General features: G+C 46.3%; 2 protein-coding genes across 2 annotated transcripts; one reads left to right on the forward strand and one right to left on the reverse strand.

The window, feature by feature from the left end:
• Positions 1-237: 237 nt before the first annotated feature.
• On the reverse strand, positions 238-14,767 carry TUBAL3 (tubulin alpha like 3). Its single transcript, XM_081023099.1, has 4 exons — positions 14,562-14,767; positions 8,450-8,693; positions 5,013-5,161; positions 238-1,638 (listed from the first exon to the last, which is right to left on the reverse strand). The coding sequence occupies exons 1-4, from the start codon at positions 14,562-14,564 to the stop codon at positions 658-660; spliced, it is 1,377 nt and encodes a 458-aa protein (XP_080879225.1). The 5' UTR covers positions 14,565-14,767; the 3' UTR covers positions 238-657.
• Positions 14,768-33,124: 18,357 nt separating this feature from the next.
• LOC308486470 (uncharacterized protein) lies at positions 33,125-58,335 on the forward strand. The gene is made up of 3 exons (XM_081023355.1): positions 33,125-33,462; positions 57,851-57,917; positions 58,201-58,335. Exons 1-3 carry the CDS (start codon positions 33,245-33,247, stop codon positions 58,234-58,236), a joined length of 321 nt encoding a protein of 106 aa, XP_080879481.1. The 5' UTR covers positions 33,125-33,244; the 3' UTR covers positions 58,237-58,335.
• The last annotated feature ends 2,613 nt before the right edge of the window (positions 58,336-60,948 follow it).

Raw genomic sequence — 60,948 nt, forward strand, 5'->3', positions numbered from 1 at the left:
AAACTCTCAAAAGGAATATGCAATTACTGTATGTTTGGGAAACACTGTGTTAATGAATATAAGGGCCAAACTAGACACAACAGCACAACTTGGTTTTTAAAAAATCAAGCACAGCAGCCTCAATTTGGATCCTGGCGTTGCGGAGGGGGCGGGTTAAGGGCTTTTAACACCCCCCCCCCCCGCTGGTGTGATCCCAAACCAGATTAGGGATATGCATCGGAAAGGAAGCTCCCATACTAGAGTTGTTCCACTTTTTTATTATTAAAGTACAAAGAAGGCAGATCACAGCGTCTTCTAATAATATAGGGTACTCCCCCCCCCCTTACCCATTCTCGAGTGCGCAGAAGTGATACAGGACAGCCAAGCCTCTCCTGCACCCGCCCCCTCCGAAGATCCGCACTCAAAAGAGTTAATTTCACATAATTCTAAGATAGGAAGTAAAGATTCAAAAAGCTACAAGGAAGTGCCTTCTAAACAAAGTACAATGTGTTAAAGAGTCCTTACGCTACACAAGTCTTGTAAGAGATACAGTAATGTTTATTATGGGGTGTTGGTTTTTTTTTTTTTTTTAAAGAAAGAGTCAACAGGTTTGGTTCACCTCCCCATCTTAGCCCAGTTGCATGCAGGATTGGCCCATACAGACGCATGGCCTTGGGTTTAATATTCTTCCTCAGCATCCTCTTCCTCCCCGTCCGCAGAATCCCTCCCGACTTCCTCGTAATCCTTCTCCAGGGCAGCCAGGTCCTCCCGGGCTTCGGAGAACTCCCCCTCCTCCATGCCCTCCCCAACGTACCAGTGGACAAAGGCCCTCTTGGCGTACATCAGGTCGAACTTGTGGTCCAGCCGGGCCCAGGCCTCCGCGATGGCGGTGGTGTTGCTCAGCATACAGACAGCCCGCTGCACCTTTGCCAGGTCCCCCCCGGGCACCACCGTGGGCGGCTGGTAGTTGATGCCCACCTTGAAGCCAGTGGGACACCAGTCCACAAACTGGATGGACCTCCTGGTCTTGATGGCCGCGATGGCCGCGTTGACATCCTTGGGCACCACGTCCCCCCGGTACAGGAGGCAGCAAGCCATGTACTTGCCCCGGCGCGGGTCACACTTCACCATCTGGTTGGAGAACTCGAAGCAGGCGTTGGTGATCTCTGGCACGGAGAGCTGCTCGTGGTAGGCCTTCTCGGCCGAGATGATGGGGGCGTAGGTGGTCAAGGGGAAGTGGATCCTGGGGTAAGGCACCAGGTTGGTCTGGAATTCTATCAGGTCGACGTTCAGGGCGCCGTTGAACCTCAAGGAAGCCGTCACGGACGAGACGATCTGCCCGATCAACCTGTTGAGGTTGGTGTAGGTGGGGCGTTCGATGTCAAGGTTGCGGTTGCAGATGTCATAGATGGCTTCATTGTCCACCATGAACGAGCAGTCGGAGTGCTCCAGGGTGGTGTGGGTGGTCAGGATAGAGTTGTAGGGCTCCACGACGGCCGTGGAGACCTGTGGGGCAGGATACACAGAGAACTCCAGTTTTGACTTCTTGCTGTACTCCACCGAGAGTCGCTCCATCAGAAGCGAAGTGAAGCCTGACCCTGTTCCTCCGCCGAAGCTGTGGAAGACCAAGAAACCTTGGAGGCCGCTGCATTGGTCAGCCTGCATCAGGAAGAGAAATTTGGTTATTAGAGATGGCTGTTGGCAATATAACAGCTCAATTAGTAAGAACGTTGCTCAACAGCTATGTGATCATGTACTGTACATATGCACAAAGTGGGACCAGGTTTAGGTGCTAACCATGGTTTGCCCAATTGGGGTATCACAGCAAACTGTGATGGGAGAAAACCAGGAAGTGGAGGAGGAGGGAACCCACGGCACAGTCCCAAGTTGCCAAACCGTGGTTTGAAGGACTGGTTTTGTGGCACCTGAACGTAGCCCACCTTAAAGCAGTAGGGGATTTGACAGAAAACACTCAGTGATCCCAAGAGTCAAGGAGTACCTCTTCTAAGTCAGAGCTCCATTTAACCATTACTCCTAAAAGCAAACCATTTGAGATGTTAAAAACACCGGAGGTGAGATCCTCCAGGTACATAATCACTGATCTTCTGGACATTGGAAGGAGCCCAGAGTGGTGCAATGCAAAGCAACCCTGGACACAGAGTCAGAGGCTGCAGGGCACAAGATGTGGAGCAGGGTCTGGGGTCAGGACCCAGAGCTGACTGCTGAAGATAGGGAGGCCATTGCATGTGAGGCAACTGGACAAGAACTTCCAGTGGAAATGATATATAATGAGATGAAAAAGATGTAGAAATATACATATATATATATATATATATATATATATATATATATACCAGAAGCATTTTTACTTGGCATTGTAAGTGAGGACATTAATAGACAGGACAATAAACTGTTTTTATATGCAACAACAGCAGCAAGAGTATTGTTGGCACAGAAATGGAAACAAGAAGAACTACTGACGAAAGAATAGTAGATGAAATTAATGGACTGTGCAGAATTGGATAAGATGACAGGATTCAAAACCTGCGGGATCAGAGATTGAGAATCTCTGAGAGGACTGGAGTAAATATATGAACTACTTGAAAGGCAATTGTAATCAACAGATTATGCCAGTAGGATTGCAATAAGTTTGTAAGGAGGACTATGTGAAACATTGCAAAGAAAACTATGATAGGAATTATTAGTGAAGGAGTATTAAATGTAATACTGAAAATAATGAAATGCAGATTAAGTGATAAAGACTGGAAAATCTTCAGATGCAGTTGATGGAAGTCCAAAACATTGTATAAGATAGGAAAGTATGTTATATTTTTGGAAATTATTTGTAAAAATCAATTAAAAATATTTTTTTAAAAAAAGAACTTCCAGTGGAACGTCCCAGACCACCAAAGCTTCTTGGCCCAGAGCCTGGATGCCTTGCACCACTCATCACCCATCCAGCGGCTCGTTAGGAGGGAGGCTATGGCATGATGGAGGAGTGGCCACGACCTTCAGGCCAGAGGTTGACTCTTTAAGGCTCTGAAGCTCTCTCAAGGGGGAGGAGCCTGGATACAGAGGCATAAAAGTGGCAGTGCAGTGGTACTTCGGGTTACAGACACTTCAGGTTACAGACACTTCAGGTTACAGACTCCGCTAACCCAGAAATAGTACCTCGGGTTAAGAACTTTGCTTCAGGATGAGAACAGAAATCGCGCGGCGGCAGTGGGAGGCCCCATTAGCTAAAGTGGTGCTTCAGGTTAAGAACAGTTTCAGGTTTAGAAAAAAATTTAAAGACTATTTACAGAAACACTGTAAAATTAATGAATGTTAGAAGGATGCTGGAATGAAGTTATATGGCTTTAGCAGAAAGGTTATAAAGAATTAAGTAAAAATAGACTGTTAATTGGCTAAAGGGGAAAAAAAATAAGGTTAGATTGTGTTAAGATAAATTATGGGACAAATCTGAGAAAGATGGAAAGGATTTGCTGAAATAGCTAATTGAACTAGAATACAAAAAAGGGAGGTGTGAGGAGGTCGTCGAAACAAGTAAATGAAAGATAAGATATGGAAATATTGGATGTGTTTTTAATTGTTTCTGTTTTTGTTTTTGTTTTGTTAAGATAAGTAGTGTTTTCTGTTTTATATGTATTGTATTGTTTTGCTTTGTTTAACTTTTTTTCTTCTTCTTTTTGTAATTTCTAAACTCTTAATAAACATTTAAAAAAAAAAAAAAAGAACAGTTTCAGGTTAAGAACGGACCTCCAGAACGAATTGAGTTCTTAACCCGAGGTACCACTGTATGCCTTTCAACCGATGTCAGCGACTGGGCTCAATAACTGGTTCTGCCCCGACTGGGCTAGGCGACTGGAGCACTTTCAGAGACCTTCCAAAAGCAGGTCCCAGTGCACTGGACCCACAACTGTGCATTGTGATCACCAAACTCAGCGGAGTATAAATAACGCAGAAGCTAGCTGTGAAGCAAAACTCCTTTTATTTCTAATAGCTACTACAAACTAAAGAACTACAGTGGTACCTCGGGTTACATACACTTCAGGTTACAGACGCTTCAGGTTACAGACTCTGCTAACCCAGAAATAGTGCTCCAGGTTAAGAATTTTGCTTCAGGATAAGAACAGAAATCGTGCTCCGGCGGCAGCGGGAGGCCCCATTAGCTAAAGTGGTGCTTCAGGTTAAGAACAGTTTCAGGTTAAGAACGGACCTCCAGAACGAATTACCGTATTTTTCGCTCTATAAGACGCACCAGACCACAAGACGCACCTAGTTTTTGGAGGAGGAAAACAAGGAAAAAAATATTCTGAATCCCAGAAGCCAGAACAGCAAGAGGGATCGCTGTGCAGTGAAAGCAGCAATCCCTCTTGCTGTTCTGGCTTCTGGGATAGCTGCGCAGCCTGCATTCGCTCCATAAGACGCACACACATTTCCCCTTACTTTTTAGGAAAGAAAAAGTGAGTCTTATAGAGCAAAAAATACGGTAAGTACTTAATCCGATGTACTGGCTTGCATGAATGTTACAGCTCCCACTCAGCTACATAGATAAGACTCTCTCCACGCTCAGAGTCAGGCAGTCAGGCAGGAGCGGAAGAAGAGAAGCGCAGTTTCTGCCCCCTCCTTTCTCAAAAATCAGATCGGGAGAGTCTTGCAATGGGAGGGGGTAAAAATATCAAGCAAAAGGCCCCTATCTGCTCACTCGGAGCTGCCTGTGCTCCAGCATGTTTGGACCAGCCTTGCCACTTTCCCCATCAGACCAGTTCACAACATTGTGCACCAAAACCCATCCCATGTGCCTCCAGTTAAGAGAGCAGGTGATGGGAAGGACCTCTGAGCAAGGCGCCGGAAAGCCGTGCCAGCCAAAAAAAGTAGACAACTCTGGGATGGGTGGACAAGATGGCCTGACTTTTTATTAAGGCGGTTTCCTATGTTTGGCTCCAGCCTGGCTATGAACATTTGTGAATTAAGCTTTTATTCCATCCTGTGGTGTAGACGTTGGCATGGGGGGGGGGCGGGGACTTAACCATTTTGCGAATCCTGCCCAGGACCGTGTCAATGATCTCCTTCCCGATGGTGTAGTGGCCTCGGGCGTAGTTATTGGCTGCATCTTCCTTGCCGCTGATCAGCTGTTCGGGATGGAAGAGGGAGTGATAAGGCCCTGTGCGGATTTCATCTGTAGGGAGAGAGATAAAAAGCAGGGGTCAGTAAACTTTTTCCACAGGGGGCCGGTCCACTGTCTCTCAGACCTTGTGGGGGGCCAGACTATGTTGGGGGGGGGAATCCCCCCACCAACTGTCCCCTCCGTTCTCCACAGCACCAAACGAGCCCCGGTGTCTGCTTACCTGTGCCTTGCGAGCGGTAGGGGCTGGCGATGGGATAATGATGATGATAATAACAGTAATAATAACAATGTTTTATTTATACCCTGCCCATCTGGCTGAGTTTCCCCAGCCACTCTGGGCGGCTCCCAATCGAGTGTTAAAAACAATACAGCATTAAATATTAAAAACTTCCATAAACAGGGCTGCCTTCAGAAGTCTTTTAAAGATGGGATAGCTGCTTATTTCCTTCACAGTTGAAGAGAGGGTGTTCTACAGGGCAGGTGCCACCACCGAGAAGGCCCTCTGTCTGGTTCCCTGCAACCTCTTTTCTCGCAATGAGGGAACCGCCAGAAGGCCCTCTGTGCTGGATCTCAGTGTCCGGGCTGGATGATGGGGGTGGAGACGCTCCTTCAGATATACTGGACCAAGGCTGTTTAGGCTTTCAAGGTCAGCACCAACACTTTGAATTGTGCTCGGAAATGTACTGGGAGCCAATGCAGATCTCTGAGGACCGGTGTTATGTGGTCTTGGCGGCCGCTCCCAGTCACCAGTCTAGCTGCCGCATTCTGGATTAATTGCAGTTTCCGGGTCACCTTCAAAGGTAGCCCCACATAAAGCGCATTGCGGCACGAAAGAGCTGGCTCCAGAGAGGGGCTGCTCTGCTTTAAATAGCACTCAGCTACCCGCAGCTCCTGTCCCTTGCGAGCGGCAGGGGCTGGGGGCGGCGGCGGAGGGACGATGAGTGGCGCAAAATTGCTGGCTCTGGAGAGGGGCTGCTTAAAATGGTGCTCAGCCAATTGTGGCTCAACAAAGCCCAGCCCCCTTCCTCCTCTAGGCAGGGCAGGGAGAAGCCAGGAGGAGGGAGGAAGGGAGGACGCACCGTCGTGGGGGGGGGGGGAATGGCGCAGCCTGAATGATCAGAATCCCCACGCCGATCCACACGGCAATTCCCGGACCATCCGCAGGCCGGATCCAGAAGGCAATTGGGCCGGATCCGGCCCCTGGGCCTTAGTTTGCCGACCCATGCATAAGAGGGAGTCCACAAGCACAAAAAATTGGAAAATGCCCTTTGTTACTCTAATATGGAATACCCTCCAACACCCCTTGCCATTGGCCCTGTTGGGTGGAGTTGTTGGGAGTTTGAGTCCTCGACATCTGCAGGGCTCCATGTTTGTCCTGCCTCTAACTGTTTGCCTACTTTCACGAAAATCCAAAGGAAGTGATGTAGTTTGCTTCTACAGTCATACCTCGGGTTGAAGTAGCTTCAAGTTAAGTATTTTTGGGTTGCGCTCCGCGGCGACCCGGAAGTAACAGAGTGCGTTACTTCCAGGTTTCGCCGCTTGCGCATGCGCAGACGCTCAAAAATGATGTCACGTGCATGCGCGGAAGCAACGAAACGCGACCCGCGCAGTCGCATCTTACGTTTACTTCAGGATGCAAACGGAGCTCCAGAACGGATCCCGTTCGTATCCAGAGGTACCACTGTACATTAGACTCATCCCCGGAATTGTAACCCATTATTTCAGGGGCAAACTTAGACTTTACTTCACCCGGGTCAAAGACCCAGTTTGGCACTCACCACCCCTCACACACATTTGCGTACACACACAGAAGCTGGGAGCCTCAATAGCACCCCTCTGGAGGCTTCCCCCCCCCCCCGGGGCAAAAAATTCAAGTAGTCTCCCCGTAGCTATGGCACTGCTTTATTTAATCATATGCTGCAACTTTGTTAAATCATAGCAAGAGAACACAATGCAAGGAAAGTAGTTTACAGTTGTACCTCAGAAGTCAAATGGAATCTGTTCCAGAAGTCCATTCAACTTCCTAAACGTTCGGAAACCAAAGCGCAGCTTCTGATTGGCTGCAAGAAGCTCCCACAGCCAATTGGAAGCTGTGGATTGTCCCCATTGGACATTAAGGTTCCAAAGAACGTTTGCAAACTGGAACACTCACTTCCTGGTTTGCAGCGTTCGGGTGCCAAAACATCCTAGTACCAAGGCGTTCGGGATCCAAGGCACAACTGTACTTGAAGTCTCCAAACATAAAAATAGCTGGACAACTTACATTCCCACCAATAATACAGATTTTAAAGGCACAGCAGCCTTGCCAGCAAAAGTGGCAAGGACGGTACTGTGGTACCTCTGGTTGCGAACAGGATCCGTTCTGGAGGCCTGTTCGCAACCTGAAAAGAACACAACCTGCGTCTGTGCGTGCGTGGGTCGCGATTCGCCACTTCTGCGCATGCGCGTGATGTCATTTTGCACGTCTGCGCATGCGCGAGCGGCGAAACCCGGAAGTAACCCTTTCCGGTACTTCCAAGTCGCCGCAGGATGCAACCTGAAAACGCGCAACCTGAAGCAAACGTAACATGAGGTATGACTAGTAGCTTTCGCTGAAGCCGCCTGAAGCCCCCGGAGCGCAGGGAACTCCCGCTGCGCTCTGGGGGCTTCAGGCAGCTATCCGCAAGCCTTCGGAGCGCAGCAGGAGTTCCCGCCACACTCCGAAGGCTTGCGGATGGCCGCCTGAAGCCTGGAGAGCGAGAGGGGTCGGTGCACACCGATCCCTCTTGCTCTCCAGGCTTCACTTCGCTGGAGAGGCGCTGCACAGTTTTCCCTCTCTGCGCAGCGCCCCTTCAGCGAAGCGGGAGGAGAAATAGAAGGGGCTCCGTTTCTCCTGCTGGTTCGCTGAAGGGGCGCTGAGCAGAGAGGGGGAGAATTTTTTTTATCCTGTTCTCCCCCTCCTATGGTCCGGTGCATCCTATGGTCCGGTGCATCCTATAGAGCGAAAAATACAGTACTTCCCATGCAAAAGGTTCCTGGATCTAGCCCCTGCATGTATTGGTAGAACTGGAAAATATTCCTGCCTGAAAACCTGCTCTTTAACGCTGAAGTGGAAGAAACAGCAATTTGGATTGCTGTTTGCTCCATTTGCTATAATAAAGAGTGTGTTTTCCCAGGGAGTGCTTGGATGCAGTGCTTTAAAGCACAGACCTGTTCTTGGAAACAAAGAAGTTTGGGTGAACCTTAAGGCAGCTGTTTTGTATCTTGCGCCCAGGTGAGTTGGCAGCACTCACTACTGGACATCGACAAAACGTCCCAGAGGTCGTTTTCATCCCAATGGATCTCTGCAGATGATATTACCTATGACAGTCGGTTCCAAGTCAATGAAGACTGCCCTGGGCACATGCTTCCCTGACGCAGTCTCGCAGAAGAACGTCTCGAAAGAAGCGTCCACCTGGTCTGTCTCTGGCAGGATTTTGGGAGCTGCCTGGTTCCCGGCGATGGTGCCGTCTGTCTGAATCCCATGTTCCAGGCAGTAGAGCTCCCAGCAGGCATTGCCCATTTGAACTCCAGCTTGGCCAATGTGGATCGACAGGCACTCCCTCTGGAATGGAAGGGGACAGAGAGAAAGATGCTTTAACACGCTTCACCAGCAAGAATAATAATAATAATTTATTATTTATTCCCCAGCCACTCTGGGCGGCTTTCAACAAAATATTAAAATAAGGAATGCATCAAATGTTAAAAGCTTCCCTAAACAGGGCTGCCTTCAGATGTCTTCTAAAAGTCTGGTAGTTGTTGTTCTCTTTGACATCTGGTGGGAGGGCGTTCCACAGGGTGGGTGCCACTACCGAGAAGGCCCTCTGCCTGGTTCCCTGTAACTTGGCTTCTCGCAGTGAGGGAACCGCCAGAAGGCCCTCAGAGCTGGACCTCAGTGTCCGGGCAGAATGATGGGGGTGGAGATGCTCCTTCAGATATACTGGACTGAGCATAACCTTGGAGCGAATTATTGGCAGAACACCGATTCTCTCTTATTTAATAGTGGAGGAAATCCCAGTTTGCTCAGGAGTGCACAGATTGGGGGGGCACCTCAGTTGATCCCCACAAAAGCTTGACTGGGGGACATGATTAGCCCAAGGTCACTTGGCGAGTTTTGTGGCCAAGTGGGGATTTGAACCCGCTTCTCCTTGCTCCTAATTTGATGCTCTAGCCATTATGCTGCACTGGCTATAAAGACATGGCTTGCCGTTGTTTTATTGATTGTGGTTTAGAAATTATTTATTGTGATTGTTAGGAGTGGATTTCTGTTTAAATTTATATGCTGATATTTAATATTCTATTTAATATACTCTTCTGTTCTATACTAGTCAAGGGACGTGGGTGGCGCTGTGGGTTAAACCACAGAGCCTAGGGCTTGCTGATCAGAAGGTCGGCGGTTCAAATCCCCGCAACGGGGTGAGCTCCCATTGCTCGGTCCCTGCTCCTGCCAACCTAGCAGTTCGAAAGCACGTCAAAGTGCAAGTAGATAAATAGGTACCGCTCCAGCAGGAAGGTAAACGGCGTTTCCGTGCGCTGCTCTGGTTCGCCAGAAGTGGCTTAGTCATGCTGGCCACATGACCCAGAAGCTGTACGCCGGCTCCCTCGGCCAATAAAGCGAGATGACGCCGCAACCCCAGAGTCGGTCACAACTGGACCTAATGGTCAGGGGTCCCTATTTATCTACTTGCACTTTGATATGCTTTTGAACTGCTAGGTTGGCAGGAGCTGGGGCCGAGCAACGGGAGCTCACCCCGTCGCGGGGATTCGAACCGCCAACCTTCTGATCGGCAAGTCCTAGGCTCAGTGGTTTAGACCACAGCGCCACCCGCGTCCTTATATTCAGGTGTATCCTAGAGCAAAAGATATACCAGGAGGCTTTGTTTGGTCAGAACGAGAGTGCAAACTTCCATTGTTAATGCTAAATACATTCATCCTGGTAAATGAGCCACTATAGTCGCTAGAGGGCCATGAAAATTTGTATCCCAGGCTTTTTAGACTCGTCTACCTGTATACTATATGAAACCAAAGGGGCACATTGGTTGCCAGATGTGATTCCCCTCCCCCAGCTTGGCTGATAAACCCTTGGTCTTATGATAGCCACGTGTTTAAAACAAACCCGCTATTCCTAAAGAGATTCCATCCTTATCTTTTGTGTCCAGCGATCAATAATAGACCTTAACTGCAATAAAAATCCATGCTGCAGTGTGCTATGCCAGAGACTCTTTGTGGCTGGAGCCTCCAGCCTGGATTGGATGAGCTTCTGTGATGTCACAGAGGGACAGGGCAGCCAGGAGAGAGAGGGATGGGAAAATGTGCTTCGCTACTTTGGCTTTTCATTTTTCCCAATCCTCATTTCTACACCAGTTTGTGAATTAAAAAAAAAAAGTCTTCGGGATAATTTGTTAGCATTTCATGTGACTTTCTCCTACTATACACATTTTTCGATGCAATTTTGCCTACTATTCGCATTTTTGCAAAGTGAATGCTGATTCAGCAAGCCTGCCTTTAAATGTGAACGGAATCAAATTTATCCCCCCTCCCTGGGAGAAACTTAACTACTGTTGCCTGCGCTGCTCAAATCAGAGAGTCTAAAAAAGGAGGAGGCAGGAGTCTGGGGCAGAAGGCCAAAGATGAGTTGTATTTTGTGGTGATGGTGAGGAGGACTAATGCATCCAAAAGACAAAATAATCCAGAGAAGGAGGAGAGAAGATTGCCAGAGGGAGAGACACAGACAGAAACACACGCACACACATGTGTGGAATCAGGTGTTGCTGAGCAAAATTCAAATATTATTACCGTACTTTCCCATCTATAAGACGCCCCCATGTATAAGAGGACCCCTATTTTGGGGACTCAAATTTAAGAAAATGGGGGAAGATGCCACAGAGTTGTTGAGCTTTTTAGGGGGAATTACCCAGGGTTGTTGAGTTTTTTTCAGGGGGGATTGCCAAAAACTGCTCACCCGCACGCGTCGCTAAATCCGCCTCCCGTCTGTCCCATCGCCGGCAGAAGCTGCCAATCGCACGCCCAACTGCCGAAGCGTCAGCCAGTCAACACCACCCATTGACGTGGCAACCAATAACGTGCACAATAGCCGCTGACAGCCTCGACAGCAACCAATCAAACGTCCACCCTATGCACTACCCATGCATAAGACGACCCCCACTTTTTAGCATGAATTTTTTACAGAAAAAAACCATAGTCTTATACACAGAAAAGTACGGTATTTATTAAATCTATATAGCCCCCTTCATCTAAACATCATAGGGTGGCTCACAACTGAAAAATACAAAACGAGGACACGAAATATGTAATAAAACCAGTAATCTCTCCCACATCTGTCTCCGCAGCCCCAGCAGTTGCTGCAACCTTCCTACATCTTGATTTCAGCCCCCAGAGGTGCATTGTATTGTCTCCCGATACAGATGGATGCCATAGAATGTTAATCAGCCAAAAAGCTTAGTTATAGAGCAGCCTTTCTCAACCTGTGAGTCCCCAGATGTTGTTGAACTACACCTCCCATCACCCCTAGCTAGCAAGGCCAGAGCTCAAGGATGATGGGAGTTGTAGTCCAACAGCATCTGGGGACCCACAGGCTGAAAACAGCTGTTATAGAGAAACATTTTTGCCTGGTGCCTAAAGATATTTAAGGAAGGCACCAGGCAAGCCTGGCTGGGGAGCGCATTCCACAACCAGGGAGCCACCGTTGAAAAGGCCCCGTTCTCTTGCTGCCACCCTCCAAACGCCTCCAAGAGGAGCCACACAAAGAAGGGCCTGAGGGGATCGCAGGGTCTAGGTCATTTCATAGCCAGCAACATTAACCATTTGCTTTAAATCGTTGTTAAAAGGTGTATTTTAAATTGTTGTAACCCACACTGGGTTGTAATTGTAAATTGTTGTAGCCCACCCTAGACAGCACCTAAAAAAGCAGAGACATCACCTTGCCAACAAAGGTCTGTATAGTTAAAACCATGGTTTTCCCAGTAGTGATGTATGGAAGTGAGAGCTGGACCATAAAGAAGGCTGATCGCCAAAGAATGGATGCTTTTGAATTATGGTGCTGGAGGAGACTCTCTGTTATATTGAGCATTCATCCCGATTCATTTGCAAGGGGATTGGATAACATTGGCTAGTTGGTGTGCATTCGTCCTGGCTTGTTTGCAGGGGGAGGCGAGATGATGTTGCATCAAAGCAAGCACATCTTCCAGACATTTTCCTTCTTGCAAAAAAGCCCAAGCTTTTGGCAAAGCAGCTCTCGATCGACTATCATTGCGCCACCTGGATTGGCCGCAACGCAATGGAATCCTACCCCAAATTAGGAACATCCTGGAAGCTCCCCAAACTGATGGAAGCAGGCCAATCATCCTGGTTGACCATAAATGCAGTACCGCTTCCATTCAGCTGTCCTGAACTCCCGCAGTTACTTTCGATGACTCCACATAGCGCCTTCCCTTTTGGTTTTGTTTTTTTAAGAGGGGGTTGTGGCAAGACTTTGGTTCAGAGCCCAGAAATGGCCCGAGAGACAAGAGCGCCTCAATAACAGGTGTAAAACCCAGCGAAATCTGTTCGGCATATTTGAGATGCCACGACCATGACACATGCGTGCTTTTGGGGCGGAGAAATAAAGGAGAAGCAGCATTAATTTTTTAAAAAAAGCTTTATCCCAGTGAGATGACTACGGTCAGCCACAGCCTGATCCGCGTTCTTCCAACTGCGGCAAGATTATGAGTCATGTGTCAAGAACACAACGCGAAGGATCAGAGGAGAGTTCATCCAGTCCTTCGCTCCCTCCCTCCCGCATCCTACAACGGGAAGCCCCGGGAAGCCTACAGGCGATCAAAATGCGAGATGACCACACCAGCTTCTGCTCATCAGATCTGACAGCTGCTTTTCACGCCGCCCTCCACAACATGCCACAGTCCCCGTCCATCTATCTGTGATGGGAGTTCTAATTGTAGCTCTTCTGTCCCAATTTGCTAGAGTCACTCAGAGGACATTCCTTGCGGCCAGCAAAGAAGAGAAGTCCCCACTCCCCTTTTCCCTCTCTCTCAACAGTTTGCCAAGTGGTAGCACCTGCTCCCGACACAAGATGCTGGTATTTCCACAACAGAGCAAGGGAGCTCGTTTCCTGCTTGGCAGGGGGTTGGACTCGATGGCCCTTGTGGTCTCTTCCAACTCTATGATTCTATGAAGCCAGTCTGGAATTGCAGAAGATATCCTCAGCCAGAGACAGCCGTCTCTTGGCTTCCACGTGCAACTGTTAAAGCATACCACCACCCAACTAAAAAAATTTAAAAGAATAAAAAAAGCTTCATCCATTTCTGCTCCAGGACCATACAAGATCAAAATTGTACAGGGTTTTTTTCTCCCCTCCAGGAATTCCAACTCAACACTGTTGGACTGGCAGGTTTTCCTAGTTAAACTTCCATGCAAATACTCAACTGGGCAACTTGATAACAAGAGAACAATAGGTCTTTGAATCCAAATTTTTGCTGGGTTAAGGAGTGAAGTCACAGCTCAGAAATTCAGCTCATGCAATATAGACTTCCAGAACTGCCCTGTCAGTGGACCTGGGCCTACTCACGTGTAAATACCAACAATGGATCTCCTTTTTGGGATAAAGCACTCTGGATTTTTGGACTCCCCCTACACCCCCTAAGCAGCTATCTGAATTAAAATCCATTAAGATTAGCATAAATAAATGAAATGCAAGCAGCAGTCCTTTGGAAGAGCTTCCCAGAAGTTTCAGTTAAACTTTTTTTGAGGTTGTCCGAGAGTCTATAGTTTTGAAACATTCACAAATTATATATATATATATATATATATATATATATATATATATTCTGGAAAGGGGGAGCGACTCTATTCTTTTAGCATATCAGCCCTTGGGATTACAGTAGACAAAGGCAATATGGCAGTTTCCTCTTATACAGGGGAGGGGAATAAGGGGAAGAAATCTGCAAAAGTACAGTAATCTCCTACCTAAACCATGCTCATAACTGAAGTGTGAAATAATGTAGGGTAAAGGGCAGGAGGAAAGGGGAGGTGGAAAAATGAGAGCGGGACTTTATACGGCAGAAGAACACATTTTATGCCTCTAAAGATCCAGAGGGAAAAGAGAGCTCAGCTGTCAGAAAGGAAACCCACAACTTTGCAAGAAGATCAGCTCAGCCACCGAACAGAGAAAAACTAAGGGGAGGGGTGTGTGGAAAAGACCCCCGTCCTTCTAAACCTCCCTTTTGCTACAGCCTAGCTTTTACCTTATAAGGAGCAAACACCAGCCCAAATGAGCTTAAAGTATTCATCAATAACCCTTCCAGAAAAGTTAACTGAAAGTTATCAAAAAGATCCACAGCCCAGATAAAATCAATACATACAGCACTCAAGCGACAGTTTCAAATCCAAACGAGAAACTACAATGCCATCAGCTTACCATACTGGTTCTATACGCTTGCTAAGATTCCAGCAAAAAAACAACAACCAGCTGCTTTCTCGGCTCCCAGCAAATTTATAACCCAGCAAGAATTGACTCCACCTGAAGATGAAGTCCTCTCCTCATTTAAAGCAACAGAGGCGCTTTTTCAAAAAATGCCAGGAAAAGGCTGGAATCGGCCGCAGTAGTTTGCTACTGGCTTATGCCTCTGCTTGCTGTCAGGTTCGGAGTGAAACGGCTGCTGAGAAATCCTCACATCCCTCAGAAAACAGGGGAAGGAATGACTACTATGTCCTGACCCCCCCAGGAAGGATCCTGCACTGTGCACACTTTTGGTGGTGGTGGGGAACCCACAGGTGTCGGTTTTCCAATACTGCCAATGTGGTGATATTATTATTATTATTATTATTATTATTATTATTATTATTTATACCCCGCCCACCTGGCTGGGTTTCCCCAGCCACTCAGGGCAGCTTCCAACTGAATATTAAAAACAATACAGCATCAGACATTAAAAGCTTCCCTAAACAGGGCCGCCTTCAGTTGTCTTTTAAAAGTAAAATAGTTGTTTATTGCCTTGACATCTGATGGGAGGGCGTTCCAGAGGGTGGGCGCCACTGCTGAGAAGGCCCTCTGCCTGGTTCCCTGTAACCTCACTTCTTGCAGGGAGGGAACCGCCAGAAGGCCCTTGGCGCTGGACCTCAGTGTCCAGGCAGAACGATGGGGGTGGAGACGCTCCTTCAGGTATACTGGAACGAGGCCGTTTAGGGCTTTCAAGGTCAGCACCAACACTTTGAATTGTGCTCACAAACGTCTTTTAAGACCGGTGTTATGTGGTCTTGGCGGCCACTCCCAGTCACCAGTCTAGCTGCCGCATTCTGGATTAATTGCAGTTTCCAGGTCACCTTCAAAGGTAGCCCCACGCAGAGCGCATTGCAGTAGTCCAAGCGGGAGATAACCAGAGCATGCACCACTCTGGCCAGACAGTCCGTGGGCAGGGAGGGTTTCATCCTGCATACCAGATTGAGCTGGTAGACAGCTGCCCTGGACACAGAATTGACCTGCGCCTCCATGGACAGCTGTGAGTCCAAAATGACTCCCAGGCTGCGCACCTGGTCCTTCAGGGGCACAGCTACCCCATTCAGGACCAGGGAGTCCTCCTCACCTGCCCGCCCCCTGTCCCCCCAAAACAGTACTTCTGTCTTGTCAGGACAGGGAAAACTTTTTGTTTCTTTTACAGCTAGGAACATATTGCACTTCCTGCCTTCTTGCTCTTAGCTTAGCTACAGTATGCTATGCAGGCATTGGCTACCATGAGACTGGGTTACTGCAATGCTCTCTGTGCAGGGCTGCCCTTGGTTTGGAAGCTGCAGCTATGGTTTGCCCCAGATTGGGGGCTGGGGGGCAAGAACCCTCCCACAAACAAGACACTTGCCTCCCCCAATTGTTGGACTATAGCAGCAGATCGTGAACACGGAACACCAGGGGCGAACGAAGGCGTCGTGACACCCAGGGCGGGGCATCGCTACACACGACGCATGCACCATACGTAGAAATGCCGCACATGCCGGCGCTCCAGTGCCGTACGAACGGTGCAGGGATCCTCTGCTTGCAGCTGCAGCCGTGAACGGAGGATCCTCTACATGCGGCTGTAGCAGCGATGGAGGGATCCCACTGCCATCTGTACGGTGCTTGAGTGGCGTGGCGGCAAACCGCTATGTACAGCGCATGTGCGCGTCGCTACATACAGCGCATGCATGCGACGGTGCACATACATTGTACGTAGCGGTTTGCCGCCAGCGCCGGGATCCTCTGCTCATGGCTAGAGCTGCCAATGGAGGATCCTCCACATGCCTCAGTCCTGTATAAAGTGTGATTTAGCACATCTGCGCATGTGCGGCCGCCGAAACCCGGAAGTAACCCGTTCTGGTACTTCCGGGTTTCGGCAGTCCGCAACCCGAAAAAACGCAACCTGAAGCAGCTGTAACCCAAGGTGTGACTGTAAATCTTGTCGTGCTCTAAGCCGCCTTGAGCATTGTTTTCACTATGGAAAGGCGGCCTACAAATAAAATGATGATGATGGTGATGATGAGGCAGTTGTAGGGACTGAAGTTCCCCACCTTCTAACAGTTGTCTAAGTCTCCTCCTCTTCTGGGTTGTTCCCAAGCAATTTGAGACTACGCCAGCATGCCTGCCTTTGCTCCTCTCTCTTCATATCTCTTCTGGTTCCGGCAGACCAGAAAAAAGGGGAGCTGGTTGCAGCAGGAGGGGGAGACACCCTGGCTTCTTCACCAACCTGCCTCATCTATGCCTCTGGATTCCCTCAGTCCTCTCCATTCTCTACCTCTGCCTCCGATTCTGGACTTCTCTGCCACAGCCTCTTCCTGCGCACTGAACCCTGTTACCTCTTCAGCTTCTGACACCTCCTTCTCCTCCTCTGAGTCTGCTCCCTCTGACCACTCATCGTCACCCCACCACCAATCCCCAAGCTCTGAACCTTCTTCCTCAGTTGCTGCCTCCCACCATTCCTCTGCATCCAGCTGGTCTATTAATTTTTTCCCAAATTTTTTTATTCATTTTATAACACAAATAAAGAACACAAACAGAAAAACAAACAATACCAACAGATTCTTGTCTTATCTTTATTTTTCTAAACATTGTTAGGTGGGCTTCCCCACGTCCCACCTATCTGATTTTCATTTTACAGTGGTACCTCAGGTTATATATGCTTCAGGTTACATACGCTTCAGGTTACAGACTCCGCTAACCCAGAAATAGTGCTTCAGGTTAAGAACTTTGCTTCAGGATGAGAACAGAAATCGTGCTCCGGCGGTGCGGTGGCAGCAGGAGGCCCCATTAGCTAAAGTGGTGCTTCAGGTTAAGAACAATTTCAGGTTAAGAACGGACCTCCGGAACAAATTAAGTACTTAACCCGAGGTACCACTGTACTTCATCTTTAGCAGTTTACATATATCATAATTTCTAACCATTTTTTAAAATCACACTTACTTTAACCATAGAAAACTTACATTTTATCACTTACAAATAATACTGTTTTAAAATACACTATCTTCTACTTCTAACCCTACAGCCTATATCCACTTCCAAAGCTATTCTAAGATTTAAATATTAACTGCATCCAGCCAGTCTAGGACAGCATCCAATCTCTGCTTAAAAAGCTCCACTGAGGGAGAATCCACTACCATCCCACTGTCAAGCTGCTCTTATAGTCTAAGTGGTGTGCCATATAAAAGACAAAATATATCCTTAAAATATAAATATAGACCAGAACCAATAGAACAGCAGTATAAATTCTAATTAGAATTCAATCCAAACAAGAATTAAGAAACGAATGGGAGTGTGTTCAAGAATATATGGTACAATATTAGTTCAATGGAAATCTTTGGGTAAGTACTGATTGAGTTCATTAAGATGCAATGATTCTGGAATAGAGGATTGATTAATGTGATGAATAAATACAAGCACAGTGATATGATAGAGTTTTAATGTAGCAAGAAGGACATCATGGATGTGGGTGAGGGAAGTCACGTGTATTTGGATAAATGGTGAATAGGGTATAGGGTTAGATGTGGGGAATCCGTATATTTAATATGATATGTACAAGGGACGCGGGTGGCGCTGTGGGTTAAACCCCTGAGCCTAGGGCTTGCCGATCAGAAGGTCGGCAGTTCGAATCCCCACGAGGGGGTGAGCTCCCGTTGCTAGGTCCCTGCTCCTGCCAACATAGCAGTTCGAAAGCACGTCAAAGTGCAAGTAGATAAATAGGTACCACTCCGGCGGGAAGGTGAACGGCGTTTCCGTGCGCTGCTCTGGTTCTCCAGAAGCGGCTTAGTCATGCTGGCCACATGACCCGGAAGCTGTACGCCAGCTCCCTCGGCCTATAGAGCGAGATGAGCGCTGCAACCCCAGAGTCGTCCGCGACTGGACCTAACGGTCAGGGGTCCCTTTACCTTTACCTATGTTATGTACAGTGCTGAAATTGTACAGTAACTAACGTGTAATATGAATTTAATAATAAAATAAAGGAAAGGGGGGAATTAAAAATAAAATTAAATTATTTTACACATAAAAAAAAGAACAGCAGTATAAAAACATGTATTGCTCTTGTCTGATCCCACCTAGAGTCCTGTGCACCACAGTTTAAGAAGGATATTGATCCTTGCAGATCAAGGGTCTGGAAATCAAGCTGCATGAGGAACAGTTGAGGGAGTTGGGTATTTAACCTGGAGAACAGGAGACAGGTGATATGATTGTTGTTGTTTAGTCGTGTCCGACTCTTCATGACCCCCTGGACCAGAGCACGCCAGGCACTCCTGTCTTCCACTGCCTCCCGCAGTTTGGTCAAACTCATGCTGGTCGCTTCGAGAACACTGTCCACCCATCTCATCCTCTGCCGTCCCCTTCTCCTTGTGCCCTCCATCTTTCCCCACATCAGGGTCTTTTCCAGGGAGCCTTCTCTTCTCATGAGGTGGCCAAAGTATTGGAGCCTCAGCTTCAGGATCTGTCCTTCCAGTGAGCGCTCAGGGCTGATTTCCTTCAGAATGGAGAGGTTTGATCTTCTTGCAGTCCATGGGACTCTCAAGAGTCTCCTCCAGCACCAGAATTCAAAAGCGATAGCCCTCTTCTAATATCTGAAGGGTTGTCACATGGAAGATGGAGCAAGCTTGTTTTTCTACTGCTCCAGAGGGTGGGAGCCAAACCAACAGATTCAAATGACAAAGGAGATTCCAGAAGAACATTCCCAGTTGGTTACCATGAACCGTACGGCAAGGAACAGCTGACTCTTGAATACAATGGGGGCTGCATAAACCGAATACATTTAAAAGCACATTGCTTCACCCGTTGGGTAGATGAGCTTTCAATGTGCTTCAAATGTATGCATCTGAGAAGTTTGATAGCTGCTTTTTGAAAAAGGTTGAGGTGGAATGCCCCACCCCGCAAGATTTGGAGCTGACTCCCGTCTGATGTAAGCATCTCCAACAGTTTGATGAGGTTGCAGTGGCCACCAACTTGGACAGCTCTAAAAGGACTAATTATTTATTATTATTATTATTATTATTACTATTATTATTTATACCCCTTCCTCCCCGGCCAGAGCCATGCTCAGGTCGGCTAACAGCAATAAAATTACAATAAAACATAATGGGGGGGGGGGGAACAGTTTTTAAAAATACGGATTAAAATACAATTTAAAATGCAGCCTCATTTTAAAAGTAACCCATAAATCAATCATAAGGGGAGGGAAACATAAGGGTCAGACTGAGTCCAAACCAAAGGCCAGGCAGAACAGCTCTGTCTTGCAGGCCCTGCGGAAAGATGTCAAGCCCCGCAGGGCCCTAGTCTCTTGTGACAGAGCGTTCCACCAAGTCGGGGCCAGTACTGAAAAGGCCCTGGCCCTAGTTGAGGCCAGTCTAACCACCTTGCAGCTTGGGACCTCCAAAGTGTTGTCATTTGTGGACCTTAAGGTCCTCCGCGGAGCATACCAGGAGAGGCAGTCCTGTAGGTACGAGGGTCCTAGGCCGCATAGGGCTAGAGAAATTTATGGAGGAACAAAAGGCTATGAATGCGTCCCGTACCCTCCAACTGTCCCTTTTCCCCAGGGTCAGTCCTGGAATTGCGAAAGCCATCCCAGATTCTGATTTGATCCCGAAATGTCCTTATTCCCCCCACCGGAGCACAAGGAGAAGGAGGAGCCCTCCCATCAGATGTCAAAGTGATAAACAACTACCGTATTTTTCGCTCTATAACACGCACCAGACCATAACACGCACATAGTTTTTAGAGGAGGAAAACAAGAAAAAAAATATTCTAAACGAAATAGTGGATATATGACTTTTGTGGTTCATGCTGTGGCCACAGACATGTGATCTGACAGTGAGTTTGGAGTAGCCCAATGCAAAAATCCTGAGGATCCATGTGGATCCATGCTTTGTAACCACGGAGGAGGGAAGGAAGGGGAACCATGGATCCTCTGCTCACGACTGCAGCAGATCCCCCCTGCCACCCGCAGGCATTCGCTCCATAACACGCACAGACATTTCTCCTTAATTTCTAGGAGGAAAAAAGTGAGTGTTATGGTGCAAAAAATACGGTACCTGACATTCAGAAGACATCTTAAGGCAGCCCTGTTCAGGGAAGTTTTTAATGTGTGATATTTTAGTGTATTTTTTGTTTCTGTGGACGCTGCCCAGAGTGGATGGGGAAACCCAGCCAGATGGGCGGGGTACAAATAATAAATTATTATTATTATTATTATTATTATTATTACTTGTCGCGAGCGACAGCGGTTGTGGCAGCTGTAATGGAGCCATCCCATTTCCTCTCCATGGCCTTCGCTGCCAGCCTCCTCCCTTGGGCAGCTTGTAGTGGCTGCTGTGTCCCATTGGTGTCACGGTGGTGGCACTTGCCCTTCGTCTGATAGGAAATGCTCCGGGGGTGGGGGAGGCACCAAAAATGGGGGGTTGAGGAGGGCCAATTGCCGTGAGTGAGAAATGCCCCTATTTTCATCTGAGGAATGCTGGAGGGTAATGGGGTACTAGCCTCAATGGCTAGATAGAGAGATAGATAGATAATTTATTACGGTCAGAGACCAGCTTATAAAACACACTTGGGGGTACAATCCCAGAAGGAAAACAAAACATTTAAAACAATGTACAACAATAAATTTAAAATTTATAAATGTGATAAGCGTATAGACACTTAAAACTTTAAGATAAGCTACCGCAGAGAGATGACCCAGAGTCTCCCATGGAACCGAATTTGGGGATTTTCTTAACGAATTAGTTTGGGTCGGGGGATGGTCTGCGCCTACAGATCTGTACACAGAATCTGCCGACCATCCGGGTTGTCTTCTGATCTTTGCCTAACAGGAAAAGGTCAATTTTTTGCTTTTCTGGGAGGTCAGCGAGCCTCACCAGTAGGGGATCAATGGTCTCACTACGTGCCTCTTCATAAAAGGGACATCTAAAGAACAAGTGCTCTGGGCTTCCTATCTCCCCCAATGAACAGGCGCAAAGTCTCTGAGCATATGGGACTTTTTTAAAGGATCCTTCCAGGACCGGCAAGGGCAGAGCTGAGCTTCTGGCAAGTGTAAAAGCCCTTCTTGCATTTTTGGATATGAAAAAGAAGAGATATGCTGCTGGTGCGGCTATATCTCTCTCGATTTCTCCAATTTTATAGTTGGGGCACATTGAGCAGTCCTGTTGTCTCTTGGTGTCTACAGGTTTTCAGGTCTTGCTTGCAGGTTTCCCAGAGACATTTGTCCACGCTGAGAACAGGGTGCTGGGTTAGATGGACCTCCTTTGGTCGGATCCTGCAGCCAGGCTCATAGGACAATGAGAACCTTTGTTCTGATCCAACAGAGATCTTCCTATGCCCCCTCTTGGACGCAGATGAAAGGCTGCGAATGTACAGATTCAGCAGAGCATCTATCAGAAACAGGAGTACGATCCTGGACAGCCTCGCAGGCAGTTGTTGTTGTTGTTGTTCTTCTGGCATGGACATTTCCTTCCTGCTTGCAGTTCTGCATTTTTCCCCATGCAGCTTGGTCTCCTCCTGTTTTGCAGCTACTTCCTGTGAAGAAACCACCTACTTCCTGTGTTATACAAACAGCTGTTCTATAGCTAGCTCTCTCTCTCTCTCTTTGTATGTAGCTATCACATAAGCAAGCAAGCTAGTTATTAGGTCTTCACAAAGTGTACATTCATTAGCTTGTCAAGCAGAGACAGCCACTTGTTTAAATGGCATCAAAAGTGAGTTGTTGTTGTTGTTGTTTAGTCGTGTCCCACTCTTCGTGACCCCATGGACCAGAGCATGCCAGGCACTCCTGTCTTCCACTGCCTCCCGCAGTTTGGTCAAACTCATGTTCGTAGCTTCGAGAACACTGTCCATCCATCTCGTCCTCTGTCGTCCCCTTCTCCTTGTGCCCTCCATCTTTCCCAACATCAGGGTCTTTTCCAGGGAGTCTTCTCTTCTCCTGAGGTGGCCAAAGTCTTGGTGCCTCAGCTTCAGGATCTGTCCTTCCAGTGAGCACTCGGGGCTGATTTCCTTCAGAATGGAGGGGTTTGATCTTCTTGCAGTCCATGGGACTCTCAAGAGTCTCCTCCAGCACCATAATTCAAAAGCATCTATTCTTTGGCGATCAGCCTTCTTTATGGTCCAGCTCTCACTTCCATACATCACTACTGGGAAAACCAGGGCTTTAACTATACGGACCTTTGTTGGCGAGGTGATGTCTCTCTCTCTCTTTTTTTAAATGATTTTTATTAATTTACAACAAAACAAAACATACATACTGATTTCACATCTAGTTTTTCACAAATTGTTTCTTTTCTGGACTTCCTTCAGCTGTTCCGTAAATCATCCATAATCATTTATTTTAATTACGCATTCCCTAGTTTGTATTGTCATTGTTTATACCCTTCATTTCTTTTCCCTTTAGACAATACTTCTCAGTTTTTCACAGTGCTTTTTAAACGCCTCTAGTGTTATTTGTCCCTCACTTATGCTTTCCAGATATTCCACAAATTTCCCCCAGTCCTCGATGAACTTTTGGTCTCTTAGGTATCTAATCTTCCCAGACAATTTGTCCAACTCAGCATAGTCTAACAACTTTGTTCTCCAATCTTCCAGCGTCGGTATTTCCTGTTGTTTCCATTTCTGGGCCAGTAATACTCTTGCTGCTGTCACTGCATATTGGAAAAATTTGCAGTCCTTTCTTTTTATCTCATATTCCTAATAGAAAGGCCTCTGGTTTCTTTATAAATGTATATTTCAAAATCTTCTTCAGTTCATTGTATATCCTTTCCCAGAAGCCTTTCACTTTCTTACATTCCCACCACATATGATAAAAAGAGCCTTCTTTATCTTTAAGGCAAGGTGATGTCTCTGCTTTTTAGGATGCTGTCTAGGTTTGTCAAAAGTGAGTTACACAGAACTAAATAGTTCTGCCAACAGTGGTGGGGCGGGCAGAGCGCTCCCCTTGCACTTCCGCTGCCTGAGCCAGGTGCTTCATGGATGGGGCGACTCTGCAACTATAGAGCCAGAGTGGTGTAGTGGTTAAGAGCGGTAGTCTCGTAATCTGGTGAACCGGGTTCGCGTCTCCGCTCCTCCACATGCAGCTGCTGGGTGACCTTGGGCCAGTCACACTTCTCTGAAGTCTCTCAGCCTCTCACAGAGTGTTTGTTGTGGGGGAGGAAGGAAAAGGAGATTGTGAGCCGCTTTGAGACTCCTTCGGGTGGTGATAAAGCGGGATATCAAATCCAAAACTCGTCTTCTCTTCTCTTCTATACAATGAGATGAAAACCTTTTGGAGGGACTATCTCTGAGGCAGCGCTGACCCAAGATTTTCTAAAAATTTGGCTTTAGTTCTCAAGCCTGCCGTCGCTTGTACTGACACCTACACAAAGAACCCACCACAATAATCAGGCTGCATATATAAGACTGCAGTTCTCGGTACAATTACTTTCTTGGGAGTAAACCCCCCTCCCCGAATGTTGTGGGACTTATGGCGGGATCCCATAGGCACATAACCTAGGAGTGCATCGCATCAAACTCCGTGGCATTCCCTTCTGAGCAGACATGTATAGGAGTTCGCTGCTCGTGAGTAAGCATGCATAAGCGCAGAATGTATATAGTAAAAGGACTCCGATTACAAGTACTTATAAGGGAGTAATGGCTTTCCCAACCGAAAGGTTCTTCCATATGAGTCAAAACCATTGAGCCAGCCCCCGCTGTTCTTGTCAATTTGAACGGCATCTAGCCAGAAAATTTCTTTCCAAGGATTAAGTTAAAACCATCTGTTTTGAAGCTTGGAAAGGCGCTGCCTTTTTGCAGGAAGGTTGAGTGGTGAATCGGGCAGCCCCCGGTCCTAACGCTGCCTTTATTGGCACAAGCTCATAGTGGGGGCTTTAGGTAAGACATTAAACTTTCCACCTTCTTCTGCTCTAACCCTCACATATCTGCCATCAAGGGATAATCTTCCTGGCTTTTTGCAAGGATCCTGAAGCTCTGCACAGCCTGGATTTGTATAAATGCTAAATATTAAAGCACATCTTAAAAGAAACTCTTGTGACGTCGATTCTCTTTTCTTTTTTTTTGTACTTTTGATGCTCCTTTTAAAAAAAAGTTGCTTAAGAAGACACTGTCTGCAACTTGCCAGCTTCAGTCCTGCAGGAGCTGGGTGCAAATTACCGCACAGATTCTTCCCGTCACCCAATTAACACCATAGCTGTCAACTTACAGATTTGAAAATAAGGGACCAGCAGCCTCGAAAATAAGGAATCAGCAGCCAAAATAAGGGATTTTCGAAGCACAGGTATGTTCAACTTCTGAGACCCTCCGACCCAAGGGCAGAAAGCCCAGCCAGCAGCCAAACGAAGCCTCAAGCGGTGGTTCCCACAGCGCAGCAACCCGGCAAAGGGGATGCAGCAAGGAAAACCACCGTCACCTCTCCGCTGGGAAGCGCTGAGCAAAGGCGAGTCCCCAGGCAACGCGGCCGATTTGATCGGCACAAGGCATGCAAGCTCCAGCCCCCAGTCGTTCTCCAACTCCTTATTGGGTGAGCAGTGCAGCCAAGCAACACAGATGGAGCCTCCCTCCTCCCTGGCCGGCAGGGAGGGAGGGAGAGGAGCTGCTTCCTTTGAAACCCGGGAAATTTAAGGGACATTATCAATAAGGGACAGCAGTAGGACACGGCTCTGAGATAAGGGAGTTTCCCGTCAAATAAGGGACGGTTGACAGCTATGAGAGACACTTGTGTGCCTGGCTGCGGAACCACTCTGCTGCCGAATCCGTCGCGTCTCCTCTCAGTAAACAGCCTATTTTGATCATAAACGAACTGGAGTAAATTTCCGTTTTTAAGAATGTTTGATGGCATGTTTCTTTACTCTTGCTTTTGTTCCGGCTGTACTTTCTATAGAACGCTTTCTATAAACCTTCAGCGATAATCCAGAATGCGGCAGCTAGACTGGTGACTGGGAGCGGCCGCCGAGACCACATAACACCGGTCCTGAAAGACCTACATTGGCTCCCAGTATGTTTCCGAGCACAATTCAAAGTGTTGGTGCTGACATTGAAAGCCCTAAACGGCCTCAGTCCTGTATACCTGAAGGAGCATCTCCACCCCCATCGTTCTACCCGGACACTGAGGTCCAGCGCCAAGGGCCTTCTGGCGGTTCCCTCCCTGCGAGAAGCCAAGTTACAGGGAACCAGGCAGAGGGCCTTGTCGGTGGTGGCACCCGCCCTGTGGAACGCCCTCCCACCAGATGTCAAAGAGAACAACAACTACCAGACTTTTAGAAGACATCTGAAGGCAGCCCTGTTTAGGGAAGCTTTTAACGTTTGATGCAGTCCTGTATTTTAATATTTTGTTGAAAGCCGCCCAGAGTGGCTGGGGAAGCCCAGCCAGATGGGCGGGGTATAAATAATAAATGATGATGATGATGAACCTGCTTCAGAAGCCAGCATGCAGCAGAAAGAAAAGAGATTTTAATAATGTGGGTGTCTCTCCCAGTACCGTGGATCTGTTTGAGGGCCAAACCTGATGGCAGATCAGTGGGGTGGTCTCAGGACACCTCAATCAGATGCCCCACTGATGAGCTGAGAGGCCAAAATGGTGGTGGGGAGCCACTTCGCAGCTGGCAGTGCCTCTGTGTGTGTGAAACTTGGTGCGACAGGGTTTATCCCTCTCCCCATATCCTTTCCCCAATTTGGGGTAGGGAGAAATGAATCTTACCATTCATCACTTTCCACCATAGCTGTCAACTTACAGATTTGACAATAAGGGACCAGCAGTCTCGAAAATAAGGGATCAGCAGCCAAAATAAGGGATTTTCTGGGCACAGGTATGTTCAACTTCTGAGACCCTCCAAGCCAAAGGCAGAAAGCCCAGCTAGCAGCCAAACGAAGCCTCAAGCGGTGGTTCCCACAGCGCAGCAACCTGGCAAAGGGGATGCAGCAAGGAAAACCACCGTCACCTCTCCACTGGGAAGCGCTGAGCAAAGGCGAGTCCCCAGGCAATGTGGCCGATTTGATCGGCACAAGGCATGCAAGCTCCACCCCCCAGTCGTTCTTAGACTCCTTATTGGGTGAGCAACGCAGCCGAGCAACACAGTTGGAGCCTCCCTCCTCCCTGGCCGGCAGGGAGGGAGGGAGAGGAGCTGCTTCCTTTGAAACCCGGGAAATTTAAGGGACATCATCAATCCGGGACAGCAGCGGGACACGGCGCTGGGATAAGGGAGTTTCCCGCCAAATAAGGGACGGTTGACAGCTATGCCTTCCACATCACAGCTTGCTGGGCATGTTGTACAGGGCCGGATTTAGGTTTGATGAGGCCCTAAACTACTGAAGGTAATGGGGCCCTTGATATGTCTAGCTGTCCTTTGTCAACAACAAATTGCCACTGTTTTTTTGTGCTGAATATATGCTATATGCTAATTGATGGACCAAATAGGTATCTCAAGCCATTTGCACATGTTGTCATGCAACCAGTCCATACAGAATGTAGGCACCCTATATATATATAGAAAGGAGCAAAGCAGTGATATTTTAGGGAGCAGGCTAGCAGGTGAGGGTCATGACTTACATCATAGGAGCCTACACAACACAAAACACTGTTGCTGTATGTAGGTTTTATTTGTTTTTTATCTTATATTTTGGAAATGTACATCCAGGTTTTTTCCCTTTAATTTTTTTGGGTGGCCCCAATAGAGTGGAGCCCTAAGCTTATAGCTTGTTTAGCTTAAACGTAAATCCTGCACTGATGTTGCATCTCCCATGATGTATACTGGGCTCTAGGAGGCTTATTTGGTCAGAATCGGGTACACACTTCCAGAGTTAACACTAAATACATTAGTTCTGGTAAATGGGCCACCATAGCTGCAAGAGGGCCGTGAAAATTTGTGTCCCAGGCTTTTGGGACTCGTCTACCGATGTACCATCCATATGAAATCCAAGAGACGCATTGATTGCCAGATATGAAATATATTGGTATTATTTTCAGATCTCCTATCCCAGTATCTCAGTTAGAGGCAGTGATGCTTCTGAATATCTGTTGCTTGAAACCATAGGAGGGGAGAGTGCTCTTATGCTCAAATCCTGCTTTCGGGTTTTGGTTAGTCACTGTGAGGACAGGATGCTGGGCTAGATATCCCATTGGCCTGATCCAGCAGCCCTTCAGATGTTATTAGCGGTGAGTAAAATGGCTTGAGGTAAAGGTAAAGGGACCCCTGACCATTAGGTCCAGTTGTGGCCGACTCTGGGGTTGCGACGCTGATCTCGCTTTACTGGCCGAGGGAGCTGGTGTACAGCTTCCGGGTCATGTGGCCAGCATGACTAAGCCACTTCTGGCGAACCAGAGCAGCGCACGGAAATGCCATTTACCTTCCCGCCGGAGCGGTACCTATTTATCTACTTGCACTTTGACGTGCTTTCGAACTGCTAGGTGGGCAGGAGCTGGGACCGAGCAACGGCAGCTCACTCCGTCGTGGGGATTCGAACCGCTGACCTTCTGATTGGCAAGTCCTAGGCTCTGTGGTTTAACCCACAGCGCCACCCGCATCCCTTTCGGATGTTATTAGCGGTGAGTAAAATGGCTTGAAGCAGAGGGTTAACGGGATCTTAATCTGGACGCCATAGCAGGGAGGAGGAGGGGGAGTTGAAAATTTAGAGCTGTATCTGCAAGATTCCCGTGACTTTAACTTCCAATGCTTTTCCATTAAAGCAGAGCTAAAAAGGGCTTGGTGGTGCGGCGTGCAGCTAGAAGCATGCACCAAATGCTATAATCTCTACTCCAAACAGGCCGCAGAGTCTCAATGCGCTGTCTGAAAGGAGCTGAAACAGACTGTGCTTATGGTTTAGCTCAAGCCAGGGCCCGATCCTCACAACTTGCCTTGGTGCCAAGGCTGAAATATGTCAAAGAAGCAGGCGCGCCAATGGCGCTATGTAAACAATAACTGCAGAATGTTTGAAGTTAGATCTCGGTGCACATTCTTCCCCCTTTGGACTGGGGGCTGTTACTTGTCATCCAGCAGTTGCCAGCATGCCTGTGGATTAAACCTCTTTTCCCCCTCCGTGGGCATTTAAAGCAGTATCAGACCATCCTGCAAACCGTGGGGCCAGATTAACCTGACCTTGGGGTGCCTTTGAGCCAGTGGATTTAGCTGCGATCGCTAAAAGAACCTCAGTTTTCAGAGGCAGTATACCTCAGTATCAGGTGCAGGAAGAGAGAACGAGAAAAGACTAGAACTTTTATATCTGTGCTATGAGTGTCCAAAGAGCTTCTGGTTAGTCGGTCCTGAGCTGCTTGGGTCGTTGAGTTCTGATCCATCCAGAGTATGTATTCCTTGTGTGTTGAGTAGATTTGTAGATTGGGGAGGGAGTCAGATTTGTTTTTCTCAGGCAAAGTGTTATTCAAGAGGTATCGGAGAGCAATGTTTTAAGAGTGATTAATGATTACTTTGTTGTTGTTGTTGTTTGGTCGTTTAGTCATGTCCAACTCTTCATGACCCCATGGACCAGAGCACGCCAAGCACTCCTGCCTTCCACTGCCTCCCGCAGTTGGGTCAAACTCATGTTGGTAGCTTCAAGAACACTGTCCAACCATCTTGCCCTCTGTCGTCCCCTTCTCCTTGTGCCCTCCATCTTTCCCAACATCAGGGTCTTTTCCAGGGAGTCTTCACTTCTCATGAGGTGGCCTCAGCTTTAGGATCTGTCCTTCAGCCTCAGCTTCAGGATCTGTCCTTCCAGTGAGCACTCAGGGCTGATTTCCTTCAGAATGGATAGGTTTGATCTTCTTGCAGTCCATGGGACTCTCAAGAGTCTCTTCCAGCACCAGAATTCAAAAGCATCCATTCTTCGGCGATCAGCCTTCTTTATGGTCCAGCTCTCACTTCTATATATCACTACTGGGGAAACCATAGCTTGAACTATACGGACCTTTGTCGGCAAGGTGATGTCTCTGCTTTTTAAGGTACTGTCTAGGTTTGTCACTGCTTTTCTCCCAAGAAGCAGGCGTCTCAAAGGGTACCATTGTCTGACAAACCACAGTGCCATACTCAATTTGTCTTTTTGAAATGGTACACCTCTGTAGCCACCAACACAGGAGTTCTGTTTAGTTAACGGAAGAAGGGGACGACAGAGGAGAATATGGTTGGACAGTGTTCTCAAATCTACCAGCATGAGTTTGACCAAACTGCGGGAGGCAGTGGAAGACAGGAGTGCCTGGCGTGCTCTGATCCATGGGGTCACGAAGAGTCGGACACGACTAAACAACTAAACAACAAGGGACCGGGGAAGATGGAGACCAACAGAAGGTGAAGCTAGAGCCAACAGCAGGCAAAGCCACTCCCTGTCTATTAAAAATGGAAGCAGGCAAGTGAGGGCAGGCTGTTGGTAGGAACAGTGTCCGATTTGCCCTAATGGACCAGCTTCCACCCTCATCAGATGAAGTCATCTCTGCATGTTTCTTGCTGCTGGCCCCCGGGCATCTGAATAGTTTGAGCAGCACTACCTTCTGAAAGCAACTTATGAAAACACCAGCCCTGCCAGCCACCAGAGATTTTAAAATGCTACAAATTTCTAAGCTGTCCCGCATCTATCCTCCAAAGTTCTCCGAATGAGCTTTAAGTGACAAAAGAACTTGTCTCCCAGCACAAAAGAAGTGGAGGGAAGAACGCTAACCGACTTGATCCGAGGAAGAACAAAATCATATATTCGTAGAATTGGAAGGGACCCTAAGGGTCATCTAGTCCACCCCCCTGCAATGAAGCAATCTCAACTAAAGCATCCATGACAGATGGCCATCCAACCGCTGCTTGAAAACCTCCAAGGAAGGAAGATTCATCACCTCCCAAGGGAGACCATCCCACTGTTGAACAGCTCTTACCGTCAGAAAGTTCTTTCTGATATTTAGTCAACAGTGTTCCAGATTCATGCCCTCCACATTATCACAAATCTCCAGAGCTCGGAAGGAAAATGATTCTGCTATTTCTGAAGGGTTGAGTGAGATTAAATTACTTGCAGTCGGCCTTCACTAATATTTGAAAGGAGTTCTGAATCAGGCTAATAAGTATAGCCAGGGCCTTGGAAGAAATGAAAGGAAAGGAACCCGGATGTCTCAGATTAGGAGAAATTGTTCCTTAAGGACCTAAGATGAACCATGTTAGATCAAGTGGAGGACTGTAGCTCAGTGGTAGAGTATTTGCTTTGCCTGCAGACACACTCAGGTTCAATTCTTGGCCTCTCCAGGAAAGGCTGGGAGAGTTGTCTGTCCTGAAACCCTGGAAAGCTGGCTCAGTATTTGTCTGTTTCCTAATTCTTGTACACATCCAGCAATACTTTCAACAGTGCAGACAAATATGAGCTACGGACATCACTTTTGGGGCTCCTTGAGGCTGCAGATGCAAAATGTTTACAGTGGGGAAATAGGAAATATTAGCCGGTAAGAGGGTAAGTCAGCCAAACGTTTCAACCCGGTACAAGATTGCAATGGAGTTTCTTTGCAGAAATGTGTTCTGAGTAGTTAGAATGGCCCTGTGTGCATGCCAAACAATAAACAAAACTCATTAGCATTGGTACAGAGATTCTAAACTGTACACTTTGGCTTAAAATAACTGAACCAGTCAAAACTGCTTTGCACCAGATGACATTCATTTATTGCTTCCCCCCTCCGCTCCTTGCCCTTTTGTGGAGAAATGAAACCAGAGTCAGGTGGTTCTTTGCCAAGGCTGTTCACTCCAGCAAGAGAGATTTGCTCCGGTACCTGAAAGGAGCCTTCAGACTTTGGCCAGACATGTAACACATGGGGGTGGAGTAGGCGAAAATGCAGAAACTGAGCACGAGGCAGTTCTAACGACCACCTTACCAGCCCTCCTCCAAAGAAAGGGGTATTCTGTACCAACTGCAGACCCGACACAGGCCTGCATCACAGGCGATGGGGTGGGGTGGGGCAGATCATAGCTCCATAGTGAGACAGGGATGTGGGAGAAAATTGATTCAGTTCACACTTGAACCTATCTAATTTGCACTTTCTTAAGCAATGTGCAAGAGGGGACGCGGGTGGCGCTGTGGGTTAAACCACAGAGCCCTAGGACTTGCCGATCAGAAGGTCGGTGGTTCGAATCCCCGCGACAGGGTGAGCTCCCGTTGCTCGGTCCCTGCTCCTGCCAACCTAGCAGTTCGAAAGCACGTCAAAGTGCAAGTAGATAAATAGGTACCGCTCCGGCGGGAAGGTAAACGGCGTTTCCGTGTGCTGCTCTGGTTCGCCAGAAGCGGCTTAGTCATGCTGGCCACATGACCCGGAAGCTCCCTCGGCCAATAAAGCGAGATGAGCGCCGCAACCCAAGAGTGGGTCACAACTGGACCTAATGGTCAGGGGTCCCTTTACCTTTACGCAATGTGCAAACCGCAACACAGCCATCCTCTAAAATTCACACATTTTGGCAGTTCTCCAGCCAAGTCATGTGTACTAAGATGAACACAGCAGGGGAAAGTGCGAGTATAAATGCAATATGTTAGGGGAAATTGCTTGGCAAAAAAAAATGTTAGGCAAAACTGGATATTAGGACTTAAAAAATAAATCAATCTCCAACTGGTGTGCAGATGTGGAGAACTGAATCTAAGCAGCGCCAGTTCTGCAGATCCAAGTGGTCAGATGGGCATGTTATGGGCTAAGGCAAACTTGCAGGTAAACTGGTCCAAAATAGTAACACCTTGAACACTGCACATCTCCGTGCACAGGTTATATGCTGACAATAGATGCAATATATAATACTGCATGCAACAGGAGAACTACGTACACCACCTTGAACTCCTTGGAGTAGAGGTGAACTATAAATGCATTAATCAACTAACAGAATAAACTTGTCCGCAGGTTTATCCTAGCAAAAGTTTTCCCAGACCAGCATTCATTTCTTAGCTTTGAGTAATTCTGTATCTTTTAGGAGACATCTGTAGGCAGTGCTGTATAGAGCTTTTTAAGGTTGAACGTTATAGTAAAACATTTTTTTTTATATATGCTGGAAGCCGCCCGGAGTGGCTGGGGTAACAGCCAGATGAGTGGGGTACAAATAAATTATTATTATTATTAGAGTAAACTGGACACTAGTGGAGGAGATGGAAACCATGGCTGCTGCCATAATGGGAGCTGAATTCTCAAATGAGTTATTTTATGGAAAAAAATAAATACACACACTAAATATGTGTGTGTGTATTATATTATACTATAGTCTTTTTCTTATGATTTTAGCTGTGTTCTGGTCTTTTATCTGTAAGCCGCCTGACGTGCCAGAACGTGCACAAATAACTACATAATACAATATACTCAGGAGTAGACCCACTGAAACCCGTAGGAAGCCTCTCCGTTCATTTCTGGAGCCTAATCCTACTCCTTCCACGTAGGAAAACAACCCACCCTCATTCTTTTGAAAAATAAATAATCCCCAAAGCGAAGAAGGCCTCAGGCCTGGCAGCTAGGCCTCTTCCCCCCTCGCCGTCTCCTAGCAACCGGCCGTCGGCGTCGCTGATTGGCCGGCGCGGCTCCCGCCGCCATTTTCAAACGGCTTTTTTTTTGTGCCGCGGCGGCCGGGCGGCCCTCCTCCCTCAGCCGCCGCCATTAACCATTCTCGTCCCGGGCTTCAGCGGAGGCGAGTCTGGTCTCGCCCGGCATGGAGAGCGGCCCCTTGGCTGAGAAGCCCCCTCTGAGGAGGAAGGGGAGGCGGCGGCAGCAGCAAGCGGCGAGGCCCGGCGCCGCCGCCGCGGGGGGAGCGCCTGTGAGGAGAAGCGACGGAGGCGCGCCTCTCCTCGAGACCCCCGGAGGGGCCCGGCAGGCCGCCGTCTCCTCCTCCTCCTTCTCCTCAGCCGCCTCCTCAGCTTCCTGCGGGCGGTAAGTGCCCCCTCCCCTCCCACCCCCCTGGGTCCTTAGGGTGAGGGGCGGGTGACGAATAAATCCACGGTAATAGGAATAATAGTAATCGACGGGGGGGGGGGCGGGCGGTATGAGGTGCTGGGGATGCTGACCCCCTCCCCAATATTATTCGCTTCAAAAGGTGGGGGGCGTAAGAGCCTTCAGCCCCCTCCCCGTCACAGGGACGATCCGATTGCATCATCATCACCACCAATATTGATTATTGTACTATTCAACCCCAGGCCCAGTTTCCTCCCTGAAAAAGGGGAGGGGGGTGGTCTGAGATAAAGCTGAGAACCTGCAGAGGGGTCCCCCCTCCCCCATGGCTCACCTGTTAAAGGGATGAGTCCAGTACAATCTTATTCGCATTGCTGTATGGAAGACAATCTGACTCAGCTAGGAGTGATCGCCAAAGAAGAAGATTACCATTATTATTATTAGTAGTAGTACTAATAGTAGTAGTAGTAGTAGTAGTAGTGTTATTGATGCCCAGCCCCAGCTTTCTACCTGAAAAGGGGATGGAGGGGGGTCTGAGATAAAGCTGAGAACCTGCAGAGGGGTCCGCCCTCCCCCACGGAACACCTGTTAAAGGGATGAGTCCAGTACAATTTATTTGCATTGCTGTATGGAAGACAATCTGACTCAGCTAGGAGTGATCGCCAAAGAAGAAGATTACCATTATTATTATTAGTAGTAGTACTAATAGTAGTAGTAGTAGTAGTAGTAGTAGTGTTATTGATGCCCAGCCCCAGCTTTCTACCTGAAAAGGGGATGGAGGGTGGTCTGAGATGAAGCTGAGAACCTGTAGAGGGGTCTCCCCTCCCCCATGGCACACCTGTTAAAGGGATGAGTCCAGTACAATCTTATTCGCATTGCTGTGTGGAAGACAATCTGACTCAGCTACGAGTGATTGCCAAAGAAGAAGATTACCATTATTATTATTAGTAGTAGTACTAATAGTAGTAGTAGTAGTAGTAGTAGTGTTATTGATGCCCAGCCCCAGCTTTCTACCTGAAAAGGGGATGGAGGGGGGTCTGAGATAAAGCTGAGAACCTGCAGAGGGGTCCGCCCTCCCCCACGGAACACCTGATAAAGGGATGAGTCCAGTACAATTTATTTGCATTGCTGTATGGAAGACAATCTGACTCAGCTAGGAGTGATCGCCAAAGAAGAAGATTACCATTATTATTAGTAGTAGTAGTACTAATAGTAGTAGTAGTAGTAGTAGTAGTGTTATTGATGCCCAGCCCCAGCTTTCTACCTGAAAAGGGGATGGAGGGTGGTCTGAGATGAAGCTGAGAACCTGTAGAGGGGTCTCCCCTCCCCCACGGCACACCTGTTAAAGGGATGAGTCCAGTACAATCTTATTCGCATTGCTGTGTGGAAGACAATCTGACTCAGCTACGAGTGATTGCCAAAGAAGAAGATTACCATTATTATTATTATTATTATTAGTAGTAGTAGTAATAGTAGTAGTAATATTAGTGTTATTGATGCCCAGCCCCAGCTTTCTACCTGAAAAGGGGATGGAGGGTGGTCTGAGATGAAGCTGAGAATCTGTAGAGGGGTCCCCTCTCCCCCACGACACACCTGATAAAGGGATGAGTCCAGTACAATATTATTTGCATTGCTGTATGCCATTATTATTAGTAGTAGTAGTATTAGTGTTATTGATGTCCAGCCCCAGCTTTCTACCTGAAAAGGGGATGGAGGGGGGTCTGAGATAAAGCTGAGAACCTGCCGAGGGGTCTCCCCTCCCCCACGGCACACTTGTTAAGGGGATGAGTCCAGTACAATTTATTCGCACTGCTGTATGGAAGACAATCTTACTCAGCTACGAGTGATCGCCAAAGAAGATTACCATTATTATTATTATTATTATTATTATTGGTAATAGTAGTAGTAGTAGTAGTAGTAGTAGTGTTATTGATGCCCAGACTCAGCTTTCTACCTGAAAAGGGGACGGAGAGGGTCTGACATAAAGTGTGAGAACCTGCAGGGCCCCCCACCTATTAAAGGGATGAGCCCCTATTCATATTATATCCTTGTATCGTCATGAGTTGAGTGAGTTCGTATTGTATTGTTGTATCGTTATTATCACACACACACACAGAGACACACACACACAGACACACACACACACACACACAGACACACACACACACACACACACACACACACACCCCTGCCCTCATCTAAAAGGATTTCGAGCTGCCACTGCACTCAAATAAAAGAAAATGAATGGCGGGTGAAGAAGCAGAGCAAACGCAACAGTCCCCTATTGCACCACCCATAGCAGTATGGCAAAAAATCCTAAAATCAGAGTGACGTAGCCAGCCAGCTCTTCATCCGGATTTTTGAAGTGGGCACTTGATATGTGATGTGTGTGGTTTAAAAAAATAATGACACAGCAAGCATCCGTAAGAACACAAGAGCGCTGCTGGATTACAGCAGAAATCCATCTCATTCTGCATCCTGTCACCCACAAAAGCCAGCCAGATCTGTCCCACCCCACCCCTGGGAAGGTCAGAAAGAGGGCATAAACTCAATTGTATTGCTCCCCGGCAACTGGCAAAACTGCATGTTTTAGATTAATGCCTAAGGGACCTTTCCCGATGACACAGAAGCTGTTTATGCAGTGTGTTAAAGGTGCAAGTCTTTTCCCTGCCTCTCAAGATGTGTCCCATTGAGGGGTAGTTAATGCTGCAGAAGACAGAATCGGATTCAAGATGACCTTAACAGATTGCAGAACTGGGCCCAAGCTAACAAAATGAATTTCAATAGGGACAAATGTAAGGCTCTACACTTAAAGCAGTAAGAACCAGCTGCACAAAAATAAGACAGGGGACACCTGGCTTACCAGTACTATTGTTGTTATTACTATTCAATTTATTTACCACCCTTTATCAGGGTGGTGTACAACATTAGAAACATATTACACAAAATCAATGATAAAATCATAATAAAAAGTAAAATAATAATAATAACAAGATAATAATAATCCCCCACACTTTTGCAGGCCATAGATTATTTAATAACCGTAGGCCTGGGTAAAGAAGATTGATTTTGCCTGGTGTCTGGAGACATGTAATGATGCACCAGTTGAGCCTCTCTGGGGAGAGCATTCCACAGATGGTGAGCCACCACAGAAAAGGCCTGTTTTCTTGTTGCAACCCTCTGAACCTCTCTGGGAGAGGGGACATGCAGGGTCTGGGTTGGTTTGTATGGGGAGAGGCGGTCCTTAAGGTATTGAGGTCCTGAGCTCTGTAAGCACATTTATATGTGAAAAGGATCTGGGGATCTGAGTGGACCATAAACTTAATGTGAGTCAACAGGGTCATGCATCATCACAAAAAGTGAATGCTATTCTAGGCTGCATCAACAGAAGTACACTGTCCAGATCAAGGGACACCACTGTATTCTGCCTTGGTCAGACCACACTTGGAATACTGTGTCCAGTTCTGGGTGCCGCATTTTAAGAAGGATATTGACAAGCTGGAATGTGTGCAGAGGAGGGCGATCAAGAGATCAAGGGTCTGGAAACCAAGCCTTATGAGGAGGAGGAGTTGGGTGTATTTAGCCTGAAAAAGAAGAGACAGAGGTGACATGAGAGCCATCTTCAGATTATCTGAAGGGCTGTCACATGGAAGATGGACTGAAGTTGTTTTCAGCTGCTCCAGAGAGTAGAACTCAAACCAATGGCTTCAGATGACAAGAAAGGAGATTCTGACAACCATCAGGAAGAACTTTCTGACAGTAAGAGCCGTTTGACAGTGGAACGGACTACCTTGGAAGGCTGTGGACTCTCCTTCTTTGGAGGTTTTTAAACAGAGATTGGTTAGCCTTGTGTCAGGGATTCCTTAGCTGTGATTCCTGCATTACAGGGGGTTGGAATAGATGACCCTTGGGGGTCTCTTCCATCTCTGCAATTCTGTGATTCTATCAACAACCCGGGCAAGCGTCACTCACATTCCATTCAAAACAGTTCATTATTCATTTTTTGGATTTATATACTGCTTTTCTGCTCAGGCACGTCAGGCAGTTTTTAAGTTTAGCACTAAAATGGCTGCGTTACATAAAATGAAGTTCAACATATTCCTCTCATGCTAACTGGGAACTGATAGAATTTGCGCTTGCTGCCCTGGGCTTCTTCTCTTCTCAGTTTAGGGAAGCTAGTTGTGTGGAATGATGCACGGGATAAGTTTTTCTTGCAGACCTGATATTATGTCTAAATCCGACCTTAGGTCAGGTCTACTTATGCAGCAGAATGAGGTGGCAGAATCATGATAGGATAAAATATACTATGTAATTGCAGATGAGGGAGTAATCAAGTAACAAGCAAACACACTAGCACACTAAGGAGAAAAGATCTAACCCAGCCTTCTCCCTGCTGTTGTGTTAGTTGTCTGCAAGTGGGGTGGAGTTTTTGTTTTTTTTAAAACCAGGTCACATTCAAAATCTGACAATCTCCCCCTCCCCACAGTCTAAAGTTGTGCAGTGCATTCTACCACTGCTAACCTTGACCTCATAATGTTGCAACGTGCAGATGAAGCCTTTAACATGCAACATTTCCTTTATTGCTAGATGGCCTTCTACTAGCCTTTTATTGTAACTTATTTTATTCAGCAGCCAGCAACATACTTTTACTTATTTCAAGTAGGTCAAGTTTTCTTGAGGCATACAAGGACAAACAGGGTTGTTTTAAAGCATTTCTGCCCTGGCCAAGATTGCTCCCATTGCACAGTACTTCATACCAATAGCTGGCTTAATGGAGGGGAAAAATTGAATTGATAGAGTTGGTCTCCATTATTGGAGCCAGTGATGGGTATGACATCCTCTCTCTTGAATTCTTACATACCTTTTCAGAGGTCCTGGGAAATTTCAAATCATGTCCATTAATTGGGAAGTGAGGAGAGTTTAAGTGCAATGCTGGCTTCCCCTTAAATACAGAATGTGTGAGAGACAGGTGGAGAGTTCAGGTGCTGCCTCTAAGGTGAAGGAAGGTGCCCTCACTCCTGCCATTCCTATTGAACGATTCCATGATGTAATAATAAAGGTTAGCTGCCGCTTATGCCAGGGTATTCTCAACTTCACATAATATTTGGCCCCAATCAAATAGGCAGCCAGTTGACCAGCATCCCAGCCCTACTCTGTGGATGGACTGCCAACTGGCAGTGTTGAAATGGGATGAAACGTTTGTTGTTACTAAAAGGCCAAAGCTGGTATAAAGTTATTTTACACAAATTCTGTATTAGCATTTATGGGTTGCAGTGCTTGTGTCCTCTTTGTGTAAGCTAGGAGAACATTAAAACCACTTGTCCATTTTATAGCAGAACTATTCTAGGGTGAGAGAAAGTGACAAAACAGGTTTAGCATTCTGCCAGCCATTTTTGGAGCAATCCTGTACAAGTTTACTAATGGCAGAATGTTTAAAGGTGGCTCAGATATGTGTACCAGATGTGCTTTACTTTCCAAATACATGGTACTGGGATCTTGAGTATCGGTCCGTGGAACCCTCAAAAACATGCATTCTTGAGTCTGCATCTTAACCATTTTTCTGAATCCCAGGTTTAAAGTGAGTCAATATTAAGTTTAAAATGAGGCTGGTTAGTTGGTTGTTGAAACATTGTAAGATGAAGCACTGTTCCAATGTCATATGGAAAAGAGTTGCCAGTGTCCAACCACTGCCCAGAACTCCACAATACAAATTTTATCATAATATTTCAGAGAGATTCAAACCAGTTGTAGGCCTCTTTGTAAATACACTTTGGGTATACAGTGGTACCTCGGGTTACATACGCTTCAGGTTACAGACGCTTCAGGTTACAGACTCCGCTAACCCAGAAATATTACCTCGGGTTAAGAACTTTGCTTCAGGATGAGAACAGAAATCGTGCTCTGGCGGCGCGGTGGCAGCAGGAGCCCCATTAGCTAAAGTGGTGCTTCAGGTTAAGAACAGTTTCAGGTTAAGAACGGACCTCCGGAACGAATTAAGTACTTAACCCAAGGTACCACTGTATGTTAAGAAATCAGCCCATCCCTTCAATTGCATTTTGAAATATCCAACTTGCTGCTGCTGCTGCTTCTGTTTATCCCAACTGAATGTCTGTTGTAATGATGCAGAGAGGTTTTTTTATACACTCAGGCTCTCACATTGGGGCACTCCTTACAACCTCAAGCTCAAGGGCACAAAACTCCTTACAGAAATTAACAAGGCAAGGCAGGGTGAGTGGGTGCAATCCTTCCCTGAAGGACATTTCATGCAACACAATACGAAGCATGCTTAGTTGGAAGTATATATCCCATAGTATTCATTGGGGATTAGTCCCAGGAGCCTTAGGGTGTAAAATTACAAAATATAGCTCTATTTAGCCCCTAAGTGCTCTGGATGATTGTTTCAGCATAACTGATTTTGTTTTTATAGTCTGGACTTCCTTAGCTTTTCAGTCTCTCCTACCTAATGTAAGGTGTATGGTGTGAAAATGACTTCCAACAGGAAAGCATGGGGTGCAAGTTGTTCTTTTTAGACCTAGGAAGTGAGGCCTGACAAGCAGACCTATGCGTTATAGGCTTAGAATTAACCAATCCTTGATGACTCTGTAAATACAGTTCTTGAGACACGTAACAGTGCCAGCCTAGCTGTAGAGTGTTGACTGTAAGTCAGCTCCTGACCACTAGATGCCAGTAGATGATAGTGATAACTATAAGAGACTAGGCGTTGTAAAAATTAGCTGTAATATTAGCAGCCCCTGCCTGCAGTCTGCAGTGTAAACTAGGTAAGGCAGACATGGTTTGGGAAGGCTAGATGCAGAACAAAGCAGAATTGGGTGCTGAACTCCTAAAAGATGGGGAACTTGGGCCTTTTAAAAGGTTGTAGGATTCCCACACCTGTCACCCCTTACTATTCACCATGCTGCCTAGGAATGAGGGAGTCCAGTAACACCTTGAGGGCCACAGGTTTCCCATCTCTTGGCTAGTAAAAGCAAAGGAGAGAAAATATACTGAAAACCACAAATTATTACAAGGAAAAATGTGTCTTCTGATATTAAGACTCCTGGGTACCTGTGGCCTGAACCACCAAGAACTATGCTTCTTCCTTTAAAGGGGTGACAGCATTTCACAGGAATGCAAGCTGTGATCTTGAATGCCAAAGATTAGATGAGGGAAATACACTCAGATCACTCACAGAAAATATTACTATTAACAAACAGGTGTTCACACATGTTTGCGGATTTCAAAGGGAAATTCTGCTCTTTCCCCTGGCTAGCAGTAGTAGTTTTGGGTGACCATCTGCCCTAGGTTCTTTAGCTGACATTCTTGCATGCTGCGGGTTGGACTGGATGACCCTCAGGATCCCTTCCAACTCTACAATTCCATGATTCTAACTGTGAGTACAACATAACTATATATTGGGTTTGGTGATTCTTGTTATTCTTGAGGTTGAATGCTTCCCCCTACACAATAAAAAATGATCCCTTCACTTTGGTTTTGGCCTGTAGTGTGATAGAATGTCCTACCTCCTTTCTTGCTTTTTAAAGAAATTAAGTTCTGGGTGTGAGCTTTCCCTCCAGGTTTCAAGGGAACATGTACAGATGGGAGAGAAAAGTAAACAGATAATTGGGAAAAGGCTGCAACTCAGAGGCAAAGTACATACTTCTCTTATAAAAAGTGCCAGCTTCAATCCGTGGCATCTCTGGGTAGGACTAAGAGAGAGCTATGAATCCATGTAGACAGCACTGAGGCACCAAGGTAGATTCTGAATCTATACTATAGCGAATATTTTCCTTTCAGTTTCTCCTTTCTTTTTACTCTATGGTTCATAATACAGTATAACAATGAAACACAGGAATGGGTTGATTGGTGGTGGGAGCCAGGAGTAGAAAGTGAAAGGAAAAGCTTCATCAGCATGATTTGCAAGCCATCCAGAACAAGTGAAATGAACAAGACTTCCCCCGTATGGCTATGACGGTTGATGCAAGTGGGGAAGGAAGAGCAAGCTCCATGCTTTCCAGGAAGCCATGTGGACTTCATGAATACAAATGATGATTCCAAACAGTGCATCAGATTTTACCTTTGATGCTGATTTTGTAATGTTCCCCATCAGATAATTCCACCCCCCTTGTCCCAAAAGCTCGTCATTGCTAGAAAAGCCAACCATCTATTGCTTGGAGGCAAACTATACAGTGGTACCTCAGGTTACAGATGCTTCAGGTTACAGACTCCACTAACCCAGAAATAGTACCTCAGGTTAAGAACTTTGCTTCAGGATGGGAACAGAAATCGTGCTGCAGCTGGAGGCCCCATTAGCTAAAGTGTTACCTCAGGTTAAGAACAGTTTCAGGTTAAGAACGGACCTCCAGAATGAATTAAGTTCTTAACCAGAAATACCACTGTATTTGGTTCTATCTTGGTCTGAAAGTATGTGTTTTGTTGTTGCTGTTTCTTTCCCCCCTCTTATCAGAAAAGGCCCCATCTTTTTAGTTACTGGCATTAGAATTAATCGCTTAAACATATCATTTTATATTGCACATCTTTTCCCAGTTCTTAAAGAGAATGCCACTAAAGCTGATTATGGCATGTATCTTAACATGCTGTATATGCATGAGCACAGGGTGGCGCAAATGATGCTGCTTTTGTATTTTGACCAACTTGGTCCTTGTATGCAGCTGCTTTTGGAGAGTGTTGTGGAAAACAGCATATTTTGTTCTGTATGGAAAGTCTTTCAGTTTTCAGTAGGTAGAACAATGTGAGTGTTTGCAAAGGTTGTTCTGTGTTTGGCTGTACAATATTTTTTCTTCCTGACCACAGGCCACTGTATTCTGCTCTGGTCAGACCTCACCTGGAGTACTGTGTCCAGTTCTGGGCACCACAGTTCAAGAAGGACACTGACAAACTGGAACGTGTCCAGAGGAGGGCAACCAAAATGGTCAAAGGCCTGGAAACGATGCCTTATGAGGAACGGCTAAGGGAGCTGGGCATGTTTAGCCTGGAGAAGAGGAGGTTAAGGGGTGATATGATAGCCATGTTCAAATATATAAAAGGATGTCACATAGAGGAGGGAGAAAGGTTGTTTTCTGCTGCTCCAGAGAAGTCGACACGGAGCAATGGATCCAAACTACAAGAAAGAAGATTCCACCTAAACATTAGGAAGAACTTCCTGACAGTAAGAGCTGTTTGACAGTGGAATTGGCTGCCAAGAAGTGTGGTGGAGTCTCCTTCTTTGGAGGTCTTTAAGCAGAGGCTTGACAACCATATGTCAGGAGTGCTCTGATGGTGTTTCCTGCTTGGCAGGGGGTTGGACTCGATGGCCCTTGTGGTCTCTTCCAACTCTATGATTCTATGATTCTATGACAGGCCATTTCCCTTTTGAATAGAAAAGTGTGCATTCTTCCCTCCCCAGCTTCTCCCCTATAGTAAAAGTTTCTTGACATGTTATTCGGAAGCATTATTGAAGCTTCAACCTAAGCTACACCAAACAGGTTGTGTTGCAGCAATATTTCTGCATCTGCTTCAGAACAGAAAAGTTTTTATAGTGCAACCTTATGTATGGTTACCTGGAAATGAATCCCACTGTGTTGAGTGGTGATTATGCTCTGATAGTGTGCTTGGGTTGCAGCCACAGAATACTTGAATTGTTCACTCTCACAACAATCTGTTGTTGAGGACTGTTATTTTAGTAGACTTGCAAGTAACAGGAAAACAGTGAATTGTGCAGATGGTTGTGCTGTGGTTGTGTTTAACTGGATTGCGTTGGGTTAATAAACCTGGGGGTACGGTGGGGGGTGGGGGTGGGGGTGGGAAGCACCCTGCACTCTTAATGTTTTGGAAAGCTGCAAGCTTTTTTCTGTAATGTGTTCATATGGAAATAAATGCCCTTCTTCATTCTCTTCTAATCCCAAAGTGTTTAGAAGACACTTTGCACATCAACATAACTCAGGATACTTCAGTCAATAGAGTTTCAATTTCATTGTTCTGTATGATATAGTGTATCTAAGGGTCATGGGTTTGAGCCCCACGTTGGGCAAAAGATTCCTATATTTCAGGGGCTGGACTAGATGACCCTTGCAGTCCCTTCCGATTCTACAATTCTATGGTTCCAATCACATGGAAAACAGCTCCTTCACAGCTGACTTAATAAGCAGCGTTCTTGCACACTACGGAATGTAGGTTCATCTTGTCCTTGATCCGAACACAGTGTAGAAACAGGGATTACTATTCCTTGGGAAGGCCACAGTACCATCAGCTTGGTGTTTACATGAAAATGCAATCTGGCTGCTTGGTCAGAGAATAACACATCTCTTTGTGTAGATTAACTCAAAACCGGAGGCCTGCTTTTACCACTTGTGTTGTCTTTAATAAAATGCACACGCAAACTTTTTTGTTTATGGCCATGCCAAAAGGCCACCACAATTCATAAATGGATACAATGTGATGCCCAATGTATATGTGAATGTGAAAGGGTATACTGTATGCTATAACTTTGACTTGAAGCACTGTTGACCTGCATGTTGTTCTCTCACCCACCCCCCTAAGAACAACATAACTTCTTGGATATACATCTAATATACTACATATCAAATAGTAAAACAAACCTTTCTGAATGTGCACAATTGCACCTGTACAACTATCCTTTCACCAGAGATTTTGATGTGGCATGAAAAAGGAAATGAAGGAAGAGACTAAAATAGTCAGGGTTATGCAAGTTCAGAAACTACCCTTTTTCTCACAGAAGGAAATTAGCAAGCTGGCTATGGTGAAAGGGTGTCTATGCCTCAAATCAGCTCTTAAAGGGAAGAGGCTGTGGTAATGAAGCAGGATGGGTGGGACAATGGGATGTGGTTGCTAGCTTTTCAGTCATCTCATCTAGCTGTGTTTTACAAGCAGGGTGATATGCAGGAATTAGCAGGAGGAGCTATGCATGGCAAAGAGACCTACATTATCACTTGCTAGGTGCTCCACAGTAAGCTGCATCTAAAGGCTTGCTTATTTATTTAGCAGAGAATTGACACCCTGCATTTCCTCATTTGGGTCCCAAAGTGGCCTGCAGTTGAGACAGGAACTGGAATAAGGGAAGACTATTACCAGCTCTTCATGCTATTCAATTTCAAAATGAGCGACTGGAGATGAGGCACAGAACTTCCTCATATTCGGTTTTGGCTGCTCCCTTTCAAACAGACAACTTTAGTGTCTCATGCCGCACTAGATCTTACAGCTCTGTTGTCCCAGGTATTTTAATTTTCCATTGTCTCTTACTATCATAAGCTGTAGTTTAACATTAAAGCCTCTTCATGGTCCCAATACAGTCGTTTGGTAAAAAGGAAAAATTATTTCTGACTCAACCTGTCAGTGGCTGAGGAGGGTATCTGCACAAAGGCCAGCAGCAAAATGCTAGGTATGAGAAAAGACTGTTGGGCAAGGGGAGAAATTAGGTGCTGAACATTTGGCTTTTTTACTGCTCCATTAAAAAAGATGGCTTGTTTGAAATTTGATAGCCAATTCACCACACCTGTTTACAGTGGTGCCTCGCAAGACGAAATTAATCCGTTCTGCGAGTCTCTTCGTCTTGCGGTTTTTTCGTCTTGCGAAGCACGGCTATTAGCGGCTTAGCGGCTATTAGCGGCTTTAAGAAAAAGGAAACAAACTCGCAAGAACTCGCAAGACGTTTCGTCTTGCGAAGCAAGCCCATAGGGAAATTCGTCTTGCGGAACGACTAAAAAAACGGAAAACGCTTTCGTCTAGCGAGTTTTTCGTCTTGCGAGGCATTCGTCTTGCGGGGCACCACTGTATTGATGCGGTATTTTTTTAATATTCAGTTGGAAGCCGCCCAGAGTGGCTGGGGAAACCCAGCCAGATGGGTGGGGTATAAATAATAAATTATTATTAGTAAAGTTAAAGGGACCCCTGACCATTAGGTCCAGTCATGACTGACTCTGGGGTTGCGGTGCTCATCTCGCTTTATTGGCCGAGGGAGCCAGTGTACAGCTTCCGGGTCATCTGGCCAGCATGACTAAGCTGCTTCTGGCAAACAAGAGCAGCGCACGGAAACGCCGTTTACCTTCCCTATTTATCTACTTGCACTTTGTCGTGCTTTCAAACTGCTAGGTTGGCAGGAGCAGGGACCAAGCAATGGGAGCTCACCCCGTCATGGGGATTCGAACCGCCGACCTTCTGATCAGCAAGTCCTAGGCTCTGTGGTTTACCCACAGCACCACCCGTGTCCACTTAATTATTGTTATTACTTGACCACATATCCTTGTGCAGACCAAAAGTTGCGGGGTTTGTGTCTCTAGCAATTTGCAAACTACCTGGTTGTTGGTTAAGAAGAGAGGGTGGAGACATACAGTAGACATAGATATGGCTGTTCTTTTATAAGCACTGTGGACCTTTAAAATGAAAGATCCATGAACATAGCTTGGCCACCCCCACACAATGGCTTTTGGTTTTTTTAAGTTTTTCCAAATGATATAGGCATTACTCCTTGCAGACCCAGCCCAGTTGTGTTCATCCCCTAAGCTGCCTGTCTCTGCTGCCTCAGCCTTTTCCTGGAAGTCTCCTTTTGCTCTTGTAGTTCCCACTTATCTCTGCTAAATGCCTAGTATTTGTCTTTCTACTGCTTTTCTCCTCTGTCCCACTCATATCTGAATACTTGTGAAATTATTTCTCTTCACTGACCCGAAAGTTTATTTCTTGGCTATTCCAATATGCCAGTAAATGGTAAAAAAGGTAAAGGGCCGCTGGATGGTTAAGACCAGCCCAAGGTGACTATGGGGTGCTTTAAAGGCTCGACCAGCTTCTATTTGCCCTCTTTATTTCAGGCCTGTACATTCTGCAAACAAGATATATTTTAGGCTCATGTGCTTGAACTTACTGTCTACAGATCATCATCTGAGGCTTTTCTTCATGTGCCCCCCCCCCAAGAGGTCTGGACAGTGGAAACATGAGAAAATGCATTTTCTGTGGTGGCTCCCCGTTTATGGACTGCTCTCCCCATGGAGGCTCACCTGGTGCCTTCATTACATATCTTTAGGTGTTAGATGAAAATGTTTCTCTATAACTAGGCCCTTTAGCTGATTAAAAGTTCTATGGCCTTTTAAATGTGTTGGGGGGGGGGGGCTGCTATTGATTTTTTTAATTATTATGTATTTTGTGTTCTCATTCTGCATTTTTATGTTGTAAACCACCCTGTGATCTTCAGGGTGGTATACTACTACTACTACTACTACTGTTGTTGTTGTTTAGTCGTTTAGTCATGTCCGACTCTTTGTGACCCCATGGACCAGAGCACGCCAGGCACTCCTGTCTTCCACTGCCTCCCGCAGTTTGGTCAGACTCATGTTTATAGCTTCTAGAACACTGTTCAACCATCCTCTGTCGTTCCCTTCTTCTTGTGCCCTCCATCTTTCCCAACATCAGGGTCTTTTCCAGGGAGTCTTATCTTCTCATGAGGTGGCCAAAGTACTGGAGCCTCAGCTTCAGGATCTGTCCTTCCAGTGAGCACTCAGGGCTGATTTCCTCCAGAATGGAGAGGTTGGATCTTCTTGCAGTCCATGGGACTCTCAAGAGTCTCCTCCAGCACCATAATTCAAAAGCATCAATTCTTCGGCGATCAGCCTTCTTTATGGTCCAGCTCTCACTTCCATACATCACTACTGGGAAAACCATGGCTTTAACTATACGGACCTTTGTTGGTAAGGTGATGTGTCTGCTTTTTAAGATGCTGTCTACTACTACTACTACTTCGTTAATTTGCTCTCTGTTTCCAAGCTCTCAGCCTTCCCCTCTCTCCCACCTGCTTGCCCTGAGCACAAGCTCTTTCTATTTTTCTGTGGGGCTTTTCCCGGTCAAACACAACTGCTTCCCCACAACTGCCTTTTAAGTATGTAAACTGGTTGTGACTATCCATCTCATCACTCCATATGAGTGAACACTCCATAACTTTGCAGTGTCTAGAAAGGATTGGCAATATGTTCCTACCAACAGTGGACAAAGTTTAGCCTATTATGTATGGATTTATTTCCCAAAGATAAAAATATGGAAACTTGTTTACTGTACAGAATACAGTTGATCTCTTTGCATCCATCCCCTATATAGTGGTACCTCAGGTTAAGAACTTAATTCATTCTGGAGGTCCGTTCTTAACCTGAAACTGTTCTTAACCTGAAGCACCACTTTAGCTAATGGGGCCGCTGCGCCGTTGCTGCGCGATTTCTGCTCTCATCCTGAAGCAAAGTTCTTAACCTGAGGTACTATTTCTGGGTTAGCGGAGTCTGTAACCTGAAGCGTCGTAACCTGAAGCGTCTGTAACCCGAGGTACCACTGTATATTCCAGTAACTAAACGTAGAGCCGAAATCTTGCTGCTATTCATTGCAAACACTGCTTGAAAATAAAGGAATACTTATCTCATAAACAAGGTGATCATCTAAAATAAGTAGCTAACGGAAAACAGTGTCTTAATCATGGGAAATGTGTTTTGTGACAAATCTCATGCCACGACTTCTGCTGATCCTAGTTGGACATAATTTCCCACAAGAACTTAAAATGTCTCTTGAACTTCACCCCCACCTCACAACTGGCAATTCTTTTGAGCTGGCATAATCTGCGAGTGGGGTTTTTGCCCATGGATTTGGCCCAGTGCCTTTATTTGATCTCTGCTGTTCGTCTGTGGGAGCACTTGAAATAGGTAGGAAAAAATGTGCATCAAGTTCAGCTAGCCTTAGAATTGGCCTCTTGCCTGCTAACTGGAAACATGCTATTAGTCTGGTATTCTATTCTAGTCTATTAAGTAAGCTGGAAAGCTTACTTTAAAAGGAGGCAGAGCAAATCCCGAGGGGCTGGTGGATGGCAGCAAGGAATCGTGGGCTGTGCCACGGTCCACGTGGAAACAACGTGGTGTGCGTCTTTCTACAGGAATGAGTACAGCACAATCTGCCCTTTCCCATCAACGCTGTTGTTTGCTGTTCTGCTTTGGAATTAGAGTTCACTTTTTTCCTTGAGCGTTGGCCATATATAAATCCTATTTATTGCTGAGGCTGTAACTGCTGCTTAGTGCTAGGTCTTGGGTTTTGTTGGTCGTGGTCCTAACTGTCTACCTTCATTTTTCAGTTGTGTGCCCAGGCTTTTTTTTTTTTAAGAGTAGGAGGCAAGAGATAACATGTCCTAACTGATAAGCCAGCACCAACAGAGTGTGTTGGACTTGGACCTGTGAAGTCTTGTGGTGTGTTCTGCTGTTGACTCACTAGATAGATGCCTTTGATTCCGTTGCAGTTTCTCTGCTTGCTTCCCTGTTTGTAAAATGGGGATAACTGGGAGCAGAACTGGGAGTGTTTTTAGACTCTTGGAGATTTGATGCAGGCTACAAAGTATTTGATATTTCTCCCAAACTTGGTTTGTTTTCCTATCTGGTCTAGAGGTATCACTGTGAGGGGTATTCAGCACAATCCTACTCAGAGAAATCCTACTGAAGTTAATGGGCATGACAAACTTGATTTATTTAAATGGGTCTACTGAGAGTAGGGTGCAGTTGGATACAGCCCCATAGATTTGCAAGTCTGCTACCCATTCCAAAACCTGTACAGGAGGATTTCCCAAGTTTTTTTTGGGGGGGGGGGCTGTTGGCACTGCCCTCATGCCACAATATATATAATATAAAATAATAATAATAATAATAATATATTATTTATACCTCACCCATCTGGCTGGGTTTCCCTAGCGACTCTGGGCGGCTTCCAACTGAATATTAAAAACAATACAGTATCAGACATTAAAAACTTCCCTAAACAGTTGTCTTTTAAAAGTAAAATAGTTTTATTGCCTTGACATCTGCTGGGAGGGCGTTCCACAGGGCAGGTGCCACTACCGAGAAGGCCCTCTGCCTGGTTCCCTGTAACCTCAAGCGAGGGAACCGCCAGAAGGCCCTCGATGCTGGACCTCAGTGTCTGGGCACGACGATGAGGGTGGAGACGCTCCTTCAGGTATACAGGACCGAGGCCATTTAGGGCTCTAAAGGTCAGCACCAACACTTTGAATTGTGCATGGAAACCTAGGCATATGCATGTACCACACAGCTACTCATGTGCTCCACTTACTACTCATACCCATGTGCCACAATTAGGTTTGAATAAAGCTGCCTTCGACTCAGATAGAAAGGTCCTTTGAAGTCTAATTTCAGTGCATGGGGTGGGTGCAGGTGGGAGACAGGATGGGACCCTGAAGGACCAGGGAAGTCCTCTGTGGGTGTACTCAGAATTAAGTCTTGCAGAGGTCACGCTGTCATAACACTTTGCCCAGAATATCTTTTGAGTACATTTTGTGGTTTGAAATAGTATGCTGGACTCTGGCACCATGAGAACCTTAAGCCACTGAAGCAGACATCCCCAAGCAAGTGCCTGCTTACAGTTGTCTGAGCAGGACTGTAATATTGCGGCTCTGCAAATAAAGCTATAAGATATAGGCTTTCCTACCTGTAGGTGGCTCATATTCTACCCAGAGATCCAAATGAGTGACTCTTTGCAAGCTTGGAATGTTGTCCAGAGTTAATTTCCTTTGCAGAGTAGCTTGGCCCGAGCCTATTACAGGTTGCTAGGCAGTTGACTTGGACCAGAAGTCCCATGGGAAGAAAATCCGCAGAGAACATGAAAGGAAGGTTCTTTGCCAATATAGGAAGTCTGCTGTTGGAAGATAGTGGAGGAGTTAAATGGTGAATTCGGGGTTGATGCATGCATGCTGCCATGATGATGTGGGAAGCATGCCAGATCACCACTGCCCATCATATAAATTACTCGTGGATAATGACACTTTGTTAATATTCTCTGATTAGCTCAGCTGTGTTGCTTCACCTTTTCAAGCTGGACAAAGAAGTTGAGGGCAAATGTTCTTAGAAGTCTGTCCCACTGCGCCATGGGACTTGTTCAAAAGCTGGCGTGTTTATGATTACAGCCATTGTTTTTGCTATTTAAAAGGAGGTGGGGGAAGCACATGCACAATATTGCTGAAACCTGTCTGAGGTGTCTAAAGCCGCTTTCCCCAGAAACCCCAAAGGATATAAAAAGATCAAAGTAGTGGCTGCTGTAGACTGTCTGAAAAGTACAAGAAGTCCTGAAATCAACAGTAGCAGTCTGTGTCCGATCCACTTGGTTTCAGTGGTCAGATATTGTTTTGCACACCGACCCACCCACCAATTGCTATTTAACCTTTTCCACCCAGTTGTGCCACTTTCATGGTTTTGCTGCATTAGAAGCAGCCACTAGAATTGCTAATTGATTCAGAGTTGCAAATTGCCAAATAGTGGCTCAGCCAGAGTGTTTTGGGAGTTGCTTTTCTCGGAGGGTAGAATTTCCCCTTAGATTTGAGATTTCTACCTTTCCCACTCCTAAGGACTTAAGATTTTTAACATCATGTTTACTGTATGTGAATATATATATATATATATATATATACACACACACACAACAAAAGTAGGGTTTTGTGTGCAGTGGGGCTTACTTTTTAGTAAACATGTAGAATTGTGGCCTTAAAAGATGTAAACTAGATACAAATACATTGGGCTGAAACTCCCTTTCCAACCTGGGAGTTAAAAATGCTTACTCAGTTTCTGCCTTGTTTACAACTGTTAGTTAGAGGGTGCTGAAGGTTATTTCCTTGTTGTAATTGTAAATTGTCATTAGCATAATCTAGCTGCCTGAAAATGCATTATTCAATATGCATTTAAAATCATTGAATAGAGCTGTGTGTCAGTGTTTTAAAACTGGAAAAACAAAGCTGGTTAGAAGCCAAAGAGGAAGGAAATAGAGAATTGCTACCCAATTTATTTTGGACATTGAAGGGTGTTTTAAGGTTAGCAGGGCTACTAGATTAAACTCTCTGGACAAACCCTCAAACAGCGCAGCTACCAAAGTTTGGTAGAATATGCTGATGGAATCTTTTGAGACTTGCAGTAATTTAGGTGACTTGGAGGAGAAGCTGGACTGGAAGATATACTGCTACCTAAGGGTCTCTTGTCTAATAGTGTTAGGTATCTGGGCTGTAATGTTCAGGCTGAATGGACCAATGTGTGTTGCTCAAGCAGGGAATGAAGAAGAAAGCTTAGTTCTGTTGAATTATAAGGCATTCATATTTAGTTTTTAGAAATATGCAGATTTATTAAAATTGATCTATCTGTTTTAAAGGCAGATGACTGATTCATAACTAAAAATGTTTTGAATACATGACAGCTCAGCTATTTATTTTTACCTCTGTGTCTTTTGGGACCTTCAAAGGGTCCTCTTATCTACATTTTGGGAAGAATCCAAGCTTATTGTTCTGTTTGATGTTCCCAGCATGCTTCCTCCACAACAATAGATTGACAAGATATGCATATAGTGGGGATGGGTAGCAGGCTTTCCTTCCAGTTAAGCAGGCAGAACAGGAAACCTACCACAAGGGTCCAGTATATTTGGCTGAAGGGAAACACTCTTGTTTTTCCTTCTTCAGTTTACCTCCCTTGGTGCAGATTAATTCTGGAAGGGGAGAGGGTGGGGAAGGTTAAGCAAACAAGCTGAGCTTCCAGCCAGGCAGCCAAAAGGAACTTGCTGTCAAAGCATCTTTGGAGAGGCAAAGCAGAAATTAGAAAAAGAACCAGATGGCATAAACATTGAGATATGCTGGCCAGACTCCTGGCTGCCTGCAAAGCAAAGGCACCATCCAACCTCAACAGGAGAATATCCTGTTCTGTTCTGTCCAAGTGGATGGCGTGCACTGCTGCTCCATGACGGATTTGCCAATGACAGGATTCAGTTTGCTGCGTTACCCTACCTACCCATGGTCTGCTGGATGAGACTAAATGTGGATAAGGGAGACCTCATACCACCGCACTTGTGCAAGTTGTGACTATGGAGCAAGACACCCACAATTTATTAACATATTTATATTTATTTCAACAGCCTGTCTACCGCTTAATCACAGTTGTCTCTAAGTGATGTACAGGGGGCTAAAGATGAGTTAAAACAATAAAATCAGATCCCAATTAAAAGCTTGCTGGATTAAAGAAGTCTTCAGTAAGTGCCAGAAGTTCAACAGGGAAGGGGGCCTGTCTTACCTCAATTGGAAGTGAGTTCCATAAAATTGGGCCCACAATGGCTCTTGCTTGGAAATAATAATAATAATAATAATAATAATAATAATAATAATATATTTATATCCCGCCCTCCCCAGCCGAAGCCAGGCTCAGAGCGGCTAACAATAATATAAGTAACACAGCATTCTAAAATCAATTCATTCTAAAATCAGTTGAAATCAAATTAATGGCAACCATTGGGCTAGAGTTCTGTGAAGAATTGGCCAAAGGCCTGGTGGAACAGCTCTGTCTTGCAGGCCCTGTGGAAAGATGTCAAGTCCCGCAGTGCCCTAGTCTTTTGTGACGGAGCGTTCCACCAGATTGGAGTCACAGCCGAAAAAGCCCTGGCTCTGGTTGAGGTCAGTGTAACCTCTCTGTGGCCTGGGACCTTCAAGATGTTTTTGTTTGAAGATCGTAAGGTCCTCTGTGGAATATACCAGGAGAGGCGGTCCCGTAGGTACGAGGGTCCCAGGTCGTATAGGGCTTTAAAGGTTAAAACCAGCACCTTAAATCTGATCCTGTACTCCACTGGGAGCCAGTGCATCTGTACATCTGAGCCATAGGGGACCACTAACAGTGACTCCCCTGAAGACAGCTGGGATTGAGCACAGAACATAAGGGATCAGGTGTTCCATGAGGTGTCCTGGACCCAAGTTGGTTAAGAACCTTGGAAAGACACTTGGAAAGTAGTAGGGCTTCCTAGGGATGACCTAGACCTGGTATGTGTTTTGTATGCAAAATGTCCCAGCTGGTAGAGATCTCTGTGGAACCCTGGAGAGCTGCTACCAATCAATGTAAACAGTATTGAGCTAGGCGGAGCAATAACTCGGGAAGCTGCCTTGTATTATGTTCCTAGGGATGAAAACCTGTCTCACCTCCAAATGGGAGGAGAGGCTGGGATGATGGTAACTGCAAATTATGGCTGGCTGAATAGTGTATTCCAGGGCGGTCTTAAGAACAACTCGTCTGTGCAATTGAGAGATGTAAAAGTTATCCAGTTACTCCACACCAGTTTGGAGGTTGGTGACTCCAACAATTTTTCTGCAGGGTGCGGGGAGTGAGCAACTGACGAATTAGCATATTGATATAGACAAATGGAGAGGCTCAGAAGCTTCCTGTCAAATCCCAGAGTGACTGCAGCTATTTGCTGGAGGAAGTCATGCCATTGTTCAGTCTTCCTCAAGTAAATATTTAAGAGTTTCTAGTATGCTCAAATGGCTTGTCAAATAGCACCAAAGAGCTCTGAGCATCAGTAAATACCAAGGAACAGAACAATGCCCTGGCCCTCTGAATTCTACCCAGCAGAAGTAGCAAGAGAGGAGCCGGGTTCAATAACTATCATCTTACTGGCCATGGTGGCTAGAACAAATATTTTCTTCTGCATTGTAGCAGCAACATCAATGTACATGCTAAATGGTAGGTGTTTTTGTCTTCTCAGAATCGTCTCCACATCCCCCACAGATCTCCCATCTATGACTTCTCTTCCCAGTTTTTAAAGATTGTACCTGCACAGGTTCCTGCATGTCTCCTGCCGGTGGCGGATGACCCATTCTGAAGCTGACCAGACACAGGTTAGAGCTCAGTGTCGAGCCTACCAAGTGGCGGTAGCGACGGCGAAGAAGGCTTTCTTCGCCGCCTCTATTGCATCTGCAGAAAACAGCAGCAGGAGACTTTTTCAGGTGGTCCGCAATTTAGCGGAACCACCTGCTACATCGGGGCCCAATACGGGCCACATGATCTCCTGCAATGATTTTGCAAAGTTTTTTGCAGATAAAGTCGCTCAGATTCGGGAAGAGGTAGACGCCACCGTGGGAGCAGGGCCGGGGCGGGGGAGTGCTAGAGTCCTGTCTAGTCAAATTGTGTGGGATCAATTCCAATCTGTTACCTCCGAGGATGTGGACAGGCTGCTTGGACGAGTGAAACCAACCACCTGTCTCCTTGATCCTTGCCCATCCTGGCTTATAAAAGCTAGCCGGGAAGGGCTGGGCGATGGGCTTCGTGGGGTGGTGAATGCTTCCCTCCGTGAGGGAGCCTTCCCAGACCCGCTGAAAGAGGCGGTTATTAAACCGCTTCTTAAAAAACCATCTTTAGATGCGGCCACGATGGCCAACTATCGCCCAGTCTCAAATCTTCCATTCTTGGGCAAGGTGATTGAGCGAGTGGTTGCTGAACAACTCCAGGCACGCCTGGAAGAAGCGGACCATTTGGATCCCTTCCAATCGGGATTCAGGCCTCATCGCGGGACTGAAACTGCCTTGGTCGCACTGGTTGATGATCTCCGGCGGGCTAGGGACAAAGGTGAGAGCTGTTTCCTAGTTCTGCTGGATCTCTCAGCGGCGTTTGATACCATCGACCATAACATCCTTCTGGACCGTCTTGAGGGGCTGGGAGCTGGGGGCACTGTCATACAGTGGTTCCGCTCCTTCCTCCTGGGCCGTGTTCAGAAAGTGGTGGTGGGGGATGAGTGTTCAGACCCTTGGGCTCTCACTTGTGGGGTGCCTCAGGGTTCTGTCCTCTCCCCCATGCTTTTTAATATCTATATGAAGCCGCTGGGAGAGATCATCAGGGGGTTTGGACTGGGTGTTCATCAGTATGCAGATGACACCCAGCTCTACCTCTCCTTTAAATCAGAACCAGTGAAGGCGGTGAAGGTCCTGTGTGAGTGTCTGGAGGCGGTTGGAGGATGGATGGCGGCAAACAGATTGAGGTTGAATCCTGACAAGACAGAAGTACTGTTTCTGGGGGACAGGAGGCGGGCAGGTGTGGGGGATTCCCTGGTCCTGAATGGGGTAACCGTGCCCCTGAAGGACCAGGTGCGCAGCCTGGGAGTCATTTTGGACTCACAGCTGTCCATGGAGGCACAGGTTAAATCCGTGTCCAGGGCAGCTGTGTACCAGCTCCATCTGGTACGTAGGTTGAGACCCTATCTGCCCGCGGACTGCCTCGCCAGAGTGGTGCATGCTCTGGTTATCTCCCGCTTGGACTACTGCAATGCGCTCTACGTGGGGCTACCTTTGAAGGTGACCCGGAAACTACAACTAATCCAGAATGCAGCAGCCAGACTGGTGACTGGGAACAGCCGCCGAGACCATATAACACCGGTCTTGAAAGACCTACATTGGCTCCCAGTACGTTTCCGAGCACAATTCAAAGTGTTGGTGCTGACCTTTAAAGCCCTAAACGGCCTCGGTCCAGTATACCTGAAGGAGCGTCTCCACCTCCATCGTTCTACCCGGACACTGAGGTCCAGCACCGAGGGCCTTCTGGCGGTTCCCTCACTGCGAGAAGCCAAGTTACAGGGAACCAGGCAGAGGGCCTTCTCGGTAGTGGCGCCCTCCCTGTGGAACGCCCTCCCACCAGATGTCAAAGAGAACAACAACTACCAGACTTTTAGAAGACATCTGAAGGCAGCCCTGTTTAGGGAAGCTTTTAATGTTTGATGTATCATAGTATTTTAATATTCTTTTGGAAGCCGCCCAGAGTGGCTGGGGAAACCCAGCCAGATGGGCGGGGTATAAATAATAAATTATTATTATTATTATTATTATAAATGATGTAGAACAGGCATGTGTTTCAGATTGATTCAGCAGAGCACTGATTGCAGTTATACAGTTTACAGCATTCATAGGACTTCCACCCACCCAAATACTATGATGTAAACTGAAGCACAGAGTGGAAACATTATAGCCTGCTAGTTGTTGGAGCTTCATGTAATAAAAAATCCATTATTTGATCAAATTAGGTGTTGTCATTGGCCAATTATATAAAACTACTCTTCTGAGATATTAAAAATCTGAGTTTTGGATAAAAGCTACGGAGTCCAAAATAAATTAAAAGGTCTGTGCCTCAAGCTTATTAGACAGTGAAACTTGGAAGTGAACGTATTTGCTTAAGTCTGTTCTAGTCCTGGAGAATGACTTAAGGCACTGGATTTAACACCCTTAAAAGGTGTATGTCACACAACTGTGGTATTGTATGAAATACTCCCTGGCACTGTTCCATTCTCTGCAAGGCTGATTTGGCCACTGAAATACTGAGACAACCTTGCAGTTGGAATATTTGTCAGAAACATATGGCTTCTTCAGAACCTGCAATTTCCATGGAAGTCACTGACATATGGCAGATGTTCAGAAGCATGGAAAGAATAACAATATTTATTTATTTTACTTGGTACCTTTATGAAAATTCAGGTAGTGATTGTGCAAAGAAATAAGAGCTTTTCCATTCTCTTGCACTGGAAAGCCAGAAACAGCTGTTCTGTTCTGATGAGAGCAAGCATGCAGAGACCTGAGCAGAGTCAGTTCTAATTTTGGAAACCAAGCACTGGTGCTGAGATGGAAGTTGTTAGGAATGGAGTGTTCCCTTCTCAGTTCTTGGCCTGGAATTACTTGTGAGGGCATTTTAGTGGGCTGAAGTTTCATGATATTATTACTATTATTAAAATTTGTATACCATCCTTTATCTGAAGATCACAGGGCATTTCACAACATAAACATTCAAAATGAGAACACAGAATACATAATAAAACAAAAACAAACCAGTAACCCCCTTCCCACAAAATGCCATAGAATGTTAATTAGCAAAGGCTTGGTTATAGAGAAACATTTATGTAACTTACTGGCCAGTTAGCTATCTTCCCTTCTTGAGTAAGCTTCTTGAGTGGGTGGTCAAGGACCAGATCCAGGTGTACTTGGAGGGAACTCACTTTACAGATTCATTTCAACCAGGGTTTAGGTCCGGTTTTGGAACAGAAACTGCTTTGGTCACCCTGTATGATGACCTCTGTTGGGAAAGAGACAGAGAAAATGTGTCCCTGTTAATTCTCCTCAACCTCTCACTGGCTTTTGATACCATCAGTCATGGTATCCTTCTAGAGTGGCTGTCTGAGTTAGGGGTGGGTGGCCCCACTTTGCAGTGGTTCCTGTCCTACTTGGATTTTCTTTTCCAGAGGGTGATGCTTGGGGAGCCATCAGTGTGGAGTTTCCCAGGCTTCAATTTTATTCCCTATGCTGCTTAACATCTACATGAAACTGCTGAGTGGTATCATTTAGAGTTTTGGAGTAGGTTGTCAGAATATGCTGATGACACATAACTGCTTAAAAGCTCTCTGTCTTGCATGGGGTCAAGGCTCACTTGGCACACTGGCACATGCACACATGTGTATGTATATCTTGTGCTAAATGTTATTGATAGCAAAGTACCCTGGAACTCTGTAAGAGCTTTAGAGTTTTCCTTGTAACTGCTGTCATAAACAAGAAAACATTTTCTGTCCACAGGTACTCTCTGCGGCGAGGAAGCTCATTCACATTTCTAACTCCTGGGCCACATTGGGATTTTACTCTGGTAAGTAAAGCAAAGAGCGTATTAATTCACAATTGGAATAATGAACAGAGAAACAGTTCATGTTCTTCCTCTCTCAACTAAAAGTTTGTTCTGTGCCCAGACAGACAGCTATAGTTTTTTTCCTTTCTGTATACTGCTGGTGGTTAAACCAGCTTTGCTAGCTCTCAGATGGTAGTCAGTGTACCTGATCTGCCTTGTGAGACTTACATGATGTGCAGCAGTGTATTTCCATGTGCTAGAACAACGTCTGCCATTAATTTCTTCTTTTTGCATACTGTAACAGAATAATTTGACCAGCTGTGGATCGAGTAGAATTTAAACAAGACCTGCTGAAGTCAATGTGACATATACAGCATCTACAGTCAGGAACTGATTTCCAAAAAAATCATCCAGTAAAAAGATATTTCCCGTCTCAAAATGTGTATGCCCATTGTGTCTTGATTTCCTTACATGTAGAAGCTACTTCCACTCCTGCGGCTCAGAAAAGCATATTGCTTTTAGCAGGAACACTGTGTGGCTAGACAGCTAAAGTAATTTTATCTTCTAATGGCACTTTCTGCTTACACATTTGTTTCTTGCCTGGGACTATTGGCATCTGTAATGGTTCAAGGGGTTGCTCGTGCGTAAGCCGGTGCCCACACCTGGCTGGGTTGCCTAAGTGAACCTTTTCTGTCCGGACAGCCACTCACCTGTGGCTGTCTCAATCGCTGGCAGAATCCGTCAGTGGGCATTTCTTAAACTTCTTCCAGCAAAGAAGTTCTTTCACGCCCAGTCGCCTCCTACTTTCCCTGCGGGGAAGCCTTCTGCGCAAGGAAGGCGTAGGCAGCGGAGGACCCTTCCTCCCCCCGCTGGTCCCAGCAAGGAGTCCTGTGACTCCCTCTCAGATTCCTCCATCTGCCCCCCTTCTCTACTGGAGCTGGGCTGATTCCCTTCCCCAGAAGATGGGCTGCCTCTCCCAATCCCGTGACGCTCTCTGGGATCCCTCTGGAGCTCTCTCTCTCCCTCCGGCACTGATGGCAGTTCCCTGATAGCATCATTGGAGAAAATAGTATTTTTTCCCCATCTTCCTTATTGGAGATGGTGCATTTAAAACTTAGAACACAGAAGGCATGTTCAGGCATTTGTCTGAACATGTGAATGCTGTATCTGTGGTGGGAGGCAGGGGTGTACACGCACGTCTTGCCCCAATGTCTCCATACATGTTATCCTTTATCAGTGTCCCCAGTCACATGGAGATTTATATTCATGTTCAAGCAATCACAAGAACAAGGCCTTACAGACGTACCCTGCTCATTAAGTGGAAGTTCATGCTGTTTATCTAGGGGGAAATGTGCTTCTCAAGGGTGACTAACTATTATGATCTTAACTGTTGTCTCAGTTTTGATCCTGCGGTGACTAGCTAAGACTGGGTAACAACCAAAAAAGTGATTACAAAGCTATGCTCCCGCTCTGCCTACTTGAACCTCATCTCCCCACCACTTCTAATTCTTCATGAATTGCAGAAGCTAGATAGGGATGCTAAGGGTTATATATCCAGCAATCTTCTACTCAGGCAGCCATGTTCTACTCAAAGTAGACCCACTGAACTTAAGTGACACTAAGTTAGCCACACCAATTGAGTTCAGTGGGTCTGCTCTGAGTAGGAGTAACTTTGGATACAATTCAAATTATTTTGGATCTTGTGGAATGGAGGCCTGTACAGAGCATTGACTGGATAACGAGTTGGATCACACTCAAGTTCTTCTTGCTTTGAGGCATGGGGCAGTTGTCCACTGGGGCTTTAACAGCTCGTATTCACTTTTTTCAACCAAAGCAAATACTAGGAAACAGCTGTAGTGGTAGGACACGTGTGCATGCATAAGGTTCCAGATTCAATCCCTGATATCTTCACCCAAAAGGTCATGAGGTACCAAGGCTAGAAAAGACTGGAAAACCGCTGCCAATTAATAGAGTACTTGGTTGGATGGACAAGCGATCTGGCTGTCCCTGTGCAATGAAGCCACATAAGTTCAGTTTTAAGGTTGATTGCGGTACAAGAAAATGATGATAGTACAATAAGGCCATTATTTTTTATTGTCCTAAAAGCAAAGGAGTGAAAGTAGATAGGAATATGGGCAGCAATATTTATTTTAATCTGTGTTTTCCCTATTCACCTATAAACTGTATATGCCTTTTTATCTTTTTATGTGAAAAAATGGTTGAGGCAGGAGAAAGCCTGCAGGCCTTACCCTAACTAATGTAAGTTAAGATGTGCCTCCAGCTCCCATGAGCTCCAGCCTGGGATAGCTAATGGTCAAGGATAATGGGAGTTGTGGGGACGTGGGTAGCGCTGTGGGTTAAACCACAGAGCCTAGGGCTTGCTGATCAGAAGGTCAGTGGTTCGAATCCCCGCGATGGGGTGAGCTCCCGTTGCTCGGTCCCTGCTCCTGCCAACCCAGCAGTTCGAAAGCACATCAAAGTGCAAGTAGATAAATAGGTAAGGTAAGGTAAACGGCGGCAAGGTAAACGGCGTTTCCGTGCGCTGCTCTGGTTCACCAGAAGCGGCTTAGTCAAGCTGGCCACATGACCCGGAAGCTGTACGCCGGCTCCCTCGGCCAGTAAAGCGAGATGAGCGCCACAACCTCAGAATCGTCCGCGACTGGACCTAATGGTCAGGGGTCCCTTTACCTTTACCTTTAATGGGAGTTGTAGTTCAGCAACTTCTGGAGTTCCATTGGTTAGCCACCCGTAGTCTAAGCCAGGCTTCCTCAACCTCGGTCCTCCAGATGTTTTTGGCCTACAACTCCCATGATCCCTAGCTAGCAGGACCAGTGGTCAGGGATGATGGGAATTGTAGTCTCAAAACATCTGGAGGGCCGAGATTAAGGAAGCCTGGTCTAAGCAGTTTTCTCTCACTTCATGGTACTGGTCCCGACCTTGTGCCGTGTTTCAAATGCAGCTTGAGGTCATGGAAGAACCTGATTTCCCCCTGTTTTGAGCTGGTGAGGATTGTAAGCAAGATTTTTGAAACTTGATGAATGCATATCTGCAT

Source organism: Podarcis pityusensis, assembly GCF_964106645.2.
Source record: "Podarcis pityusensis genome assembly, chromosome: 10".
NCBI lineage: Eukaryota > Metazoa > Chordata > Lepidosauria > Squamata > Lacertidae > Podarcis > Podarcis pityusensis.

What these genes read in the sequence shown, in the direction of transcription:
- TUBAL3 (XM_081023099.1), bottom strand. An exon ending in CTTGGAACCGACTGTCATAG is followed by an intron (nt 5,162 to 8,449) that starts GTAATATCATCT and finishes CTCTCCCTACAG; the next exon opens with ATGAAATCCGCACAGGGCCT. An exon ending in TGGGCAGGATTCGCAAAATG is followed by an intron (nt 1,639 to 5,012) that starts GTTAAGTCCCCG and finishes TTCCTGATGCAG; the next exon opens with GCTGACCAATGCAGCGGCCT.
- LOC308486470 (XM_081023355.1), top strand. Translation starts at nt 33,245, where the DNA reads ATGGAGAGCGGCCCCTTGGCTGAGAAGCCCCCTCTGAGGAGGAAGGGG. An exon ending in TCCTCAGCTTCCTGCGGGCG is followed by an intron (nt 33,463 to 57,850) that starts GTAAGTGCCCCC and finishes TTCTGTCCACAG; the next exon opens with GTACTCTCTGCGGCGAGGAA. An exon ending in CACATTGGGATTTTACTCTG is followed by an intron (nt 57,918 to 58,200) that starts GTAAGTAAAGCA and finishes ATACTGTAACAG; the next exon opens with AATAATTTGACCAGCTGTGG.